At 43.4% G+C, this 59,403-nt stretch overlaps 1 protein-coding gene across 4 annotated transcripts; it reads left to right on the plus strand.

Moving 5' to 3' along the window:
- The first annotated feature begins 13,729 nt into the window (after positions 1–13,729).
- LOC137278641 (repulsive guidance molecule A-like) lies at positions 13,730–48,342 on the plus strand. 4 transcript variants are annotated; one of them, XM_067811131.1, is made up of 4 exons: positions 13,730–13,933; positions 39,663–39,832; positions 40,040–40,524; positions 45,314–48,342. In XM_067811131.1, exons 1-4 carry the CDS (start codon positions 13,920–13,922, stop codon positions 46,019–46,021), a joined length of 1,377 nt encoding a protein of 458 aa, XP_067667232.1. In that variant the 5' UTR covers positions 13,730–13,919; the 3' UTR covers positions 46,022–48,342. The 4 variants fall into 4 exon arrangements, with proteins under 4 accessions (XP_067667232.1, XP_067667231.1, XP_067667229.1 ...); XM_067811130.1 differs by lacking the exon at positions 13,730–13,933 and adding an exon at positions 18,775–19,060; XM_067811128.1 differs by lacking the exon at positions 13,730–13,933 and adding an exon at positions 23,444–23,684.
- The last annotated feature ends 11,061 nt before the right edge of the window (positions 48,343–59,403 follow it).

The following is a 59,403-nucleotide window of genomic DNA, read 5'->3' on the forward strand; positions in this document are numbered from 1 at the left end:
ATTTCTAATGAAACTGTACGAGGCACTTACTACAGCATATTTGAAGCATTTTGGTAAGATAAAGCTTTTGGAGATATTTCCTTAATTACTAAATGTTAGTGTACAGAGCTGGTTTTATCAATAATCTTGTGGATAGTCCGCTACTCCAATACATCGCGTGACGAGACGTGCGGGTAGTGCAAACCCGACAATAAACTGCTGTGAAGGATCCTACTGACTGCTTCCTGGAGCGTGTTTTCAAAGTCAGCCCAGTTGATAGCCAAGACCAAAGTTGTAACGAATAATCGTTATTATGCGACTGTTTATAAGACAGATCCCTCCCCGACATCTACAGTCAATTTAACATAAATAGCCCTTTTAATCAGCATTGCTGTGACCGGCAGTCCGTGACACCTAGTTTCACCCGTCTAGAACAGCTCAATAGAACAGCATCGCTGACACAAACAGAGAGTCGAGTATCTATACCAGCCCTGAATCAAACAGTTGCACAATTTATTGGTTTACACTTTTCAGATTGTTCACAGACGAGTGGTCCTGTTGTCGCTGCTGAGCATCTTTCACTAACGAACGTTCATCCTATATAAAACCACACAGCCTCACACAACAGCCACGTTCATCGTTCACATATCTTAAACAGTCAAGCGGCTGTGTAGAGCGCGACATTAGCTCAGTTGGGACAGAGAGATGTTAAAACGATGGTTTTGGATGTGGGTATACATAAGTACGACAGAGCATGTCACAAAGGAGTTAATCAAGAACGCGGGAACACCTGACAGGTGCACGGCAATGTTTACCTCGTCATCTCTCGTGTACCTGTAATTTAGAACCCAAGACACAGATGGACAAGCAGCTCTTGAACAGCAATTATTAGTCATATTTATACATTTCATGGTTGGCTTATCTTCAGAAAGAAAAGCGTTGCACTTAAACACCTTTGTAATTTATTTTCATGTTGGGTCGTGGAGCCGCATTTGTATGGAGGGTGGGACAGGTATATTCCTGTTAATCGGTATTAACATGAGATCTGTCTTTACATACAGGTTAACGTAAATGTTGGTTATTATCAGCGTGGAGTACATGTAATCGGTATGTACTTGTACGTTTGTGACTTGGAAGTAAACAGACAGCCCACTGTATTTCTGTTTTTGCTACGATTTGAACTTCATTTTTGCAATATTTAGGATTTCACAATAAATATTGATATTCATCGTTTTTCATTGTCCAGAATGAACTAAGAACAATTCCTATTAGTAAGAAAAGTGAGAAATGCTTTGTCTAAATTTAATGTTGCATTATCTAAATACAAATAATTATTTCAGCACTTGGATTTGTGATGAGTTCTTGGTGTAAAAGCCAGCTAATCGAAGAACCTGACTTCCTAGCATGGCAGTCGAAGTAGTTATTGTACACGACTACAGTGGATAGTGACAGTGTTATTACATACACCTGTTTGAGGTCTAAGGTCCCACAAGCGTGTGGAGCAAATATCACTGGAAACCGCATGTCTCTGGTAATATCAGCTGTGAATATCATGTTTATGAGACATGAATTTGTTAAGATATTTTTCCATTGAATTCTAAACATTGCCCTGTTGCCTGTATGTTGAATGGTTTGTACAGTGACAGTTTGAGTTAAATTCTGATTAAATATTCCTGTCATTACATACAAAAGCGGTTTTCGCAAAATTCACATTAAATATGTATGTCCTGAAAGATGGCAAGACTAAATTGTGATTGCAGAAACTGACGAATATTTCCGCAAATGGACGACGTGGATGTCGATCTTCCTAGTTTAGCGAATCAATACAGATAGCTTGTTATCCTCCCATTTGTCACACATGCCAACTGTTACCCACCCCAATACACATACGGTCACAGACCACGGCGCACACCCACTGAATAGCACAACACATTATTTTACTGTATTTGTTTGCAAACTTATTCAACTCAGCACATAGATTTCACATGACAAGAGTCTCAGTCCAGCCTAATCAAATCAAATGTCTCTGGATCCTGCTCTTTAACGTCCTGTACGTACACTCGCTTTCTGGTAGGAGGAGCAACACAGAAGTCGATCTGAAACAGCTTGGTTCGGTCTGTGATCTCAAAGCACAGGACAAGATGTGAAAGTACCGTCCATGTAAATGGCATCCGCCCTTGCCGTTCTTAACAATGCATCGCCAGTGCTGACATGTCTGTCGTACTGTGGACTTGTTGTGGAGGAATCCTTCAAAAAGACGCTGCAATGTGACATACTCTACTCTTTCATACCAGGTTAATGCGCAAGGGCCATCCCCTACCATTTATAGTAAATGATGTATTTCCTCAGTATAATCGAGTTGACTCAACTGTATGAGAAGAAGCCATCTCACGATAAAAGCATCTAAGCGTGAATATGTAATGCTAACTGTAAAAATATCTTTAGTCAAACAGACATTTCTTGAGGAAAAAAAACACCAAAACATTTCGCTCATACCCTTCAGACCATTTGACAGTTACGTTGCTTTACTATAAATCCTTCTACTGGGCAGTTTGGGCTAGTCCGTTATTGTTGTCGGTATAGCATTAATTAACCCCCAACCTGACTGTGTAACAACTGGCAATATCAGAGTGTGTAACAACTGGCAATATCAGAGTGTGTAACAACTGGCAATATCAGAGTGTGTAGCAACTGGCAATATCAGAGTGTGTAACAACTGGCAATATCAGAGTGTGTAGCAACTGGCAATATCAGAGTGTGTAGACACTGGCAATATCAGAGTGTGTAGACACTGGTAATATCAGAGTGTGTAACAACTGGCAATATCAGAGTGTGTAGCAACTGGCAATATCAGAGTGTGTAGCAACTGATAATATCAGAGTGTGTAACAACTGGCAATATCAGAGTGTGTAACAACTGGCAATATCAGAGTGTGTAACAACTGGCAATATCAGAGTGTGTAACAAGAGTGTGTAGCAACTGGAAATATCAGTGTGTAACAACTGGCAATATCAGCGTATGTAACAACTGGGAGACAACCGATAACTTTCACTAAACTTGGCAATGATTCAGCAGGCAGCTGTCTTATAGAAACTTAAACAGTTTTGACAAATGACATTTATTGTAATCTCGCGGTGTTCACAAAACAGGTGTTCGTACTTAAACCATCTTTTAAATTCATCTATAAAGTAAAAGAGGAAAGAGGAAAACCGACACACACACACTCGAAAAAGAGAAAGAAACCCATATTATTGCGAAAATACTTGAAATCTGATGTCAAATTGAAGTCAAATGTTTGTAGATAGATTCATGCGTACACTGATAAATAATAATAAACAATTTACGTTCCCACTGAGTGAGTGAGTGGTGCTGTTATTACACAGATGACGTCACAGTAACACTAGTAATGCCGCAACTGAACACATCCGTGGACGTTCACCTTGATGACCCCATCCTTCACCTAACTACCAAGTATCATCATATTATACCTTATCATGTATATCTTCATGACTTTCACAAACCATTAAACACAAAGCCATGTATGAAAAAATCATCGTGTCAAAACTAAATGAGAAATATTCAACTTTGCCCAGCTGCATTAACCCCTCCCTGTGATTTTACACCTTCAATTAAAGTTTGTACGCTGTTTAAATTAATTTGATTGAACGATTTTGTGTTGTTCGTGCCGCGGTTGGCGATCCACGTGATTATATTGTGACTACAGTGTGATCCCACATTTTAATGTAGCGCAGGTGTTCCTTCTGTGGCAACTTGATATATGTATAGATACACGTATCTCCGAGTATCGGATAAAATGTCACCACACTTCTGAGTGATGCCTGCTTCTCTGTTTGTCATGGTTGACAAGCGCATATATATGTATAACTTTGTAGTTGTACTGTCTCTTATCAAACGTCAAAATCAGCCCACGTCGGTTTGACCCAATGAAGTGCCCGTTCTTGCCCTCTTGACGTCAGGTTACATTACCTCGTCAGAAAAGTTCTAGTACAATCCTTCCGTAAGTATACGGCATTGTACACTGATGCTATAAATCCCTGACAGTATCATAGGTGTAACACAAAGAGTTCAGTTTAGGTGTCTATTTAAGACAAAACGTTTCTGTTATTATAATTTTTAAAAAATCCAAAATACTTCCTAAATCATCAGAAATCTACCCAAATCAGCGCGCTATGCTCGATTCTGACTATGTCGCGGGTATAGTCACCTTCACATAGTGACGTAACAGGTATTCCGGAAAATATTATCGTATCCTGCCAACTAATGGTATCCGACGCAATGCAAAAGCTAGTCAATTGTTTAACTGGAAAAAATTGAGACAGTTACTGCAAGTACAGCAGGGACTTGCACCGGACAAAATGTTGGAAACTGAAGCGTCAAAGTTTTCTCACAGCCTGTCGACCAGCCGCTTAAGGAAGGGTAGCATAGTTGAGATGGTGGAGCTTCTGGGATGTTGATTAACGTGAATGGAAGGTAGCCTGTTGGTAAAAGCTCCACCACAATGTCCTGGCGTGGAAGAAGGTACACCAGGTACAAATAATACTGCAGCAGAATGGTCGCTTGGACGTCCATCGACTTGGCCACAACATTAAAAAATAGACGTCCTGGATGGAAACATCACACCACACACCACGTCATAGATCACGTCACACGACACGCCATACGGCAAACACGTCATACAACAGCTCGTGCAACAAGAACACGCCATAGATCACGTCACACGACACGCCATACGGCAAACACGTCATACAACAGCTCGTGCAACAAGAACCCGTCATAGATCATGTAGATTATTATTGGATTTGTGATTGTGATTGGGTGAGGCTGTATGAGGATTAGCATCAGGTTCAAGAGCTTTGCACAACTATAGGTATGTGTGAGCACCTGCAAGTGGGAGTGGCAGTTGCCTGTATTAGTCACTTGCTGGACAGACTCTCCGTGCACTATACCGACTCCGTGTCGACCATTCCTCATGTTGTCATCTCAAGGCCAAGCTAACAACATCTGTAGTCTGACGGGGTCGGGAATCGAATGCCGACCGGGTAGGTGCCCTGTCCACTAGACTGCCAATGTTAGTTAAGGCTTCATTCAACGTCATGCCTGTGAAAGTAGTGGGCATTATACCTGGGAGAATTATTGGAGCTAACTATAATCTAAACCAAGTTGAGTTCACCACCAGCAGGTCCCTAGAGCTGCGCGACAGAACTATCCAATTTAATATCCGTTAATACGATGTATTTAATAAGCTCATTCCCAATTTGACCCGATTTAGATCCCTACTGATTCCATTTCGCGTATTAGCTAAGATGAAACAATATATCTCTTTGTGCGGGGCTTCAATTATGTGTTTTCTTTATCTGTTGTGTAAAGTTATGTATATAAGCACGATTTTTTGTGCCCAATAAACTGCCATGTGATCATAAAACTCGTCAACACTGCCTTTAATGTGCAACCGTCAACGAAACCAGGTTGTTCCCAAGGACACCTCCTAACTATCTAATGAATAAATTTCTCCACTTTACTTGTAAGCTGTCATCGGTCTGGCCTGTAGTACCCTCAAATCGACATCAATTATCCCCCGGTTGTATGTAATAAAGTTGTCGCTGGAAACTACATCATACCCAACGCGCTCTTTGACAGACTATTTGTAAATGCGTGTATAGGCTGCTTCGGGTCTTATCCCAAGTGAGAAATAAAGTTCCGCGGAAGATAATCGTATTTGAGTAATCACGGCCTCTTGGGAGATGAGATTGATTACTGCGCGGAGGGATACCGACATGAGATTGGAAAGGGACGTTTGATTGGTTGGCTTTGTGTGCTCGGCTTGAACGTGCATGATGTGCTGACCTTACTGAGTGAGATAAGCGTTGTGTAGTGTATTGCCAGCTCGATGACGTCTTCCCTTGGCGTGTAACGTCACTTACGGTGTACTTCAAAATCCATTGTAGAGTACACTGATTGATCCTCTGGATATATCTATGCAAATATCAGTTTATTAGAGATGTAGCCATCATCAAAACAACATTCTTGAGCAAACAGTCTGTCTCGGAGTTGTTTTGCACTTCCCTCGGGGCGCTGATCTCCAATCTCTCCGACGTACCGTCTGGTAGACACACAGGGATGACCTTTAGGATTGCCCGCAAACAGGTGTCTTCAACGTGGACCACTGCTCATGTTGTCAACCACTGGTTTGGTTAGTCTTGACCCAGACAGGGTCATCTTGTTATGCCTTATTTATTGCCCAGAGCGACGTGATGCAGGAGCCAATCTGACCTACATATACGAAGGAGGGAGGAGACGGAACAACACACACCTCGTTCACACAAACAACAGCTGTCTCTGGACACTGATTCAGTTCACACTATCTCACTTTCAGACTGACCTCCTGTCAGCTCGTTCTTTCGGAACATGACGGAAGCTTCGATTTAGCCGGAGTCCGAGAAGGGGAACCATAGGTGTTTCTTGATATCAATGTGGGTATTACGTACTGATATGCGTTCTCGTCTACCTTTGATGTCTTGTGTGTGATGATGAGTGTCTGAGTTTCAGGTTGATCGTGGACGTTTCAGTCGACATGTCCTGATACGCTGCGCTTGGATGCGATGTTGTCACGATCAGACCACCCGTCCAGATACAAAAACATACGTTCTGATACGCTGCGCTTGGATGCGATGTTGTCACGATCAGACCTCCCGTCCAGATACAAAAACATACGTTCTGATACGCTGCGCTTGGATGCGATGTTGTCATGATCAGACCTCCCATCCAGATACAAAAACATACGTCCTGATACGCTGCACTTGGATGCGATGTTGTCACGATCAGACCTCCCATCCAGATACAAAAACATACGTTCTGATACGCTGCGCTTGGATGCGATGTTGTCACGATCAAACCTCCCGTCCAGATACAAAAACATACGTTCTGATACGCTGCACTTGGATGCGATGTTGTCACGATCAGACCTCCCATCCAGATACAAAAACATACGTCCTGATACGCTGCACTTGGATGCGATGTTGTCACGATCAGACCTCCCGTCCAGATACAAAAACATACGTTCTGATATGCTGCGCTTGGATGCGATGTTGTCACGATCAGACCTCCCATCCAGATACAAAAACATACGTCCTGATACGCTGCACTTGGATGCGATGTTGTCACGATCAGACCTCCCATCCAGATACAAAAACATACGACCTGATACGCTGCACTTGGATGCGATGTTGTCACGATCAGACCTCCTGTCCAGATACAAAAACATACGACCTGATACGCTGCACTTGAATAAGATGTTGTCACGATCAGACCTCCCATCCAGATACAAAAACATACGACCTGATACGCTGCGCTTGGATACGATGTTGTCACGATCAGACCTCCTGTCCAGATACAAAAACATACGTTCTGATGGGATCGTCCCTATCGAGTCCACGATTCGGGCGCAATCTGACACGATCACGGTCCCCGATTTGGGTGAATGTGGTACACGCAGGTACGTTCCGATCCGTTCATCACGAACCGTTTCACCAAGGTGTTATAGGATACGGTTGTGGTCGCGTGTCTTTCTCGATCACAAGCGAGGTGTTAACGAACTGAGCTACGACGGGTATATATACATCCCGATTTGCTATAGACTTCACTGGTTTTTGAATTTCGACTGAGTGAATACAACAACCCACAGCCACGATTGATTTCGATCACCATGATTTGGAAGCACGAACAGGTGCCATTTGTTGCACTTTATGACGATTCGATACGATCTGATGCGATGATTATGACTGACAATTTATCGTGCTGACCACTGAATTTTTTTAACTGTCCAAATGTTTCTAGGATCAACATGATTGCCACGACTGACCTCAAGATCTGATAAAATATGGTGGTATGACCACGAATTAGTCTACGATAAAGACCACGATTTCAATCGTGGTGCGAATCGTGATAGTGTGAGCATTACCCGTTCACCAGGTACTTGTGTTATGCCCCTAGTGCCAGACGTGATGGACTACCGTCAACACATTGACTGGGGTCCTATCTCCTGTTGCCTTGACCATGACGAAGACGTGCCCACAACGTACGTCTCAGATGTAGCTGTCTCTTGCGTCACTGATGGACATAACCAGTGTAAGTCGTTGTGAATGCAGAAACCAAATTATGTAAAGGCACCCGACTTTGCTCTACCAGCATGCTGCTGTCTACAGCCGCTGTGTCACAGCTCATCAGACAACATGTCAGTATTTGCCAGATTACAGATTTTCCAAGGCAAAGTTTATGGTGAACTCTGACCACACGTCTGAACCGCTGACCACGCAACTGACGAGTCAGTGTTATTGCAATACAAGACCCATGTAGACATGTCTGCTAATTGCGCTGGAGTACAGAATTACGAATGCACTCGAAAACACTTTGAGAATCTACAGAAAACATACAACCAGACATGTCAAAATCAAGAAGCAATCTGTTTTCGATTTCACTGACACTATTCCGATACCCCTCCGATAAGATGGCAGATAGGGTCCGCCCTGACCCCAATCATCATCCGGGGGTATCTAAGGTCACGATAGCCCGGATGTTCGATGCAACCAGGTTCCACATTATCACACGAGCACACTGCACGCGCTAGTTTGTCTCGCGTCACGAGCAATATATTTCTCAGTAGGTGGTCCGGCCTCATTATCACTGGGATGATCGGTTGGAATGTATCATTACGCCATCTGTGGTACATTGTCACCCAGCGAGAGGCAGTGCGTGTGTCGTTATGTACCTGAGTACGGAACGGCGTTACCCCTACGGAACGGCGTTACCCCTACCCTTGCCAAGCCCGAACGACCCAACATGGGAGAACAGGTGTTATTGGCAAATCACAAATCTCTTGTGTTGGGGCGAGCTGGAGCACTGATATATTAACACGTGATTCGTAATTTGTCTACGTTGTAGCATACTTGAGCATAGTATTTTGAATAGTATTTCCGGTATATTGCAGCGTCTCACCGTGTCAAACCATTTAATTTTCAGGGGACAGTTTCTTTTGAGGTTAGCACTTTACTTTTCAATGTTTGGGAACACTGTTATTGTCAGACATTAACATGTGGTCAGTTAATGGTTGTCAAATGAGTGTAAACAACAATTTGTACGCTACAACATGGCCACGGCGCAGCGGAGTAGGCAAGTGGTTAAAGCATTCGCTCGTCACGCCGAAGACCCGGGTTCGATACCCCATATAGTTAGAAGCCCTCTTCAGGTGTACCCCCGCCGTGATAATGCCGGAATATATCTAAGAGCGGCGTAAAACTACTCTCACTCACGTCAAGAAGGTTACACTCTTTGTTACCTACAATGAGTTACTTGTATTCTAGGTCATTAACAACAGGGCGTTCATTATTTGTGAGGTCTTCACCGATATGTCATGAATCAGACACCACTGTATTGTGACGATGACTTTACGCTTCAACAAGCCTGATGATGCTGGACCAATCAAACATGTGATTGGTGATATGAGCAACGCTTCACGACGACATACATGCAGATCACATGCTGTCTACACCCAGTCCTCAATGTACATCTCTAGACAAGCATGGGACACAAGGTGTTTGTCTTGAAGTGAGGTGTGGTGTTGCAGGGACTGCAGAACCCCTGTCGTGACTTTGTGCACTGATCGCCTCTTCCATATTTCTGAATAGAGAATCGTTACAGACAAGAGTATCATGAAAGTGCCAGAAACCTGAAGAGGAGAATTATGTCATAAAACTCCAATGAGGGCTACAAAAGTCAATCATACGGATAAATAGCGTATTTGATGACGAAAACATCGATCAAAGAAGCATGGGGTAATCAGGGTCTGAAAGGAGACTTATTTCTGCGTATACGGGTAGTTTAAATAGTGTTATCTCATTCTGACATGGCTGTCAAAATAGTCGAACACAGGTGGGCAGCATATGACACATCATGGATATAGGAACCCGTATCATGTCACGCAAGCATTTTATCGACCAGTATGTCTGATAAACAGTCGGTGATTACGTTACGTACAGGATTTATTGACATTCCGACGTATTGTGCATGGAAGGTTTCGGTTACGTGGCTCGTTACGGGTACAGCGAAGATATAGACAGTGACATCCGATCGTCACCGCAGTGTGTCGGATTTTTCCGTCTAGTTGTCTCTTGTTTCAACGAGGGCACTGTTTCCCGAGTGTCCGCCACAGAACACACATTCTGTCGTGTCGCTAATTAGGGCTATTTGTTACATGGCATTCCAAACATGGATAGCTGACACTTGTGTCCGGTATTAAACTCTGCATACTTTATCACATATCAATTGACTCCACATTGTTATCGGGCTGGGATATAATGAACGAGATCATCATTAGGCTGTCCAGGAACACGACACGGCGCTGTATAATGTATACCTTTGATTATAATAATTTCATAATGTATACGTTTCTCATCACAGCAAACATAGAGGGCACTCATTTGTGTTTGATGAAAGCCGTTAAGAGACAAAAAGTCAATGATAAAAGAATAGTTTGTTTTAATACTGTATACGGATTCAGTTTCAGTCTAACTGAAATCATATTTTATCGACGACAGGATGCCCCTCTGTGTGAAGGGATTCATCGTATCAGTAATATGCCACCGAGATGGCGGCTGTCTGTAAATAATCAAGTCTGGACTAAACAGTCCAGTGATGCATCGATCATTTGGGATACCATGACATGTGTCGAGACCCCTACAAGCAAATACTTGTTTTACTATTATATGTTGTTTAATCAGGTGTTGTTTAGACACCAAACTGACATCAGTGGGAAATCCTGGATTGCCACTTGTTGTTGGTCAGTAAAAGGGTAGTACGTAAGGTTTAACACCACCTATACCATTACCAGCACGGCCAGGACTTTCACACCACCAGCACGGCCAGGACTTTCACACCACCAGCACGGCCAGGACTTTCACACCACCAGCACGGTCAGGACTGTCACACCACCAGCACGGGCAGGACTTTCACACCACCAGCACGACCAGGACTTTCACACCACCAGCACGGCCAGGACTTTCACACCACCAGCACGGTCAGGACTTTCACACCACCAGCACGGCCAGGACTTTCACACCACCAGCACGGCCAGGACTTTCAAACCACCAGCACGACCAGGACTTCCACACCACCAGCACGGCCAGGACTTCCACACCAACCAGCATGGCCAGGACTTTCACACCACCAGCACGGCCAGGACTTTCACACCACCAGCACGGTCAGGACTTTCACACCACCAGCACGGTCAGGACTTTCACACCACCAGCACGGCCAGGACTTTCACACCACCAGCACGGGCAGGACTTTCACACCACCAGCACGGTCAGGACTTTCACACCACCAGCACGGTCAGGACTTTCACACCACCAGCACGGCCAGGACTTCCACACCAACCAGCATGGCCAGGACTTTCACACCACCAGCACGGGCAGGACTTTCACACCACCAGCACGGCCAGGACTTTCACACCACCAGCACGGTCAGGACTTTCACACCACCAGCACGGCCAGGACTTTCACACCAACCAGCATGGCCAGGACTTTCACACCACCAGCACGGGCAGGACTTTCACACCACCAGCACGGCCAGAACTTTCACACCACCAGCACGGCCAGGACTTCCACACCAACCAGCATGGCCAGGACTTTCACACCACCAGCACGGCCAGGACTTTCACACCACCAGCACGGCCAGGACTTTCACACCACCAGCACGGCCAGGACTTTCACACCACCAGCACGGTCAGGACTTTCACACCACCAGCACGGCCAGGACTTTCACACCACCAGCACGGTCAGGACTTTCACACCACCAGCACGGTCAGGACTTTCACACGACCAGCACGGCCAGGACTTCCACACTACCAGCACGGCCAGGACTTTCACACCACCAGCACGGCCAGGACTTTCACACCACCAGCACGGTCAGGACCTTCACACCACCAGCACGGCCAGGACTTTCACACCACCAGCACGACCAGGACTTCAACACCAACCAGCATGGCCAGGACTTTCACACCACCAGCACGACCAGGACTTCCACACCAACCAGCATGGCCAGGACTTTCACACCACCAGCACGGTCAGGACTTCCACACCAACCAGCATGGCCAGGACTTTCACACCAGCACGACCAGGACTTCCACACCAACCAGCATGGCCAGGATTTTCACACCGTCACGGCCAGGACTTTCACACCAATCTCCATGGCCAGAATTTTCACACCAGCACGACCAGGACTTTCACACCAGCATGACCAAGAGTTTCACATCAACAGCACGGCCAGGATTTTCACACCACCAGCACGACCATGACATTCACACCAGCACGTATTTCCGATATGTCGCAGCATATAAGCACGGCCAGAACTTTCACATCACCATTACGGTCAGGACTTTCACACCACCAGCACAGCGAGAACTTTCATATCACCAGCATGGCCAGGACTTTCACATCACCGGCACGGCCAGGACTCTCACATCAGTACTGCCAGGAAGTTCACGCCAGCACTGTGCGGAGACTTATCGTACTTGGCTATCGAGCCTCTCTGAACATGTCTGCTACATTTACTATCTTCAAAATCTACCCGCCATTACCAACATCGTACAAACAGCATTATCCCGTCGCGTGTCATATTGCTAGAGTATAATCTGGAGTAAACTAGCGTGAAAATGTATAGGTGTGGAGACATCTTCCTTTTTATGACAGCATTTAGATGGAGTCGCGTTGTGTGTCTGTGCCATTTGATCTACAGCGATCAAAACAACGCCAAGTAATCATTATTGTTGTAGTTCCATTCCAATACATTTGATATCAACAACTGATTTCAGCACTATCGGTATTTGCAGAAACCGGTTCACATGCCCTGGCTTTAAATGGTGAGCTTCTGTTCGGGCCATTAGTTGTGGAAACTCGTTTGTGCCATAACAGCTAGTCTTGCTGTTGGTAGCTCAAATAAATCAATTTGTGCTGAATCACACATTGCAACATTTACAGCGAAAAGGTTTGACATTTTCACTTGCATGGACAAACAGCATTGTTGTCATGCATAAATCAGATCCTGGTATCGTCTGCTTTCTAAAATATGGCGGGAAAATTTGGGTCGGTCACTTGTAGGAGAACTGGATCTTCTGAACTTTCTAAAGTCCTTTCTTTTGGGTCGTTCCAACAGATTTCCTCCTAAACCCTTCAGAATTCAACATTTATACCTTTGTCCGCACCCAGAGCCCTGCCATTGAATGGCAAGAGCTCAAGCATTGATTTCACTCCGAGTATTGACAATTTCTCCCGCTTCTATCAACTGGAGTGGTCAGCCATGAGCGAAACTCCTCTCATGAGCTTGTCAGCGGGGGGTCAGCCTTTATTCGGTGCACTTATATTCTTTTCGAATTGCCCTTACCTTTCTTTCAGAGCTTTTCTCTTTCATTATCAAGCTCGTATTGCTCCTTTTGTTGGGTGTTTGGGGTCGCCATGAATTGAAAGAAGCTGACGGAATGTTGAGAGTGGTTGAAAGAAATGTAGCCGGGTATATCAAGTGGATTTCTACAATTGCCGTCCCTCCTGGATTGAACGAGACCCTTGCATAATTTATTAGCCCGTCGAAGTCTGCAACAATGTAGCGCCTACGATAAACCACTAGGTAAATTCAGTTATCAGAGGCAGGGCAGTACTTTCACACAAAAGGTGCTGAGCGAAGTGTGATATTTCTCGCCAGCTTGCGACGCTTTGCACGACAGATTATCGTACGGCTGTCCGCAACGTGGGCTTCACTCGCCCATCATATTGAGCTATCGGCGTACTGCTAATTGTACCAATTTCGCGCAGCGTGTCAGCACAGATGAAACATACCGACTGTACGTCATATGCTAGGGGAAGATAGTGGTCCCTATGCTCCCAACAAGGTATGTCTTTTTTGATGTGTGTTCAAACAGGTGTAGGTGTATCCTTACCTCCACAAGCCTATCTCTTGAGAACGTGGTTGTCGGCATGGTTACTGTCAACGTCGTGTTTAAGGCGGAATAATTAAACTTTAAAACCACGAACCTCGCTTCAGCCACACATTCACTGATTGATTGTAGGTGCAATCGAAACTGAGTGTAATGTTATACTAAATATACAATACAAGCGCTATATATTGGGGTGATTACAGTGAACTGACTGTAAACATTTAGGCGTCTATGAAACAGGTAAACAATACGTTAATAATCTGTAGTGATTTGTGCATATGTTTTTGAGGCACATATAACTATGGAAAGAAACACGTGTATCCGTCCTATTCAGTAGCTGGGCAGGGAGAAATGTTCAAATCGATACTGGTGTATGGAGGTATTGCCAGATACATCTAGGTAACGCTGGAGAACCCCTATTAATATAGTTCCAACTTGTCATGTCAGCTTTGAGAGAGTCTGGTGAGAGACTGCATGCACTCTCAGTTATAACTTGAACATGCGCGCGTTCATGTAGAATACATAGCCATTATGTGGGTAATATATATTTGCATAATTTACTCATTATTTCATAATAGTCCAAGCTGCGCGCTGAGCTGTGTGAACTCCAAGCAGCTCTCCGGGCTACTAACAACCATTAGCCTATTATTTTGCATAATTCGAGGATTAGCAGTACATGTGTGTGAATATTGTCGATAGAATGGCAGCTTGTGCTTTAGTATCGTCTGTATGTACAATACATGGCTCTCATTCTGTATGTGTTTTTATTTGAAATATTTTGGATGCATATTTTTCCATATAAATGCAGATTTACATGAACTGAAGAAATAACATATTCACGTTGATCAATTGCGGAGTAGTTCAGTCGAGCGACGTTAAGAGTATTAATTAACATAGAACGTTGCGTAACGGTATTGTCTGTCGCGAGATAAATGACTTCCCTGCGTTCCCTTTCAAAGTGAGGTAGTTATACGACTGTTTTATATACATTATAAGCCGGCATCACGCTGCTTCACTGAAATTGGAGAATACAAAAAATAGTTGCTCTTAAACATTATCAAAAAAGGTATTTGACAATTGTTTCCTGACGATTATGTACTTGCAAAAGCAAAGTGTTACATATCTCTTAATAAAATGTTAGGCAAGTACATCGTTTTGTTTTCTCTAATATTACTTTCAACTGTCGGATGTCTCTTTCATCATTTAGTGAAACACGTTAACATATAAAAAGCACACACAGCACAGTGGAAGGGAGCACTATAATAGAATGAGTGTTTTTATCACCGCCTGTACGTTCTGCGCCGAGTCGAACTCATAAACACTGAGAATGCACTTAACATGACGCGTGTAACTTTTTCTTCAGGGAACCGTTTCACGCACTGACGGCTTAGATGTAATTCCTAACACCCATTCTGAAATTCAGCTCTCTTGTCATAAAATATATTAACCTTTCTAGAAAACACAGCACTACCTGTCTGACAAATACTTCCGGACGAACCTCAATTTTCGAGGGTCTAAACCTTTAGGATCGTCAACGGAATGCAGATGGAGACGTCCCTGCGACGTACCCATCATACACTCATTTTCTTATACTTCAATTCAGTGAAATAAAATTGAGTTACGGCACCCTGATTACGGATATAATCTACAGATCAAACAGCGTGTTTCACAGGTGAGGCTGGATGTCATTATCTCTACAAAGGTAACAGAGGGCTTTCTGTATGGCGCTCGTTCGGACTCGAGATTAAATCTATATGAATCTATAACCGCTCACCAAATTTGAAACCAATAGAGCCAGGCCACCACACATTTCTGTTAAAGACTCATCTCACTGTAATTTGCATTTTGAACATACGCTGTGATTTTTTTTTCTTTCTTTTGATGTCTGAATTTAATGGAATAATTTAGTATGTTGTAAAATTATATATCATTTTAGTCACGTATGTTAATTTTGTAAATTGACAGGTTCGAATAATGAAATTAAATCACTCCATTCGTCAGAGGCGCACCTTTAAAATCTCTCTATTGCAAAGATCAGATATTTGCTTAAAGGATCGCCATTAGTCGATTTCGGTTCTCAATATATCAATAAAACCTTTAACAACACCTGTTATTTTCATGTGACTCTATTATGTTTTTACATGGTTATCAACTATAGGTGACAACCATAGGCATTTGACAGACTGCAGTCATATGAAGAGTTTTGACAACCATAGGCATTTGACAGACTGCAGTCATATGAAGAGTTTTGACAACCATAGGCATTTGACAGACTGCAGTCATATGAAGAGTTTAACTTCTTCTGAGTACCAGTATACATGCACTGACAGGAATCAGGCAAAATAAGCGAAGATTTCATGAACGGACTAGAGTAAGACGCCATTTATGTTGAGAACATTTGAAATACCCCTGTCTTCGGAAGAAACATCGAAATTAGAGAATAGCTTGATTTAATGTAATTGCGTTTTACATAAAAAAATGAAAGAAAATTTTATTTAAAATAAGATGTACTATCAAGAATAACTTTTACATACACTGGCAAGGAGTAATTTTCAGTAATGATAATTGAATTCATTCTATAGACCTTTTGAGGGCTAATGTTGGTATTCATTCACAGACAAAGAAATAATTGCTCAGCCCCAAATAACAAACACCCCAATTAGCTTGACCTCCGAACCCTGACGTCACTTCCGTTTACATACTACACGTCAGTTCTGTGATCCATGCTATGCACCACGTTCTTGAAGTTCACACAACTCCGCTTGATTAAAGTTGCTTTGAACTTTATTTGCCTCCTGCATCGTAACAGCAATGTAAATAACGATTTCATAATGTCCAATTTCCATCCGATCTTTAGGAGCAACAATTCTCTGTTACTACTTCCAAACCTGTTCAAAGGTGAAGTTGTTTTTACTGGAAGCGCGTTGCACTTTGTCCCAGAGCGGCTTTCTTTATCTTCCCCATTGTGTGTGAAATTAGTAGCCTAGGAACGGCACTGCATACACTTGATATTTGTTTATAAAGAATTAGATTTTTTGCTATGGGTCTCTGTCGACATCTTTAATTTGGTGTCTTTTGTATTGTATTTATTTTTCAAATATAACCTCGACCTTATACGGGTGTGGTGGACATTTCTGTTTTGTCTTAAGATTTAGGTTTAACGGGTTGTCATACAAGTTTATATTGTTTTGTATTTTATCTACATATTAACGGTTTTTGGAGAAAGGGTGCGGTTACTCTTCTCTAAAGTGATATGTAATGCATTTTGTTCACATAAATAAATTGTCGCATCGCATTCCCTCCCTCTCTTCATGATAGATAGGTGTTACCTGAATATATACGTACCCATTATATATAGACTGACAAGCAGCATAAGTGTAATTTGGTTTCAAATTCTGACAGCTGTATAAGTCTATACTGTTTCGTATACTGTTTAGCAGTAACAATTTAGCTTGTTTCATATACTGACCAGCAGTAAAAGACCATCTTGTTTCATGTACTGACCAGCAGTGAAAGACCATCTTGTTTCATATACTGACCAACAGTAAAGGTTTATCTTGTTTCATATACTGACCAGCAGTAAAGACTATCGTGTTTCATGTACTGACCAGCAGTAAAGGTTTATCTTGTTTCATGTACTGACCAGCAGTAAAGGTTTATCTTGTTTCATATACTGACCAGCAGTAAAAGTTTATCTTGTTCCATATACTGTTTGGCAGTATAAGTTTATCTAGTTTCACAGATTTATAAGTCTAGCCTGGCATAGTTCCAAAAGTTCAATGATGATAATTTAGTAAAATATCGAAAAATTATATCCACACAACATCACTTCTTTCGATTAGCATTTATTCGCTTTTATCACATAACATCTAAAATATTTGTCTTAGCTTAGTGGTGAACATGTATCCTTTACATCCAGACATAAATACCAGACCGTTGATATATGAATAGCATTTCCTGGCATCAAGATAGAGCCCTTTGAACTACTGTTACTCGTCACTTCTAGTACTCAATACCATTGGCTTACTTCCTCCCTAACAATCAGCTCTAGTACAACACAGCCATACAACTTGGCTCAATATCTAATAACAAACTTGCGTGTTGTCAATGTCAGGAAATACGAAAAGCTGTATCTACAAGATAAAACATAATACGGTTATAATCCTTAGTTAAATATATTTAATTTTCTGGCACGTAAAACAGTCCTTGTTCCTATCTGGATGTTAAATTTCTTGTAAGCTGAGCGTAATATTGCTTGGGAGGTTGGTTGGGTATGTGCAGTCTTCAGACATGTCCGCGGTTATCAGACTCGCCCCACTGCTACAGCCGGGACAATAGAGTAGAGCAAGCTCCTCGCTTCACCGTCCCACTAAAGCCCTCGTCGGGGGGACAATTTGTTCTGCGTGGATCATAGCTTGCCTTGCCTGATCTGGGAGATAGCAAAGCGATCCTTTACCTGTCTTATGCCCCTATCCAGAACGTTACGGCTCGGGATAATTAAAACATCTACCGGTGTCATGAGGGTTTCTCACTGGATTTGAAAATTCATCCCCGATCCATGGATGTAGGAAACGAGGGCGTTACGCTGGTGTGAGAGAGAGAAGAGCACTGTAGAGGAGAGTGGGGTATGAGAGAGAGAGAGAGAGAGAAGTGTCCAGGAGGAGTGGCGAAGTGGACTCTCTCGGTAGTCCTTCAAATCAGTGACGTTGTCAGGCTCAGCCAATTGCGAGCCATCGATACAGTTGAGTGTGAAGTGATTCGGCATTAATACCGGATTTGTTTGAATTCGTCGACCGCTTTAATAGAATCACTTGAACTTTGCAAGACATTTTAATTTCTTCGCGGTGAGTGACAGCCTTTGGTGTTTGCTGCAAGCGGAGTGTTTACATACTGTAGTTCTACGTCTAGTTGAATAAACCGCAGCACGATCTATGCCGGGTGTGCCGCGGCCAGTTGAGGGAAGAGGAGGGGGATATAGCGGATTACTAGATTGGATACATTGTCACACTTGTACAAGTGTCGTCTGCTACCTCAAACCGGATGGATTGCATCTCGCCACCGAATGAAACCAAACGCTAAAAGGTGAGACTTTTTCCACACATTGAAGCAGAATCGAAGCCCATCTTACCCGAAGAGTCTCAAACTTTTCATGATTTTCGATCGTGTCAACTTTACTTAATGTGTCGTCAGCCCTTGGGGATTCTAGGTTGGTTCTATCGTTTGGCTGTGCCAAACATTCTGCGAATATGTTCAGTTATGGCTGAAATTATCACAGATGTTCGGTGGGCGTAGGTTATTGGTACCAAGTTGGACTGTGTATAAGGAACGCCTCCCAGTCGCGTATCATCCTCAGATGTAGCAATCAGGCCATATGTCATGGATTATGACAGGTTGGGAAGATCAGGCCATGTGGTGTCGCGTTCTTCGAACATTGGAGAGCAACACGGCAGGTCCACAGCTGTCACAGTGCCACTTTACACTTTAGAATAATGTTAGCGAATGATGAACATTGCTTTTCACTCAAATAAAGACGAAAGTATTCTTGTAAATAGAGAAGACTGTCGTTTTAGTGCAGGCATTGTCACGTCAGCCATATTTCAAAACTGACAGTTGATAAAAATACAGTTTCTACTTAACTATCTTCATGGATTTTTGAAAGAAATGAAAACAAAATATTTAAGGCCTGCGCTACTCACTTTAATTGAAAATAAATTAACTGAATGAAATATAATCATAATAACAGTGGCAATGTCTACAATAACCGAAACTCACCTATATACTGTTTTAAGGTGAAGTTTTACAAGTATAAAGTGATTTTAAAAATGTCAGGAGTCTTCATTTATTGCGTCTGTTGTAAACATGTCGCCTTGTCAGGAGTAGGGAGGGAAGACAGTCGTGTCGTCAACAGGTATGGGGTTCTATGCTACAAATTGTCAGATGAAGGGGGGCGGAAGAGGGTAGGTCCCCCCGGAGCTACAATTAGGGGGTGTTTAGCAACACTGTATCTGTCCGCTGTCACTAGTATTCACAACATGACACAAGCAGGCGATAGCGAGCAGACGACAATGAAAGATGTCGTCTGCTGTCCTGAATTCTTTGAAATCACGTTAGTTACCATTTGAAGGCGGCTGTGTGTATTGATTTGGTTGAGATCGCTTTTCCTGCGATTATAGGTGAAGGAAGTCATTCAGTCCCCCAGAATATTGTGTCCATTAGTCACATTCCTTGTTTAATCTATCGGCATACATTCGCATGTTTTCACCTAATATATTTTATTATTTGAATCATGGGGAAGACAGTCTTGTCAAATATGCCTGAACAAAGCCAGCATGTATTTGAACTGATTAACCCTGTCTGCTTTCATCTGGAATGACCAGCCCAAGGTAAATACATCTATCTGAATTAATCCGTCCAAGATGTATACTGGCATAGGTAATGTCGTTCCGTTTGAATAGGGACATTCAAGTAACTAGCTTGATTTCACTAACGTTCAATCTCCTGTTTCTATCTTGGTACGTCCACTTGTGATAATTCATTTACAAGCCACATTTCTTCGGGTTTGATGGTACATTATTTTATGACGACCAGTGTCTCACTGTTAATCAGGATTTGAAAAAGGCAAGTTTGGCTTCAACAGGGACAACAGTTAGGCGTCTTACAATACCCGAACTGGCGGAGGAAATAAACAAAATAATTCACACTACAGAATCACGCAGATAACGTCTACAAAATTTTACTTTCTTAAAAAGTGTAATTTCGTGAGCAAATCCATGCCCGCTAGAATGATTAAAACGGGTTAAGTGTTCTTGAATACTACATACTTTGTTGAGAAGAAGAAGACACGCACGAGATCCTGTGTTATTCGAGAATTCGATATGAGCTTGTAGGCAAATTCATATTCACTAAATCTTTGATCCAGAAGCCATTCTGCTGGAAACGAGTCTGTTTCGCTAACAAAGCCGTTCCCTTCGGTCACAATCACCTTGTGTAGGGGACTGTTCCCCCATGCGCTTTGCAGACACCCCTTGGGGTGCTATTGTGGCCTCCTAGCTGTGAAGATCTCGTGTCATGCGGGATAGTTGTTGCCAGTAACTCATGCCAGTCTCCATAAATATTCAAACCTGATGGAAGACGGTCACTGTGTTTCATGGCTTCTCGATAAAACATTTGTGTACGTTGTATTTAACAATTCATTTTATTATTAAATTCTATAGTGCCTTGGTTATTCATTCTATAAATATATTTTATTTATTATGATGTTATGATGTAGAATTAACATCTTTTTTTGTATGACTGAATATTTTGGTCAATTCGAGTTTCACAAGTACTAAGGTTAGTCGATTCATTTACCCCGCACAGATTCCGTAGAGACTCATTTTGTCGTTACATGGTATCAACATAAAGCAAGGGCCTTACAGTGTGCTTGTCTCTGTGTGTTGAAGTGGGGTAGTGTATGTCCGGACTTACAAACAATTAGTTTCTGTTGAGGCTTTTCGGGTGGCAATTTGGTGTAATTTTAAGTGACATATATCTCGCAAGCAAACAACCAGGGTAGACAATATTTATTTTGTGGTGCGGATTGAAGCAACAGAGGAATAAGGCGGTATGACCGCCTATACCTTATCTCATGAGGGTGGATTGTCCTGTCACATTTATAACCCTTAGGTCTAGTAGAGACGAAGCCAGCGTTATCAGGTCATCATTGTCGCAGTTTGGTAAATACTGCTTCCTTTGACTAAAATAATCATACTGGCAAAAACTATCTGTGGCGTCTGTTGTATCGGGAATGTAACAGTGTGTTTATGGACATGCTTTCTGTTTCGTTGTTTCTGCCGATTGAACTTAACTTTATTTCCACAAACAGAGCCAAGTGGCTCGGTTTTCTTACAAGATGATGCAGAGAATTGATCGCACGGATTATACGTGCTTTAATCTTGTTACCGCTGTCACTTTCGCTGTCAACGTCCGCGAGGGGAAGTAGTCCCTCGCTGGCGTGTGTTTATGTCCAATTCCCATTTTGTTTCCCTTGCCCCATCAACAAAGGGCGCTGTTGATTGTCAGCATGTTTCGCAGATCATATTTCGCGCCACGCATTCGGCCTGACGTTTGGGAAGAAAGGTTTCAAAAGTTCGTCTGCTCTCTGCCACTGAGCGCCAGACGGTATCTTTCTAGGGAAATACTTCACACTTCAGTGTATCGACTTAGGACATGCTTCGTGGCCATGATAGCAGACGACTCTCGCTCATCGTTACTCCAAGCCCGGTACGACAACCCAACCCCGATCAGAAGGCAAAAAATATTCGCAGTGTTTCAATCTATCAGCTCGGCTATCGTCTGCCCCAGCCTCTGACAAGCAGACAAATTATTTCTTCTAGGTGAGACTTTTCACTGCGAGCGTTACACGCCCCCGGGGGGATACCGTATACCGAAATAGAGGGTCTCAACAGCCCGCCACAACATCAGGAAATGGTCGGCAAGCTTCTCCTAACTTTGCGTACATACACCAGCGAACTTGAGATTGGTCCGACGTTACATATAGTAATATTTAACCCCAGATGTACATGCAGTGGCATTACATACGTGTTTGCCGATAATATCGGCCATAACATCCGCCCTTCTCACCTCACCGCGGCCCCTCCACGAGTCTTGCCGAGTGGCAGATGATCAAAACATTGCTGCTTTGTTTCTTCAGTTAATTTTTTTTTCAGTTGATCTGGGTTCAATACCACGGCAGAGTGACTACGCAGCGAAATGGAACGAGCACTTCCCGTGCACCTCTGCTCTACCCCCTTTAATGACACTAACATGTGCCTCCGACTGCCGTCTAATATTTCCCGTTATGTTCAAGCGTCCCACTTGGACTTGGTTCGAGAACGGCACCGCACATTCAAGGAGGTATGTAAATAGCAGAGCCAGATTGTTTCTCGCTTGCTCGCCTGCCATGTGCGTTCAAGATGGAGTTGCCAACACGGGGCCTAATTAGCACCAGGGCAAATCCAAACCATCAGCATGGCCACACCTCAGTACTGGCTTTGCTGATCCATAAAGCCAGCTCTCGGTTTGATGGCTGGCCGAGCACTGAGCCGGACCATTGGGCAGAGACTGCAGCACCCCTCAGCCCACGTTGCAGGAACTGGCCCTGGAATCAGACTTCACTGTCTGGTACACAACTCGGATTGGGTCTGGAATATCTATCTGAAAGAGAGTAAGGCAGATAAGGAAAGCAACACCTTTCAGTGTGATGTGAAGGAAACAGAGCCCTGTGTGAGAGAGGCGGAACTGCTGGAACACATGTCAGACAGATTCTCCCGCTACCGCGTTTTCTTGTGAAAATAAAGCTCGCATAGTTTACCATGTCTGCCACCAATTAATTAAAGCCTTCCCGGCACCGCTGGTGAAGAGAAATCGCGTCTTGGAGTGCCAGTTGAAGATCCGTCCCTCACTCCGCCTTCAAATTGAAAGATCGATAGAGCAGACTCTACTATGGTGGCTCGTTGAGCACCGAGCTATCATTCCGTCACTCGTCTGAGCCGACCGACGTCCCCAAAGTTGAAGCGGGAGACTCTCCCGGAGTCGTCTGCTACAGCGTGTCGTCTGCTACCGCCTTGTGGACAGAACCACGACAAACTGGAACCGAAAAACTGCGCCATGGGGACCCCTAGCAGTTTAGACGTGGGGAAATGATAAAAGTTCCCTATCTAACGCGGTAAGACTCTATGCTTGTTTCCGTTATTTGTGTGCTCCACTTGGTATCTCCTGTAACTTCGACGCATTGCTAAGCGTCTAGTTTAACCAAGTTCTGTTTGCATCACTAGGGTGCCCTTTCCTTGTGATGTATATAGCCCCACGAATTCTTCTGTTGCTCCCCAGCTTCGGTCTTACTGCATTCTAAACCTAAGCCGACAGTATATCAAAAGCATTGTAAATACCTCAATACGATCGTAAGTGTGACTATCTCTACCTGTTTGAGTCGTCTCTCACCTCCCAGTGGAGGTGTGCCTTTACCACTGACTCGCGCCAGCCCACAGCAGCTTCTGAGTGATATTTGCGGTAGACGAAACTGCACATGAAGAAAAGTGGAGTTGACAAGCCGGTGTGATTAGTATAGTATTCTTCAGTCTCATATGCGCTTCTTATTTTGTGAATGAGTGAAAGGGCTGTCACCTCTCTTCTACAAAATCGCCTATCAGATCTAGGAATGTTAGCACTCCACAGCCATAACCACAGTGAAGCGTGGAGGCGAGAGGACGTGTTTATGATAGGGATAGCATCGAGTTGCATTGGAGAAACTCGCGGAATGAATGAACAGCGCTTCGTAAAATTCGCCGTGATAATATTATTAAAACATTGATGTGGATCCATTTAAAGAGCCTTTGCTAGAGGTTACTCGAAAAGGGAAAAAATAACAATCTGGAATGAAGTATACAAACTTCATTGTAAACGTACATGTCTTTTGGAATGGACTTGAGTTGAATATTCCATCACTCATGGTGAAAGCCTGCATTCATTTTCCATAATGCGTTGAATATAAAACATTATTTCCGAGTTTATCCCTGGCATCATGTGATATAACACAGTAATCCCCTGTCGGTGGTGAAAGAGGGAAAAGGCGACCTGAGCACGCGCGAATCTCTAACGTCGTCTGCTAAGAGCTGTCGTCTGCTCGCCAACATTGTTGTGACGTAGCGAGATTCGATCGAAGAGAGTAGTCTGTCCTTGTTTGTCAGCATCACCTCCAAGGAAAACTAATTTGATCAACATTTAAAATACGTAACCCTTTGGCCCGGCGCCCTAACAAACGAGTTCAGAAAGGACTTCCCAGCCGTGGTCCTCCATGCTTCCTCGTTGGGTTAGCGTGATCTCTCACGTACTTCTCGCTCTTCATTCATAAACACGAGATGTGCAGTTAATAACTACACCCTCTCAATATGTGCACTGTATTCGTTTTGAGAGATATGGGAGTTATTTATCACCATCGTATGTTAGAAGCAATCATTCGGTTGTGGTAGTCTATTATGACAAATAGGGTATCATCGATGACAGGTAACTATTTCTGCAACGACTGAAGAGTTGCATGAACGAATTTATATGTCAATTTATATTACAGATTGTAACGCGATTTGTTATTGACAAAGAATGTGAATCAAGGAACTTGTACTGAAATAGTTTTTGCTGATAAATAGAAATCATCGATCAGAATTCAATAACAAATTCAAAATGGTACTGTTTAGATCTGTATGTACTCCACGTATTTCGATGGACACCCGCCATGTAGAGGTCCTAACTTAGACTGGCGATGCATGAGAGAAAAAGATAATGCAACACACACTGTGAACTGATTTCTAAGTGATCACCCCACCATGTTATGTATGGCCATCGGAATATGATGAGCTTCGTTATTCGTGACAGTGTGGGTTGGCAGGACGGAAGCAACTCGGCGTTCAAACCGCCATGCTCGCCGTGACAGCGTGGAAGCCCTCGCTGTGTAACCGATGCACAGGCTGCGTTTTGAAGCAAAAAACATTGCTGTGTATTGTAGAATATGGAGGAGGCTATTTTATTGATTTTAGCAAATCTTAAGCTTTTGGTGTCAGAGGGCGAGTCGAACCCTTGAATTTGACAATATCAGCCCGGAGAAACACACTATCGTTGTGCGAAGGTCAGGCCAGTTTTTCCGTGCGAGCCATTGTTGTTCGGGGAAATATTCTCCCCTTGCTGGTAAAATTTTAATGAAGCTTTTTACAGTTGAGTTTAAACAGAATGTTTCTTTCAATGACAGTTCAATGGTGAGGTTTCCATTTCATGTTGTGATTAAGTGTTTTTGAATCATACTTGAAACATATTAATAAATAATATTAAACATGTGTTCGATCGTCCGGATTTCCTAGGATGTATATGATATTAATGGTCCTGTACGAGCAGCTAACAGCATATCGGGAAACGTTATTCTTTTCAATATGGATCATAAACAGGTTTGTCTGTTGCATTTTATTTCAATACCTTTTGGTAGTTGTTTCTTGTTCGTTTTTACTATCAACCACAAAGTGAGTAAGTCAGGTTCACGGGCTTTTTGATACATATTTGATACTTGCATGTGTTAAAACCACCCCGTGTTTCCATTACTCAAGCCTACATGTTTCTCCTTACCGTACAACGCCTGCCTTGATCTTTTCCAAACAAAAATACTCCTTATTAATCATGTTCACATCCGAGTACTCAGAAGTACGACTCGAGAAGCGCCGAAAGTATACGATAACCGGACGAGCTCCACTAGCGGAATAGCAAGAATGCGAGTTGATTGAAAAAGTGCTTTCTGCGTTTTTTAGCCGTCAGTGCAAAATTATAGTAGGTGTAACGCCTTGGTCGATAGATCGCCAAGACTCGGTGGCATTACGTGGACAGCGACTCGGTGGGAATGTATAAAACAAACAGATACACGGACAGAAATAGATGGCGCTCTTCACATTCGATCAGTGGGGACGGAATATGGTCGACTTCGTTGTGGGTAATGACGCAAGTCTCTTGGGGTTGAAGTGTATTAGTGCTTAGTGAAAGTAGTGTATTTAATTATGAAACTCCACTGTGTTAAGTTGTGATTCCACAGATGGTAAAGGCGATATTATTAATTGTTCACATCAAAGTAATGGCTGCGTTTTTAGGGTCACAATTAATAAGATAAGATAAGATAAGATCTTTTATTGCACAGCATTCCACTATGAGACATTGGCAATTTTTACAAACTACAAATATAAAGACAAAGGTAAAAAGATATAGAAATACACACAGATGATCTATCTATATTATATCTGGACGTTTCTTAAAAGAATATATTACGTTTAAAAATACACTCACACAGATATAGGATAGACGAATGAATGAATGGATGATAAATAGAGAGACAGATGAATGTACTGCAACTGAAACGCCACAGTTCGTTGCGTAACGTCCAGTCGTGTTGAGGATTACCCTGCCAAGATGCCGTCCCCTATAAGTGGTCGAGTTTGCAATGGGTTAGATAAAGAGTTTGAACAAACAGCTTTGTAGAGCCACAACTTTCTCATTAAGGCGATAATGAGTTGTGTTGTGGTCAGCTGTCAAGTTCAAGCTGTGCTGACCAAATACTGGTTATGTAGATTCAACTTGGTATAAAGTCTCAATCAACACATCTTCGGCTTAACTTCCCAATTACTACGATATTTCCCAGCTGCCATTTTTACCTCTGACCTCGTGACGGTGTTAGGGTGACACAGAAATGTAGACAATCTGCGAGAATGAGCAGGCTTTAGCTTAGGCTTCTTGCAAATATTTTAAAAATAAATTTTCCAATTTGTAGCATCAGGCCCCCGTGATTGTTTCTGGTGAAAAGCTACACCAGGGGAAATAACTCTAGATGGTTTTATGAGACTATATCTGTATTTGTATTTCGTATCATTATATGGAAGGTATGGAATTGTTGGGGTCAGCGAGATTATTCTTCCATTGACAAAAACCTAGGATATACATGTCAGAATATCAAGTCATCTGTTATTTAAATGCCTGCCGAGAATATACTCGGGATGTTCCATGTTCCTATTGATTAATATTCGTCTCCAAATGCATGGCAATGACATTTTTTCACATGTACATGCTATACAAACATTTGGTTTGGTAAAGGCAGGGTTTTGACTTGTTACTGCGCTGTGAAATGTTTGCAAGTGCTCAATGTGCCGTTGTTTCTCATCTGCAGGCCTTGTAGGTCTCGACAAATAAGCCTCTCACTTGTTATCGTTTTATTTCATCACACTGATAAAAACACACACTAACATCCCTGCGGCAGAAGATTACACAAGACATCCACACTGCGCATTCTGGAGCACCGGTGTTGCACAGTTAGCAAATTTAAAAAGCGTCATCTCAGGCTCTGGGGACAAATCTCACTCTACATTGAAACTGGGAGCCCAACACCTAGCAACGCGTGACCTCTAGCGGCGAGAGTGAGAAATAAAACAGCATTCAGTCACTGGGCAAATAAATACGCTACAATCGGCATTGTAGGCAGGCTATACCACCCGATAATCTATCATGAGATGTCACCTGCAATCCTCTCCAACACCTAAGCACAGATTGCAAACACAATCACTTGTCAGGGTGAGATATATAGTCATGCAACTTTACCTCAAGTTCGGGCAATAAGGATTAGTTTTTTTGTTGTTGTTTGGCATTATTATGCAGTAATATGCAAAGTGTATGGAAGTGTGATATTATAAGTCCGTCTTGTGATTTGCATCTTGTGGCAGTGGGGTTTAGCTTAGTGCATAAGAACAACACAAAAATATGAGGTGTGTTTTGTCATTCTCAATAAATGCTGAGAATGATGATGTTTTCAACCATTTAAAACTATGATTTTTATTTGTTTTTTGTTTTGTTTTGTTTTTGTTTTTTGTTTTTCTTGTTTATTTTTTAGGTTCAGCGCCTTGAGCGAGCATTGAAAGCGTGGGTACAGTCGCAGTTAGAAATACCCACTATTATTTGTGTTATAATTATTGTTTTGAAATGTGAATTGTTTTGTAAAAATACTCTTATTCTTGTCTGACGACCAGCTAGTATTAAGCTTGGTATAGGTTCGCGGAGTTCTACTGAGAGTTTTCGAAACTTTTCGGTTTCTTGGAATGTAAGTGTTTAGTATAACGTGTCTGTGAGGCCACCGCGCCTTGCCCCAAGTTAGAAGATGACACTTGGAGGAGACCATTAAGGTTTGTGTGACGGTCGGCCATCTGGTCCCTCGCATTAGCCATGTTGAAAGTTTGCCTAGAAGGGGCACGTAGTCAGACGGATTCAGCAGAACACAGTGAAAAGTCTCACTTCTGCTTCAGCCTACATGAAGTGAGAGATTTGGGACACTCAAGGTCTTCTGTGTTGGGAGAGCAGACGACAACCTAAGCACAAAGCTCGAGATATTTTCGCGTGAATGTGTTGTCGTACCGTGCCGAGGGGGGCAAGTTTTGTCCCTGTCAATATTAGTATGGCTTTGATAACACAAATTGATTGATTCAACATAGGCTGCCCACCTTATCCCGTTGGTCGCTGCACCAGTAATGGCGGTAAATCGTGTACACCCGACTAATAAGAATGAGTTAATGAAGATGAACCATTGTGGCGATGTACTGGTAGATGAATATGTGAAGGAGAATAACGTCGACACTGTTCTGTCCACCACATCGAGACCCCTTACAATGGAACGCATGCAGAAAGCCACAGTAATGTTGGAGCACCCATCTCCAGTAATGTTGGATCACCTACCCCAGTAATGTTGGATCCCCTAACCGCAGTATTGTTGGATCACCCACCCCCAGTAATGTTGGATCACCCACCCCCAGTAATGTTGGTTCACCTAACCCGAGTAATGTTGGATCACCTAACACCAGTAATGTTGGATCACCTACCCCCAGTAATGTTGGATCACCTACCCTCAGTAATGTTGGATCACCCAGCTCCAGTAACGTTGGATCACCCAGCTAAAGTAATGTTGGATTACCTAACCCCAGTATTGTTGGATAACCCAGCCCCAGTAATGTTGGATCACCCATCCCATGTAATGTTGGATAACCCAACCCAAGTAATGTTGGATCACCCACCCCCAGTAATGTTTTTATCACCCAACCCAAGTAATGTTGGATCACCTAACCCCAGTAATTTTGGATCACCTAATCTCGGTAATGTTGCATCAGGCAGCCCCAGTACAGAAGCACCCAACCCAAGTACTGTTGGATCAGGAATCCCAGTACAGAAGCACCCAACCCCAGTACTGTTGGATCAGGCAGCCTCAGTACAGAAGCACCCAACCCCAGTACTGTTGGATCAGGCAGCCCCAGTACTGTTGGATCAGGCAGCCCCAGTACAGAAGCACCCAGCCTCAGTACTGTTGGATCAGGCAGCCTCAGTACTGTTGGATCAGGCAGCCCCAGAACTGTTGGATCAGGCAGCCCCAGTACAGAAGCACCCAGCCTCAGTACTGTTGGATCAGGCAGCCTCAGTACTGTTGGATCAGGCAGCCCCAGAACTGTTGGATCAGGCAGCCCCAGTACAGAAGCACCCAGCCTCAGTACTGTTGGATCAGGCAGCCTCAGTACTGTTGGATCAGGCAGCCCCAGTACTGTTGGATCAGGCAGCCCCAGTACAGAAGCACCCAGCCTCAGTACTGTTGGATCAGGCAGCCCCAGTACTGTTGGATCAGGCAGCTCCAGTACTGTTGGATCAGGCAGCCCCAGTACTGTTGGATCAGGCAGCCCCAGTACAGAAGCACCCAGCCCCAGTAATGTCCGTCTCTCCCTGGTTCTGGCGGCGACATGTATCTGGCTCCATCTTATGGATGTGACTCCTAATCCAAATATTACTACCAGCGGGGGATGAGGCTTGTAACAATAATGATAGCATCAGAAGACGTCGGCAGCATGTCAAATTCGCCTTCTACCGTCAACTCGTCACACAGGAAGGAAGAATCTCAGACTAAATTACCAGAAATTAGGACCAGAAGTGATATGTCAATATGTCGGCCTTCACACATGACAGTCACCACTTTCTCACCGCGTGCCCTTCCATAACCAAACGTAGGGTTTGTCTGCGAGACTTGAAGTCTTTTGTTCACGTCCACCCCACCCGTCGGGTACACGCAGCGTGACCTTACAACGGCATGGTGCCCCCTGTCCATACCACACGCCTTCAGCAAAGGTGTATCATGTCATTTGTGCCTACGTGTGTGAGGAAATCGTGGCAGAACGTCTAGTCTTCATCTGAGTAAAGGTAGCCCCGCGTGTCTGAGCTAAGACATTGCCAGCTACGGCAGTCGTAAGTAAACGGCTGTGGTGTTACGATGGCCCTGTGAAAAGAGCACAACTGTCAATCTCCCTTTCCGCCACCTTGCGCCTATGTATCTGCTACCCCTAAGGTTCCCCTCATACACCGTCCCAACCGTTGCCGTCCCCTAAATACTCTCTACCTACCACCGGGCTCATCCAAATGGCTTTGGTTTAGTTTAATTTTATTCCAACTATTTGGCGGTCCATTTGGCTTTAGTGGATGACCATAGTGTTCATTTTCTCATTAGACCCGCCGTGTTGTAACTGATGTCTCATAAGACTGAATCCAATAGTGAGGTCATCTAGCTGATCTCATGCTTGATGTAGCAGACAAGTGAGGTGCTTCAAGTGACCTCATACAGAACCTTTTCGGAGGCCTGCTGGCGGAGGGCCTTTACGACTTCTTCAACCCGTTCCCCATGAGCCCCAAATCCTCCTTGTGTTCTGGACGCACACATTCACCTGTGTAAAGAGCTGTGGAATCCCGGCGTTGTTGCTACCTACTGCTTGACCACAAGCTGACCGCGAGGTGCGCCGTTTGTTTACCTCGAGCCAGTGTTTCTCATTCTAACTAAAGCAACACGTTTATTTCGCCTTGTTTCCGTCTCACAGTAATTAGCAAACAAATGACACTAGTTGCTGTTAACTGGTATAGCTGTAGTTTCTATCCTTCAACTCTGTAACCTCACACGAATAATAATGAACTTTTTTGGTAGTAACGATCGCTCGGCCCCTTCTGGTGGGTTCATGGTTTCACTTCGGATATGAAATCACGACACTACGCAAATAAAAGCGGGAGACCGGATTCGTGTAATGGTCGAATTATCCATTGATGTCATTTAAACTATCCAAGTCTACATGTAAATTTGGAATCTTCAAAGATGCTATTCCGGATCAAGTGAACCCTTGATGCAGAATACGGATGTCCGTGAGATTGTCACGCTTGTTCACGTTATGCGACCTCCGCCATCATGTGTGTATGGAAGGAGGTTCCATACAGTAAACACGCCAAGTGTAAGACCACAAATTAGTTCGTTGCCCTTTAGTATTTCATTTTTCATATTTCTCTAACCTGTTTCTGTATCCTCCCTACACTGGTCTCTCTATGGTTGGTGTCTACGACCATTAAACAGATTATAGCTCAAGTAGATTTACCATCCTAATATGTCCTTCAAAACGTTATGGAAAGAAACCCGCGTAAATAAACTTTATTGTACCTGTAATATTGGATATTCGACGCGTGTTACGTGTTAATATATTCCAATACCTGTATTGTAAGAGAAACTATTCAAAACGTTTGGAAACAAAACCAGTTGTAAGTTTGGAGATTCCTACATTGCAACATTTTAGGTTCATTGTTTGAGTATGATCCACGCAGCGTTGTTCAGCCAATGTTGCTTTTTAGTATTTCAGTACGTCTTGCTCAGCTGGACGACGCCAACAATACACAAAGTACCATGAGCAGTTTCAGCGTTTATAACAGTTCACAGTTGCTTTTTTCATAAAGAGCAGTGCGTTTGTGTATTGGAACTGTTTATCTATATAACGCCGAACAACCCTCCGTCTCAAAAGAACTTGATCCTTCTTATAAACGTCACCTGGGGCTGGGTCGGTTCCGATTGATAATCGCACAGTGTTAAAGTCGCCAAGCAATTTCGAAATCTTTCATATCTACAAATAATTGAAGTCTTAATACCATGAAAAAGAGTTCCCTCCCTAAGGGAGCGCTCCAGTAGCGAGACCCAATGGACTGGAAGCGAAGTTTTACATTCACAAGCCCTTATGATATGTACAATATTTACCCACGTTTAATGAGATTGTTCAAAAACAGTAATGGCGTGCTCGCTTCTGTCTCCGCTGTATTGTTAATCGTGTAGGCCTCGATCTACAACTCTTTCATCTTGATAGTTGAAGACGGTGGGAACACAGGTTGGTTATATTAAGGTTTTTACGCTCCGGAGAGTATGTATGGATTATACCTATACACCCCCTCCTCTGTCCGCCTCCCCCAAAGCAGGTGCGCTTCCCCCAGGCAATGCTCAATCTCTGCTCTGGGTTATAAGTGTTCGTCTTACAACGAAACGAACCTTGACACAACTTACAAATGATTCACTGATAGCGAATTAAAGTGCTCCAGCTGATTACACACATGTTTTGAATGTTATAAAGCTTAATTACTATCAGCCTTCAGTATACGGTGACTGGATTATTTTACTGTAGTAATACACATACTGCCTATACTTTGGAAACATTCAACCCAGTTTTTCTGCGTCTCGTGCTTAGACACATAAAATGAAAAAATATAATTTTCAGAAACGTTTTATTACCTTTAATCAAATGAAGTGGTGGTAAGTGCGATCAGAGATGGCAGGGCGGGGCCCAGGTAACACTTTGCAGTCGTTACACATTGTCGTATCTTCAATTAATATTTTCAAACATTTATTTCTTAAACAGTGAACCCGAGACTGCGAGATATCAAACTTGTCAGGTGTCTGTAATTACCCCCTAATTGTGTTTAGGTTTTAATGATTCACCTGTCGTTCCGTTGATTGAATCGTGATGTGATTAATTATTGCATTAATCAACAGTGATTGTAAGTCACACATGTCATGCACACATTGCATGGCACGATAATACATTGTGGCCGGGCACAAGTCAAGAACTGTAAAATGAAACATCCATTTGGATAAGCAATTACTCAAGTACCTACCAGACCAGTAACATTTGCGAATTCATTTCATCTTGCATGACATAATCGTTAAAGAGACCGTGTTCATTCACCTGGAACGCTTCCATTATTTTCACTTCAGTCATTCTCTCAACTTTTCAGGAAAGTGCCAATTATCCTTACGTCACTCATGTATCACGTTCCAGGCATTGACAGGTGCCCCGCCCCCTTTTCGGGTCGGTTACCTTCGCCTCAGGTCCGTTGATTAGGCCACATCCCGTTACGTCATCGCTTCGTTGCTTGAAAGGGTCTACAAATTAACAAACTTGTGTTAATGGCATATTATTTCGTTTTAACAAACCTCTTGTCTAAACAAACGGGAGAGCGGCTTAAACGTTTTATTACGAGGCAATTGAGAACGCGAGGAATCATTAATGCTTCCCAATTGTGTTGTTGCATCGGGATGGAAGTGGTGACAAATCCTCTAACCAAAACAATGGTACATGGGTAATCTACGATGTATTTGGAAATCGAGAAAGACCTACATGTCTTTAATGGAGACCAGGGTTAGACCCCAGAAAGACTGTTGTTGAATTTTTTACGTTAAAGTACAGTGGACGGTCGACAGAACAAAAGAATGAACCGATCCCGAAGAGATGAATGTCTAGGGTATTTACTCGGAGTTTCCTCAAACCGCTAGGGCCTCCGCCAGGTGCTTGTTTACTCGAGTTTTCGCGCCGCTAGAAAACTTGACGAGTATTTGAACATGGCTTACGTGCGAAATTGAAAGATTACAAAGCGCCCCAGACTCCCCCTCTGCAAGACTGTGCGAAAGAGTTTGAAGTCCACCAGTACAAAGTTGGCTCAAAATCCCGAGTAAAATGTCACCATCTTCGCGCATGCGTGTGAAGCCACATACCCATGAATAGGGATGGCTCGGGTACACGGCACGACATCTCGCTAACTGTCGTCTCGCCGAGAAGAAAATACTGATTAAGTCCTTGAGAATTTTAGTAAATCTTCTTCTGTCAAAACATAATAGAAATTGTTGTTCTCATACTTAATAACAATGAGCGCGACATGTGCCATGATACGGATTGTTGTAACTTGATACCTTGTGGTTTCACCATGCATATGTCATTACAGATGGAGTTAAATGTCTTACTCCAATCGACTATTTATAAATCATATGCAATAATCGGATACGTTGACGCATCGTTCTTTCGGACGTTAATGCCGAGGAAAAACGACATCAGGAAAAGCGGATCCCCGAGGAAGACGTTAGTTGTGTCGGCAGACGATAACACCAATCCGAACAGACTCGGAACTTCCTCTCGTAACCCTTAACCCCCGACCGTGTCCGCGTCTTCAATTCAGTGTAATTCTTGGCTGTTATCATCTCCTTGTCTCAAATTAAGCGCGAGCGTCTGACATTCCGCCCTCCTTCCCGCTCACCATGTCGTAAAGCTACACGTGAGACTTCACAAGGAAGTCAAGGAAGATCAACACTGCACAGACATAGTACTGGAGAATAAAGCATATTTCATATTCCATATCTTTTCATTGCGCGAGAACTCCACACATCTCCCAAACGAGTTAATGCGAACTGCAAACAGGGTTAAAATAGCGAAAGGTCAATACGGAGGTTCGTAGTCCTCTTTAGTAAATTAAGTCAGAGAGCGGTTCAGTGATGTGGGGCTATTTGGATACATGATAGATAGATATCATATCAGTCTCATGCAAATCCCTGAGCTTTGTTGGCCTCGGTTGTAACTGAGGCACTAGACGTGTGTGGAAGGGCATTATATCCCCGCATCTAACGTTGGCGGTGAGATAAACATTGATGCATCATCTCAATTAAAGGATTGCGATACCTCATGGTGTTTCTATGGCACATAGAGCAGAACTGTTTATATTTAGGGCACCAGTTCGTTATTCCTTGCGGGAAGACACTCATCGTCTTTGGTGAAACCATTCTCAGGGTTTCAGCATCCGAATCAGTAATCGTCGTGTCGAAAGCTACACAAGGTAGTTCAATGTTGTTTTGACAACTTGTCTTCATGTTGACGTTTGACACACACCTTTCCTGCTTTCCATTTATGCGTTCTGGGTGCATCAGATTCATACAATGTTTGTTGTTTAATGCCGCACTCAGCAATGTTCCAGATTTATGACGGCACTCTTTAAACAATCTCCGTCTGGACCAGACAATCCGATGACTGACATCATAAGCATCTAAGCAATTGGGATGCAATGACATGCTTGAAACCAGATACTGGTCTTCTCTGACGACTAACAATAGATGTGAAGGCGAAACCAAACCAGATCTTCAGTTGAGGACTGTTTTAGGAGGGGTGGAGTTACGTTACTACTGTGATAAGGAGGTTAGTAGACCATGGACAATGAAGACGGGAAATATGAAGCGTGTCATATCTGATATATATGTAGCAAACTTTATTCGTTACATTTGCTGACAGTCATCTTATTCAGTGGCTGTTTATATGAAACAAGAAGTTCAACGCGGATACATAAGTTTTTCTGGTCGCGCACTATGTCGAGCTTGTCGATATACAGGGGGATGGTTGTCGTTAGACACATGATGACATGCTGTTCATGCCATTACTAACATCTGAGGGGACTGTGCGAACCAGGACTAAGAAGACTGCGCAGCGTTCAGCAAGGGAAGCCTTGGTCACTATCAAACATATAACGCACAATTGCAAGTATAGTTGTTGTAAGCGACAACATTTACTATGAGAAGTTACTAAGTGTTCCTTCTACTGCTGGACAGCGGTCGGGGATCAGTAGATAGGACCAACTGATGGCAGTCGAAGTGTGGCTACGTCTACTTAACATGAGCTAACTTTACTAGGCAAAGGTTAATTTACCTTGTGAACTGGTCAGGTTCGCCTCAGTCGTCTATATACTCATGGAAAAAAAAGAAGGGAACACGAGAAAGTACAAGTGTTCCTTTGTTCTTTTCCGGGTTTCTTCATAAAGTGTGTACTGCACTTATGGTGAACATCCGGAATAAATATATGGACACTTGTACGTCCATGTGTTCCTATATTAATTTCTATAAGTATTTTGAAAACGCTGACATTGTCGTGGCTGTGTTGAACACACCGGAGGCGCATTGATTCCTTCATGGAGAGAACATCCATGCATGTGCGTGTGTTATAAACGTATTCGTACACTTTATGTCATACGTCAACTGACTGGTTGGGTCTAACCTCTGTTTTGTCACCGAGTGCCAGTGTTAGTATGAGGGGAAACTCGAAGGTGTCCATACGGTGATGAATCCTGGTATCTGGTATGATGCAGATAAACCATGTACGATATACAAGACGAAGTTTGGATTCGAACCTAATGCCAACTAACAGTTGGCAGAGTGGTTGGATACTTTATGAAGCAGGTCGGGGATGGTAGTGAGTGAGTGAGTGAGTGAGTGAGTGAGTGAGTGAGTGAGTGAGTGAGTGAGCACCATTCCAGCAATATCACGGCGGGGAACATCAGAAATGTTTCACGCATTGTACCCATGTGGGGAATCGAACCCGGGTTTTCGGCGTAATGGATGGGGGTTGGATGGGTGTTGGATGGATACGCTCCTTTACAGGCAAGAGCTCTGGGGATATTCTTCTTCTGGAAACGAAGACTTCGTGTCGGAATTCAAACGCCACCAGAGGTTTGGAGAGAGTTTAATAAATCGTATCCTTTTGCCTTACGCTTCATTAGCTATTGCTCCCTCCGCCGGATTGCCAGATGCGCAGTTTCTGTATCTAATTAGGACTAAACGTTTCAGACCTTCTTGCTAATTCTTTAACGAAGGCTTCGCTAATACAACATAAAATTTATGACTAGAAATCTGCAGTCTTTATCAAAGGACTGTAAATTCATTGTGTCGTAAACACCGGCAAACAGCAGACCCTTCGCACCGCAATTATCTTAACTGGTTCGCTCAACACAATAAGCTGCTACACAACACCATCAATAAAAACAGATCAAACTGGCGATATGTCGTCGAGAAATCAGCTTTGGTTTCATATGCAACAACACAGCTCGGCTTCCGTGGCCGTTTTTATGACCACATCGTACTCGGGAAATATTATAACTGGAGTGCCATTTGACCGTGTCATTATAAAAACTATCACAGATGAAGCTATTTTATTGCTATGCGTGACAGGGGTAGTAGATTGGAATTGTTCCCGACTAATTGGACAAAGGAAAAGACATTCGGAGGGCTCAGACCAGCCTTTGATCCTCGGTGGTTTTATATCATCCGGCATATGAGAAGGAATTAATGTTGGCTTCCAGTGATAGGCGCAAGATAACGGTAATTACGCTGACCATATGTTTCCCTGTAAATATGCTGTTGATCTAAGATAGATATCTCTGTCTGATGATTTGCTGCTTCACTGGAAAAGTCAGATGTCACAACCCTTATATCTTTTCTCAGTGATCCATGAACTCTTGTGTACACGGTTGTGTTCAAAACGTGTAATTACATCTGTTCAGGCAATATTGTCTTATAATATGTTATTTCGTGTTAAACATCTGCTCTCATCTGAAAATCTGTCCTTTTCCTGTACCTCACTGTCAGACATAGATTCTTTAAGGCTTACACTGAGAAACTGTTTGCAGAGGACATTCTGACCAGTTTGTTTTTGTATTTAATAATTCCATTGTTGGAAACCGGATTTTGAGCTTAAAATAAGAAAAATTGCCAAGCTGCGTCGTAAGTTTTTTTTTACGACAACTAGTTATTGCGTTATAGTATCATCCCCAGCAAAAGGATACATGGTCACTTGGTTTCAGCGTTCTGTCTGTTAAGCAAACATAGACGTATGTAATAGCAGGCGGAGGAACGCCGGCCTCCTCCCTCTTGGAACATTCTGTGCCGAGGAGTATTTCTTTGTCACTATATGTGCTTCCGAGTAGGGCACTTCTTCATGTGGCGGATTAATATCAGTGTTTACATCTGTGTAAGATGACTCAAAAACTGCCATACCCCGACAGTAATACGCTCTCCGGGACAGACCGGGAGGAGATAAACCGATTATCATATTCTGAAGGTATATGTATCCTGGGCCCAGGACGACCTAAAACAACGTGAAACACACCCATGGATGTTTGGTGTGCTGCACACACGTCCACTGGAGAATATAAGAAAGAATATCACCCTATTACCTATTAGGTCCGGGAATGGGGGGTTGGGGCAAGGGAAGGGGGATTGAATTAGGTGTAATGTGGTTTTGTTACCCCCTGCGCAGTAGCTGACATACTTTCTCTAAATAGGTGACAACATTTCACACCTAAGCAGAGATTTGTATGGCTCGTGTTATAAATTATTGATACAAAAAGGCTTATCTTCAGACGCGACTTGAAAGTTAACAACAGTAGGGAAGGTACCAATGTGAAGTGCATTGTCTGAGAGGAGAAATCGTTACGTCAATATATTACCGGTATGCAATTATGTCTCGTCAGTTAGAGATCAAACGAAAACGGTTGACCCTTGCGGTTTTGCTTAACTACAGTTATCCCCCTTCCGTTGTGGTACGAGGTGCTTGGGGATACATGTGGACAAGCTTCTAGCAGTGGTGGCAGCGGTGTAGAAAGGCTTGTAGGTTGGCTCTGCGAGTGATGCACGCCTTGAGATTAGGATAGTTTGCAACAATTACAGCCGCTGCCATAAGAAGAGCGATAGTAATCATATCATTTCATTACAAACCCCTAGCGTTTATTTTTAGCACAAGTGTCAAGAGGGCTCGTTCGACGTGTTGGAGAGTGTGAAACATTCACGATCCAACCAATCAGCGATCAGCTTGCTGTGTTTGTTTGTAGCCCGTTTTGACAGCTTGGTTGGTGATACAGGATATATCGTCCAGTGGGCGGGCCCTTAGTAGGCGGAGCTAACACCTCGCCCGACGGTTGACATATCTAGGCTCCGCCTCTTGACCCACATTCTCGTTCTAGGCTGTCGGCTTATTCTTTCATGCACAAGTAGGCCCGGTCATTACAGGGTGTACCGTTGTGGCTAGAGGATAGTACCAACAACTTTGTTAGATTGAAGCGAATTTACTTGGCAGAGATGTAAGGATTTGTTAGTGTGAGCCGCTTGTACTCTGCTAGAAGTGTCACAATGATTAATGGCTGATGGAACGGTGTGTTTTCCTGTTAACAGAGCGTCAGAGCGGTTCCCAGCGCGAGGACACACAGCACGGGCAGCGGCCGGGATCCTACTTAGGCGGCCTGTATGGACGGGCATGGCATCGCGGTGCTGTCATAGCCCGCCTCGACACCCGCTAACCACCCTCGTCTTTTTCTTAAGTCTGGCCATGCTGTCGAGAACAGGTGAGTCAAATTTCACCCCACCCCTCTTCGAAATTGTGCCGAAACTGTCTCCATGTTGTTGCCTTACCTCGCGATTCGAGCAGGTAGGCTCCATCAGTGATCGTTAAAGAAGTAGGTTACCCCTTGCACGACATCGCGGCCGTCGGACGCTCCGATATAAACTTATAATATGACATTGTTTAATTGTGGTGTGGTTTTGTGTTGTAGAAGGGTTTCCAAGCAGCTCAGGGTGCAATGTGGACAGATGTTGGATGAGCTACCAAAGAGCCACAGATATCCTCGGTCCACCAGAACCGTTGAAGAACGATGACCGGTGCAGTGCCCTCAGGACATACATGAATTGTATCAAGTCAACGGCACGAGGGTGTCAGGGCGATATTCGATTTTATAGTGTCCGAAATGGAGTGAACAAACAAATGGAATCGTATAATTGTACGGAGTTTGGGCCGACAGTGGACCCCGATAAACATACTCCTGTCCGGCCAACTATACCGGAGGTGTGTACCTACCAAGGAAAGAAGGTGTATAGACAGTGTGGCCTATTCGGGGATCCTCACATCAGGACGTTCTATGACGAGTACCAAACTTGCAAAGTGAAGGGAGCATGGCCCCTTGTCAATAACAAGTACTTAACAGTCCAAGTTACAAACGATCCCGTGACGGGACACAATGGAGCTACCGCCACAAGCAAGGTTGGTATTGAAACTAATGTATTATGTTTACACACACACTCAAACCCTGACACTGAAATATATTCCCCCAATCTTTCCCTCATTTTGCCCCCTTCACCAGTTTAGCTTGACCCAGAAGGCCTGTGTTGGTTGTGGCAAGCAGCACCTCCCAGACCCCTCTGTAAACAATACATTCTCTTTTGTTCACGGTAAAATACCACACATGCTCCTTCTAAAGCCGCTTAGCTGTGACTTGATGAAGATATATAATGACAGAACATTACTTTAGGACATGTTAGGTATCGGCGGTGACAGAGGGATGCGCTAAGAAACACGTGAACATGCAACAAAGTAGCGAGAGCGTCGCGAGGAGTTGTGGTCTCGCAATCAATATGTCCGCCATGTTGGCTGGAGCATTCGGGTCAATAACACTCGCTGCTTCATTCTTAGTAGACGGGAGCGAAAAGAGGGGCCAGGGGCACCAGGGGAACACGTTAGCTTGCTAGAGTAAATAGGTTTTTGGGAGATGGTGGTGTACCTTCTCTCCGGCCCTCTGTACTTGTCTCCAAGCGAGCTCAAAACAAACACGAGAAAGAGAAGGCTATTGGCCCCCTAACCTAAGTTTGCCTGACCCCCTCGCGCCATATTTAAGTCAATTTTATCGCTACGTAAATTCCCATGAATTTTATTCGTTTTAATGTCGTTGATAATTTATAATACTCGCATTTTCAGTTTCATATTTATTATAGTATTGTTCATAATTAAATTAGGAAATGATTTCTTATATTTGTAAAAGTCAATGTACATCTTACTGCCACTCATGTGAGTACAATACATTTTGGAGATAAAATTCAAGTGCATGTTTCCTAAATATTTCAAACGCAATGGAGTTACCTCGGGTTATTATGAGGCATTAGTTATCTCAAACAAATACATGTTTACACGATTAAGGCTCTAATTACATGCGATGACTATCTACTAATTGCCTTATTTCTGTTTCTTTTGTCCGCACGAAAAGCCGTAATCAGCAAGTGTATAAAGTACCACATCGCTGTCTATAATGCATTGTCATTCCAGTTTGCACCTATGTAATTCCGAGTGAAAATAGGAGTTGCTATTAGGCTTAATTAGGCCCTACTCGCCTAGTCCCCGACAAGTCAATTCAGCCTAATAACGTCCTAATAGAAGGGGACGAAACTGGCTAAAGATTGTTTGACTTGGAGATCCATATAATTACAGGACTGCCCAAGGCTTGATTAGATATTGAATAGGAATTTTATGTTTTTGCATACTTTGGGCAATAAATAACCCACGATTATTTTTATTTTACTGAAATGGAATAATGACAGTACACCGGAATTACATTTTACATAAGTAACGTTCAGCATAACGATTATTGTGGTATGATTAAGGAATATGAACTGTTATTGAATACTGTATGATGAGAACTATTGGTGATGGTATAGTAAATGGGGTCGGTAGTTTCAGAATTACTGTTTTTGAAGAGGTGAACTTTTGCCAGGTCGAGTGTTCGGAAAATCACATGACTACAAGGTTGGTGATTCATGTCTGTCCTGCACATGCCAACCCTAATGTTTTAAAACTCTTTCCACACAGTGCTTGACAATGACAGATAGGCTAGCCTCTGTGGTGACGCTACTATTTCCGTGAGATTAACTTTTATTGGAAATGTAACCAATTTTTAAGCGACCATCAGTCTTGTAGATCCATGCACGAGTGATATATATATTGGCTAGTTTTTGAGTCTAGGTAGATGTTTTTATCAGTGATTGTGGTATAACCATTGTTGATAATGAAGTTGCTATACCCACATCATTCAGTTTCGACAATATCACCCCACCCAACCCTCAAACAGCACACACCTCAACGCTCCCTACTCACCCCAACCCTGACAAGAAGAACAAAACAAAAACCCTCCTCGCGCGCACGCACGCACACAGACAGACAGACAAGATATACACCCACAAACTCGCAGGTATTTTACCTGAAACAAGTCACACATGATACTATACAAATCAAAACAAGATAGACACACATACGCGCGGGCGCATACGCACGCCCCTCTCACCCCCCCTCACACACACACACACACACACACACACACGTACGTACCAGCGTTGAAGTACACGTACTTCTAGCGTATGCATGTACGTTGAAGAATAATTGATGGCAGTCACATAATGGCCTGACAGGTGTGTTTGAGTGTGAGTAGCTAAGGACACGATCCCCACTGGAGTTACCCCTGCTGATGTTGTATGGTTATCCGGAGGGCGGAGGACTCCCACTGACTAGATCTACCTGTTCGTTTGCTTGTGTGTAGGTCTTCCCATTAGTACATGAGTATAAGTCGATGTATGATCCGCAACACTATTGTAGCAGCCTATACAAGTGTCATGGATGCTTTAACTGTGTTCCCCACCAACATATAGTAGCCGGGGACTCGTTATACTGTCCTCATTTGTCACAGAATATTGTGAGTCTGGTTAGGAAAGCGTTTCAGCGAGTCTCTCAGTTTAGGAGGTTGCCTTTGTTACTGACCACGTGACCTATATATTGGCGTCTATAGAATACTGCTAAGGAATTGTCATCGGATTCATCCGATGTGTACTGCCGTCGCAACATGTCAGGGAATGGTTTGTGGTGCAATGGTCGAGGAAGGCAGGGCCACCGGGATCTACCTACCCACAGATCAAGCATATTTTGACCGAACCATCTACTGTACACGGACATATGTGCACCTGTCTTGCTGTTTTTCTAACCATCCTACCAGGTTACTAGACATTCGTCTTTTTACCAATCCATCCGTCTTCTAATCATATACTTAACACCTGTGCACCTATCTACCCATCCTTCTAGCCACTTATCTGTTTACTTCACATCTATCCCTTTGTTCTACCCTTCCCCTAATCTGTTTTGAAACACGGTTCCACCATCTGCATTAAAACACCCAACACATACTAAATATAGGAGAAATACGAGCGGCTGTGACGACTTGGACAAAGACGTGTGGAATGCTGGGATATTTGCATTCCGAATTAAAGGTGCGAGAAGCCATGTTGAGGATTTATGTAGGTATCCCAGATGACACCTGTCAGACCGTCACTGCGTAACGCACTGCAAGGAATCGTCCACGCTCTACTCTCAAGTCGCGGACCGCTCTTATTTTTGTGGTGTTATTCATGTTAACAGCTATAGCGAAATTGCTGTTTGATGTCTTACCACGTTTCGAAGGCTTTGGGGTTTATCCTATTAATTGGGTTTCGGAAATGTAGACTGTTTCGACAGTTTTTCAGATTAACGTTCTTTCGGTGTGAGATATTGTACAGAATTGCAAATTGGGGTATGGTACAAAGAGGATTGTGTAATAACGTACACTTTAAGCGAACGAATATTTATGTTGTGTTCAAAAGTGTCTACTTCAATGAAAGAAATACATGGTTCCGCCTAAATAAGACAACCCTTCACTCGGCGAATTCCAAGATGGCGTAAAACCAAACAAGAGATTTGGACGTGTGAGCGGGTACAAGAGTTTAACACCAACCTGGCATGTACACGAAAACCGGTGCTGTGAGATCGGCCCCAGCGCTATGTAGGTAATTACATCGGCTTTAGCCGTGGACCGAGAGCAGGCACACATCTCCAGTGAGCAACTCAGTGAGGGCACTATTCATCACCATCACGCTTTCTGCTACGTTTCAATGAACGTTGGAATTTGTAGTTATGGCTTGACACCGTCGGCCAGTCGCAGTGACGTACACGGTGTTTACAGTTAAAGTAACATCGGCTCCTTTTCCTACGCGCCCCTGTCTTCTGCTCTCCTTACGAAATGTCATGGACTATTTTCAGAGGAACTTACATTTGCAAGACGTTTATGAAGACGTCGAGGGCTTGCTTTGTATGTACACTAACGTGAAGTATGTCAAGTTGGTCGATTGTGCTGCGTCGCGATGTTTCGTGAGAACAACATGCGTAAATGTAAACAAATTGAGATTAAATAGAGACAGACTCAGCAAGACGTAATTTCTTTGAGTGAATCCTGCCAATATAAAGTTCCCAGTATAGGAAATCGATGCAATGTTTACATTGAATGGAATATGGGACCAATACTCGAGTGACCCCATTTGTTCATAGTATGGCCATAATCCCGTGCTATGTGTTCACCACGCCGAGTCTACTCTTCAAAGTCCGTCAGTGTGAGGCCTGACTAACTGGTCTGCCAATATTGACTTCCATGAAACCATGTCATGTTAACTGTGATTACTTGTGCAACGTAAAACAAAACTACATGTTCACTGTGGGTATTAACGCCACGTTTTTTGTCAACTGGATAGAACGTTTACTTGTAAAATCATGCAGCCAATGGTTCGAACCTAGCCGCAAGTCGTTAAAGTTGCTACTTGTTTTTCTGTCAGCTGCTCGTTACAAGGGGTGAAATGACACTGAGTGGGCTATCCGGATAGTTCCTGTGGGCAAACACTATAGGTCTCTCTCTCGCGCGCACGCACGCACGCACTGGCCTGTGCTTACGATGTTGCCCCTGATATATTGGTGTGTAGGGTTCAGGTAAACAGTTTAAGCATGGATCACGTGGTCGGGCCACTAATTCTCAATGCCTGTATGCTAACTTCGGTATACTTAAATGTCCATTTCATGGACACATCTAACAGATTCATGCTGATGTCACCCGACAAAGGACGTGTCATGTATTGTTTTCGGAGGTCTTGCACATATTTATGACTTGAATAGAGGTGTCGTGCTTAAACTGAACTTGTTTCTCTGTCTTTTTCAGCTAACTGTGATAATCAAAAAGAAGCCCGAATGTACATCAGACAACTTCCTTATGTACCAAGCTCAGACGGACTCCCTCCCAGGGTCGTTCTACGACGGGAAGACCCACTACGGCCAGCACAAGAGCGTGGAGCTGGTGGAGGTTGACCCGTTCAAGCACGTGGAGATACACATTCATTACATCGAAACTACCCTAGTACTGCGACAGATTGGACGCTATTTCACATTCGCCATTCGAATGCCCGAGGAAATTGCAAATAATAGTGTTTCGTTTGATAATCTGCAACTATGTGTTAGCGGGTGTCCCGAAAGGGAGAGAATCAACTACCAGGAATTCCTGGCTCTACGGAAGGATAGAATTGACTCTCTGTCTGAAAGTGAAAAATCCTTCATGTCGAGAGAACAGGCTGAAGGTATATGTCGAGATTCCAATGTTGTGGATTTTTACTTCGACTCTTGTGTGTTTGACCTGATGACTACAGGGGACAAGAACTTCACTATGGCGGCTGTGAGCGCCCTGCAGGACGTGGTCAAACTAGACCCATCAGCGGTCAGGTTCTCGGCCAACAGGACCTCTTTAGACAAATACGACGACCAGTACGGTAATAGTGGTGTTTCAAGGACTAGGACCCCTTGTGACTATTCATTGCTTGTGACAGTGACCGTATTCCTGTGTATGTTATTTTGTCATGAGCATGTTCCAGTATGAGCGAATGAGCGAGTGTAGACGACTTTCAAGACTAAACCATTACATTTCTGGGGTATTGTGTTGCTGCCTGCGGCAGGGTGGCTCCCGGGGCTGACGCCTCTACTCCTACCAACGCCTGGCCCTTGAAGGTCACATTGCACCTTTGTTGATTCCAGTGGTGCGGTGTGTGTGTCATGATCCGGTTTGACCATCACATAGTGGACAAGGATACGTCGTGGAGGGAGTTGATAGCAGTATACACTTCAGTCTCGTGTTCTCATTGTAACCTTCTGAGCTCAGATGTGTCCAGTAACTGGTCGCCACTATGGGAAGTAACCTATGTTTCCCGGCATTACTTGGCAAGGTTTACGGCCAAATCTACCCTGTTATATTTAGTCTTGTTACAGTAGTCTTATCTCAAGGGTATATATCTTGTTCACCTTCATCAAGCCCCGTGTTCTATTGTGATGTAATCCAACTGAAACGTCCACAACCAAAACTAATATCTGTGAACTCTGAACAAGCTTCGCTTGATACCATTTTCAAAAGTATGGCGGGTTTCCAATCGTTCAGCGAGGTTCGTGATAGTTTTGACATACCACGTGGAAAATTGTCTAAACCAAAATGGAATATTGAATTAAATCTCCCTGGTATGCTCCCCCCCCCTCCCCCCGGATTCGACCCCCTCCACTTCTCTCTTGACAGAGCATCCAGGCACTCAGTCAACACGCAATGCACTCCCGATGCGTCTATTTTTGGCAAGACACAAAATCAATCTGAATGTGATTATGTGGTGCCGTGATCGGTATTTTTGCAGTTGGAATTATTCATAAATATTTTGACCATCTCTGTTCAAAGACTTGCCATTTTCGCTGACGGCAGTCTTCAAAGCAAAATCTCTTCCTTGATATGGGGATTGTGCGAGGATGAAGATGACAATAGTTATTTCCGTATCGCTGACGTAATCGTCATATCAGATATGGGGGGAGGGGCATTGTACTTTGAATTCACCGTGGATGAGGCCTTGTCAACACGCGTGTGGAGGAAAATACAAATACGTTTTGATCTTAAATGTGCCTCATTCCTTCTGAGTGTCCCTGAAACAAAGCTTTCAAACCCAGCCATACTATCAGGGAAATAATGTGGACACATGGACACTTCTTAAAGGCACCCCACAGGGGTTTTGTAGTCTCTGATTCGCCAGTTAAACCAGTTCCGAGTAGTATCCTAGTAGTTGGTCCAGAATGGTGTATTTGAATCTGATGGCGCACCTCCCATTTGGAAGCAGGCTTGTCATATCTGAGCTCACTTGGTGGTTGTTCATACATCATTGTATCCGTTACGCCAGTGGTGTATGTATATAATATATTATGTATGAATAGGTAAGATGCGTTGTGACCTCATACTCGAATCCTTAAAGGATCGACATCAAGTACCCCACATCAAGAACCCCACATCATACCTCAGTTAACACAATCATTGGTTGAGGGAGGGGGGTTGGGATATTGTGGCCAGTTTTTACGTGACGTTATAGACCCGTATGCACGTTTTGTTATGGTTCTTAATATGAATAGGCCCCCTTAAGAAGTAATATTCTTTTGACCTACTTACCTATCTTGTAAGAAAATAATTGCTACTGCAAATGTAGCTTTTTTAACCACACCACTATTGATAGACGGATCTCTGTTTCGAGCAGGGCTCAGATTAAGTTTACAGAAATTGACGTACACTGTGTACAATGAAGGGAAAGTGTAGGGATATATTTGTTTGAATGGATATCAGTAAACGTAAACATATGTAAACGTTTGAATTTGAAAATTGATTTTATATATTTGGATTTGTGCATCGTGTATATGATCTCTTTTAAATCTCTTACAATGGTCTGTTGTCACTGTTTGATAAACATGTATATCGTATGGATAAGGTTTTGCGTTGACTGACGGCACCAGACACGTCCGTCTGTGATACAACAAAGCAATAGACGTTATTGACCGATTAACCAGCCCCTACAAGCAATACATAATGTTATGAATGGTTGATGTACAAGGAGCTTATTTATTTGTTATTTTGTTGTCTACAAGTTCACGTAAGAATTGGTCATGGATTATTGGTACACATTGTGATAAGGTAGACAAACTGTGCAAAACTCGTTTGTTGGCAAGTCCCATAATATGTAACAGTCGGGCATTAACAGTGGGGAACCTCTACTGCTCTTCTGGGAGGGGGAGGGAAGATTGCTGGGAGGGGTTTGTAAATTATGTCTGAGTTCTAATGGTCCGAACTCTTGCCTCGGTATACACAAGAGGTGGGACTACAATTTGAAGTAAACACTATGAATGTTGTGAACTTGTTTTTCATCTTTTTCCACCGAAATGCGATACGGTTGCCTGTTCCATGCTTGAGCGCATTTCTCCATTGAGGACAGACGACGGAGCGAGCACAGACCTCTTTACAACATCTACACATTGTGTGAGCCACGTTCCAGGCGGTGTAAAACATGGGCATTAAGGAACATCCCCAACATCAAATGCCGTTCAAAGGTTTCGTATTAAACACATCTGAATGACATTGAATACCAGACTACACATCCACTTCCACTTGTCTATGGGATGGAGTTTGTGGCCAGTCTTCTTTTAGCATCTCAACTCTAAGAGTCTTATGTTCATACACTGGGCGGTCTGTGTTATTGCAACTAATGATTGTACATGTGTTACCAGCTACAGAGCGTATCGATGTTTATATCAACCAACTGTACGCTCAGGTATTTACATCAACCGGTTGTACAGGTGTTAACATCAGCCACTTGTGCAGGTGTTAACATTAACCAATTGTACAGGTGTTTAAACGACCGATTGCACAGGCGTTAACATCAACCGAACGTACAGGTGTCAACATCAACCAATTGTTCAAGTGTTAACATCAACCGATTGTACAGGTGTTAACTGCATTCATAAAATGTGTTTTTCTCGGTATCTGCATCGTACTGAGATGAGACGTTCGCTGATGTATGTTTTGTAGGTACTCGGATCTGTATATATGTGTTTGACTCATTCATCTGTTTGGTCAAACATGTTAACCGGGATCCTGTGCATAGGGTGGCTGCCCAACAAGCGTTAGGTTCAGGGTTCGATCCCATGACCGGATCGTAGAAGACAATCTTTGTTTCCTGGCTTTACAGTATAAAACAAGAACTGGTCGATGTGGAAGCTGTTTACTGTATAAGAGAACAGGGAGACACAGAAGACAGGGAGACACAGACAAGTTAATCATCTTGAACGGGCCGTTCAGCTACGTTTCACATCCCCCACCCGTTCCCCGTATGAGAGGTCTGATTTGTTTGTCTTGGACAACAATATGTAGGATTCAACTGTTTCAGATATCCCAACATACTTCAGCAGCAGGAAACTTGATTTTCTGTCACCCGTTCAAACGTGTACATACTACATATTCTTTACACGCCTCCACATCCACACGGTTGAACGCTTTTATAAAAAACACAGTATTGGATCTGATTAAACGAACGCAGAGCAAATAGAAAAGAAACACCGTGTTTTGAAAGGAAAAAGGGAAGTGTTTTCATCTAAAGAACCGTATACACTGATGGATCTTACGGATGAAAATTATGTGTGTAATATACACCTTGTTATTCTGTTCCGAAAGCAAGCCCTAATGGTAACTCTATCGTGTGGCAGAGGGGGAGCAATTACCATATAAACTGCGGTAAATCTGATCACTGGTTTATATGGAGTGGTGCCAAGCACATTTAATGGCCAGGAGAGATCGATATGCTTGTGTTGAAGCCGTGGTATAAGACGGCATGTGTGCCGTGTTTCTGACAAGGGGATGTTTCCCTCATAAACTACCTCCTGTTAATCCACTTCCAGGAATCGCGACTTTTACGCCAACCAAATGGATAATAGATTGAGTTATTTAAGCACTTGCAGTCACTTGAACATGTTTTTAAATGTTGTTTGGCGGTCCAACGCTGTGTGAGTGAGGTGAGTTGAATCTGCAGCAACATTCAGTCACACTACTACAACAGATACTAATACGCTGGCCCGCTGGTGGGAATTTCACCCATCTGGGTAGTGTGGCAGGCGGACATCTTGCACCACCCGACTGACCCAGAGTGAACGATGCACTTAGTGCCACAGAGTAACATTATTTCATACTCCAACCACGCCTCCTATGTTGTAATATCTGGAAAGGTAGAAATATGGCCTCGATTGTTTTCGAATTCAGGCGAACTTGACTATGTTCGTAAGTACTGCTCTACTAGTAGCACACGCTAGTCACAAATATGCATGAAAACAAGTACTTGCTGCCATTTTAATAAGTACAGTTCACCGTGAATGTTATTTTGGAAGTGAAACATCAAGTGCCCGTGTCGACAAGTGGCGACGTGTCATTGAAGCATCATAGGTGTCACATGTCACGAGGAGACGTACTTCAGGTGATGACTGAATTATTTGTCCTAAGATATAAATACAAGAGTGGAGGGCTGGAGCAGCCATGTCCATAGCGGCCTCCAGCATGTCCGGACATCTGGCAGTCTGGGAGCACATCTCGGGACGTCTTCAATGTGGTCAATAGAGTCACTCCATTTCAGTCTTCCAGAAGTGACTTCCGTACCTTTCCCCTGGGAAACTCTACGTTAACACCAACAACAATTAGGTATGTATTGTATCCGGTAAAATAGGAATTCTGAATTTGAAGTCATATTATACCACCCCACAAATGTAAAAGCACACCCCATCCCTTCACGTCACTACGGCTAATGTGTTATGTGCATTCACGGCATATTGGTTACAGACGTGCGATAGAATCGGGTGTGGTTTGCTACTGTGGAAAAGCATGTACAGTGTGAAGCCGAACTGAATACAGCGGACATGGTTGAATTCTCAAATCAGAGATCGGGACATAAAACCTCACATTACTAACACGCAGGTATTTCACCAACACTACTCTACTCCACTTTCACCATAACGCCTGTGTAATATCATGTTGTTACCCCTCACAGATTCGCCCTTCCCCAATTTGCCAGTACATCTGCTGGCAGTATATCCTGTTAGTGTGATAAAGGGAGGGAGAGAGAGAGAGAGAGAGTGGCCCCGAGTTTTATATTACTCAGCGTATTTCTGTTAACGATCTTGCAAAAATTTCCTGATTTCGCCTCCAACCCGGCTGTGCAATGTAAATCACGCCAGCAGGTGCGAGATGCAATGATTCCTGAAAATGAAAGTCTCCGTTGAACCGCCTTTCGCTCCGACGAGAATACGCTGCCATTAAGACATTGAATTCTGCATCAAATGTGGCTGTTTGGAAAATGGCGAGAAGACAATCTTTAGTGGTGGCAGGCACTCGACACTCAACTAACATTACACAGCGCTAGGAACCTTTCTTTTACTGTTTCATAAGATGTGTTTATTGACTGCCATCAACGCATCAGCGATGGCTTGACTCTCAATCACTTAAGAATTCTTAGATTGCTCGATGGTGTAAAGTACTGGCACAGCCACAAACTTGACAAACTCGAGCATTCATCAGCATCAACATGGCGTAAAACTGCCTCGAATAGGTTTTTATGAATACACGTTTCGTTATCGGTCTAACATTAAACTCCAATCCGAACGCCGGTTCTTAGAGTTGTACACCAAGGTTTTTGAGAAGGTTAATCCTTGACACCTGAGATTTTTTAATTCGGAAAGTGACGCAGTCTATTGGTTGATTACCAGCAACTCGATACCCTTTGTACAAGGTGCTTATCTAGACTAACAGCTAGACTCTGAAATGAACACATTTTACACAAAATAAAAGTTTATAAACTAAAATTGTAAATACAATAAACAGGAGTCCAGAGACTTTCTTCAGTTTCGGTAATCTAGACTTTCCACACATTCTAGACATGCATGGGCTGCAGTGGTATATATATCGAATGAGACAGAACAGTATCTCGGCATAAGCGCATAAGCAGATTCATAATTCCACAACAAACGAAATGTTTTTCGACAAGTACAGATTCACAATTATTCGACCATACAGTCAGAATTTTTCACCACTAACAACGCTAACATATTGCCCCAATTTGGACATAAGTATAACATGACCATGGCCGACAACAAAGACGGCATCAGCAAGGCTCTCTTTCAATAACTGTCCCCAGTAGGACCCATAAAACGATGACCTTGATTGCTTCAATAGTTCCTGTAAGGCATGCTCCTTCAAGGAACCACAGTCATATTCTCTCACTTTCCTGTATGTATTCTTGGAAATGTTTAAACCTACAGCTTTAAAACGAGCTTCCTTTTTACTTTATAACAATTGAAAACTGCATACGGAGAGCATTTTGTTTCAAGATAATATTTGTGCCACTAACGAACTCACAAAAACAAACCCACAATTAACCTCTCGCGCAAGAAGGTCCCCATTTCAAGGCGGATCTGCAATTTCTCGCACCAGTGAAAGGACAAACGAACCTCAAGTCCCGAATTAGCGCGACACAACAGTGGGCGGATGCATACTGCCTGCATAGTGAATCTAGGCCTCATATATATCATACACTTACCCACGTCTTATAGAGATTAGGGGAATTATTAGCCCATAGCTTTGTAGTTGTTATGAAGACACTGTGACGGGCTGCATAACACGCGGCCGTGTGAGAAGGCCCTACAGCGAAGCGGATCGCAGGACACGGGGGTGTGAACGCATGGGATTCTGGACTCACAGATGACAATACGTACTGTCATAACAATAATATGTAGAAATGCCATGCATAATGATGTTCAAAATACCCAGGTCCACATCATTGTCCACTCTTCATTCTCAACACCCAGCTGATGATCCAGCAGAATGCTCCTCCCTGTATAGTGTTGTCTGTTTGGATATTTACGATATGTGCTCTGTACAAGTCACGGACTAGAGAGGAGGCGAGATATTGCACAAACGACACAAATGTCGATTTGTAGACAATCCGTCAACTCTGGAGTGCTGTTACTAGCCGTGAACCACGGTGATGGTAAGCCCTCACTGCTGGTGGAGGTTAGACGTTATCTAACTCCGCATGAGACATCACACCGGTCGGGCAATACTTTGTGTTATTCCACATCTACAATTAATCCCGCCCTGAACATCGATAGTTTGTGTTCATTACACAATTACAAGGTCATCGTATCTGATACGAAGACCGAAATTCCCGGGAGTGCTTCTGTAATGCTACATCATCTAACGTTGACCACGTTGACCAGTGGTGAATAACTATATACTCCAGCACATTGTCTTCTATGTACAATATCGTAACAAATACCTCAAATACGTCACAGTTCTCTCTCATACGTGTATTCCACAAACTGGGGTTTCGTAAAAGAAACCGTTTACAGTGATTTACGCTTACACGTATCTACATTACTACGACGTAGCCAACATCGCATCATTGCCTGAAATATCGAACGTCACAGGACTGTCGTTTAGAGATATTTAAACGATAATGCTTGATCTTCTGTATTTTTTTTTTCACTTCCGCCCACCCCAACCGTATTACCATAGCTATATAAATGAATAAATGAAGCAAGTTGGCATTTTCCATGGGATCAGGCTCTCTCTGGCTCTCTGGCTCACTGGCTCACCGACTCACTGACTCACTGGGTTACCGGCTCACCGGCTCACCGGCTCACCGGCTTACTGGCTCACCGGCTCACCGGCTCACCGGCTCACTTACTCACCGGCTCACCGGCTCACCGGCTCACCGGCTGTAGACCATGAACGCTGTATTTTAAGATCCACCTTTGCCGGACTTGAACGACGGAGACTGAGGGGCCGTCACTAATGTCCTATTGTCTTAATATGCCTGTTTACGTCACTGGACATTTCTCCTTCATCAAAATGTCAAAGGTCAAGGTTGTATAAAGGTCGCATGTAATTACACATAACGTCTTCGACTTGACTGTCATAAAGTTGAGGGGAGGTGTAGGCGGTACCCAACAGATCACGTCTGACCTTTGTCAAACACGCTGGTGGACACAATATGTACTTAATATATAGTGCTAAAATCAATACTGATTGCGTGCCCGTAACAAGAGGGATGCGTTAGGAGTATCGAGCATGCAAACGCTTGTTAAGAATCAACTCAGGAGAGTGTAGACTGAACAGTATTGCAAATAGTTGGGGTCGGGATGGGAGTGTTGCAAGTAGTTGGAGTCGGGATGGGGGTGTGGCATGTAGTTGGGGTCGGGATGGGGATGTGGCAAGTAGTTGGGGTCGGGATGGGGATGTGGCAAGTAGTTGGGGTCGTGGTGGGGATGCGGCAAGTAGTTGGGGTCAGGATGGGGGTGTGGCAAGTAATTGGGGTCGGGATGGGGATGCGGCAAGTAGTAGGAGTCGGGATGGGGATGTGGCAAGTAGTTGGGGTCAGGATGGGGGTGGGGACGCTGGTACTTAGATAAGATGCATTGGGAGCAGGGGTAGTCAGGGGAGGGATTTGAAGTTGGGGTGGGTGGACGAAGCACATTGTAGTTGCGGAGGAAGCACATACAAGGAACGGTGTCAAATGGATGGATTTTGTGCAGTCGTAGATTTAGAAGGTAAGGTATCCTTACTGAACAAAGGAGATGCTCGCTTGGTAATGGTCACATGTACGGTCTGCCCCTGTCTTGGTGTTGGGGGACATACGTGGTAACAGTTGTCAGTGATTTGCCTCGACTGAACCACAAATGAGCTTCACACCGTGTGCCTAACTAGGGATTAGAACTCTCCGGTGCAGCGCGTTTACGCTTTAACTTCGCTCCAATCGGAGCCACACTGTTGGGTGAGAACGGTATCATGTTACGCAGTCATTAGTATCGGCACCAGACCGTAAGCTCATCCGAACCCTACTGTTTGGAGGTGAAGGGGTTTGTTGTGTCACTGGTACAAGTCACTTGAAGAAGTGCCACAAGTCAAGCTGCTAAATGTACCCCGTGAAGGTTATAACATTCTTCCTATAATGGGTTTGAGCGGTACAAGATGGTAAATCTCACGTGTATTCTCGACATTTTAAAACAGACATTTAACACAGAGTCTCGAAAATAATGGACGGACCCAAATCTCCCCTTCTTCAGCTCGAATCCAACTGTACGAAACACCAACCGCCTCAAACGCTGTTTCTGTCACGCTGTTTGTCGATCGTCCAGCAATCTAAACATAGATGTGTCATTGTGATTACGAGGTCAGTGCTTACTATCGGCAGACTGATTTCTTCTTCTTCCCGATCGCGATGAACGCCCCCAGGTACCTCAGAGGCTAACCCCCATAAATGTCCCGTTAGTCCAGGAAACTCGGCATGAAATGTGTGTGAAGCCAAGAGAGTCATGACGTGATGCAGTGTTTTATCTTTATTGTACGTTGTGGTATCTCTGACCAAACAGGTAATACATTTTATGATCAGTACACGCGACTTATCACTGCTTTGATGTGGAACCATATCGACTGAAGTCCCGTACACATCAGCAGAAACGTGACTGAAACCTGATTGATGACAGTGACATTCATTGGTGGATCGACATTAAACCCCATCGATGACGGAGGTGTACCAAGGAGGTTACATCTGCAAAAACAAGAAGAAGAACAACAACAACATCATCATCATCAACAACAACGACGACAGCAACAACAGCATTACATACCTTCAATGGTTATGCACAAACCCATGAATTGTGCCCCACAAATCTGCTCATTCGCCATTGCTTGTATTGTGATGCGGTGTACGTCTCTCTCTGCATTCCGTGTTATTTGAGACGTCTATCATCTCTGTATCAAACACAACCCGACTGGATAACCAGGTCTTGTTTGTTTCATATTTCACAATCTTCCGGCAAGAGGTATACACTATTTCACCAAACAGACAAGACAGTACCTGTCACCTTTGGAACCGATCACGGCACTAGGACAAATTAATGGACTTCAGTTGAGTTGGGCTGCACGTCACATCGGCATTCTCCCAGCCATATTGTGACAAGATCAAGTTTGCATTCTTAAACATTTGAAGTTCAAGGTCCAAATGAGTTTTAACATACATATATATAACATATATATTTAATACATTATTATTTAAAAACCAGAAAATGTCATAGCACCAAATTCAAAAGCACGCAGTTCGTCATTACAACAGTTTAAACCTTTCCAATCATCAGGGGTAGGTTTTGTTTAACTTGGACCTTACTGACCTCTGTTTTCCTTGGCACGGTGTAGCCGTATTAGAATGTATATTTTGCAGCCGCCATGTTCATGTCATTACCTCGCGGGAATCCGTCCACGCGTAATACACCACTCAACATACTAACTTAGTTAACACTGCGGGGACGTAGGTGGCACTTCCATTTCTTGTATTGTGAACAACTGTCAAAATTTCTACTGCTGGGATTGTTTTTTGCCCTGCTTATCGATAGAGGAGCGTTAAAAACAAGTCTGCAGAATTCCCTCTCATTCATCACTAAACATGACTTCTCAGTCGGGTCCAGGAAGTGTTTATAGGAACAATCCCGATCAAACAAAGTTTCATTTCATAACAAGGTTCATTGCTCTAAGGAAAATATGAAGGTGTTCAAGAATCCTTTGGCGTCAAATACCAGAACTCTCTAAATTGGGCGGCGATGTTTACCGGAGATCCCCGAACAACGTTCGCAGAGATACAACTTGCCGTCGTGCGCTGGGCAGGTTTCAGCTTCACTGGAAACACGTGTATAGAAGGTTGAAACCAAAATACCAAGAGAAATAATTAATATTTCCCTCAGAACAAAATTAAACCCCAGTAGTTTGCCATCTGACTGAGTTTAATGAATTAACTTTCCCGGACTCCGCCTGGAGAGTGAGCATTGCCGGCAGCACGAGACACAAACAAAAAAGGGTAGTCAATAATTTAGTGCATCCTTTTCATTAGAAACAGACAAAACATTTGTCCATTTAACTGAATTTGTAGAAAAACCTACTTTATTAAAGCGGGCATCTAATACTTAGATAGCCAAACTTCTTCAGGCGGTACGGTCAGCCGCCGTTAAAGTCACCTTAATGGTCGGATTGAAACCCGAAGTATTTAAACACTATTCTCCAGGAATCAGGTTTCAATGTCTACAGTGGGATCTAGAACTGGTCCTCAACAACCCATGATTGTCGTAAAAGACGCCTTACGGGATCGTGTGGTCAGCCACTTGTGTGTTGACACATAGTATTACAATCGTGTAAATCATTGCTCATGATTTTGATCACTGGATTGTCTGACCAAAACTCTTTTATTTACAGACCGCCGCCCTATAGCTGGAAGGTTGCTGAGTGTGACGTTAAACAACCAACCAACCAACCAACCAACCAACCAACCAACCAACCAACCAAACGTATACTAAGTAAATGTAATAGAAGTTATATCTGATACCAACTATACTTAATACCAGCTGTTCATGATGCCCCAAATACATGTTGAGAAGTCTAGGTCTTATGTGTTCCCCAGATGACCATTAGTACAGACCATTTTACAGCAACGTGATAAAATAATCGGTTTCAGATTCTGTATATCAAATTGAATATGTATCTCTTCAAACTATTAACACAATGTGATTTTAAAAATGTATTCTTTTCATGGAAATATATTAGTAAGTGGTGCTAATCTAATTCCAGGTGCATGTATTAAATATGACGTGTGAATAATGCATAGTTTTCCGACGTTTGCTTTAATGGAAAGATTTATATTTACATAAAATGTAAAGAAGGTTGTCTCGGTAAAATATGCACAAAGTGAGTACGTACAGCAGAATTACAGTAACCTGTTTATGAGAATTTATATATCATATGTGGGAACCCAGGTGAACAGAACACCGAATGGCAAACATAAATTTATTACCATATTGACTGAGGGCTTAAGGGGTCACACAACCAACACACTTAATACTGCGTTGAACATCCAAACACAGAGTGACCCCTCTGTATTTATAGTCGCATAGATAAATAAACTTCAAAGACTCTGCTGACCTACATACCCTGAACAGATCAATGAGACAAATCACAAATGATCTTAACAATATAAGGTATTTGATCACAGGTGATATTTACGAGACGGCCGCCATTGTGTAAGGTGCGGAGTGTTCCCCGCACTTCGTACTTGAACACAACTCGTCAGATTTATTGTCCCAATAACACACCTGTTCGGAATGCGAGTTGGGGCAGGAGTCATGTGAAGCTACAGCTTTGATCTCTCCCGTCTGTCCCTCTTTCCAGAAGTAAGATCTGTCTGTTTGTCTGTATGTAAGTCCGACTGCCATAAAGTCTATCCACGACTCGGCCACCGTTCATTTAACAGTCCAGCTACCCGTTCATCCATTAGTCCACCCATGTGTGTTTGAATAAAACAAAACACCTCCCATTTGTGTTAAAACCAGCAGCATATTACTGTTGCTGTCATATACAGCCTGAGTTAATCATCACAAGGTGATCACTACCTCTCTTTACCGAGAATCACATAACACAATGGCTATCTCCTCGTGGTTTTGTTTGCCAAGAAGTTGTTTTTGGTAATAATTTCCTTTTTGACAGTTCAGTCGAACTTCAACGCTAAGACAGGATATGCTTAATGCAAATATCAGTATGACAAACCCTGACAAGGCCATGCCTGATGCAAATATCAGTATGACAAACCCTGAGAAGGCCATGATTGATGCAAATATCAGTACGACAAACCCTGACAAGGCCATGATTGATGCAAATATCAGTATGACAAACCCTGAGAAGGCCATGATTTATGCACATATCAGCATGACAAACCCTGACAAGGCCATACCTGATGGAAATATCAGCATGACAAACCATGACAAGGCCATGCCTGATGCAAATGTCAGTATGACAAACTGTACAAACGTGAGACAAGGTGACACAAGCCAACATTGCACATAAACTTGCAGGAAGACATCAGAAGCTAAGTCAATCTATATGGTCGCCGGACAACCTCGTGTGTCTGATGGACCCGGCTGCCGGACCCAGCTACCAGAAACAACATGCACCTGTGCACTAACTGTTACCAGTGTCGCCCAAAGGGACAATTGGGACCGAATCGTACGGATTGACAAGGTTTATTCCTGTCTGAAACTTCATTGTAAAGTCATAAATACTCATCATGTCTCTAACGGCTAGTCACAAGTGATGCTCCTTTATGTCTACATGTCCACACGACAGTATTCAGATGGATGCCCGCATTACACAGGTCCGGACATATAGGGGTTCACTGTGTATAATATTTATTTGCATGTGATCTAGAATAATGACGTTGAAACATGTTTAATTGTCACGCGAATTTGACACTGTATTGCTACTGCCAAGTGCCTTACAATAGCTTAATAGACAATTTACTGCGGTCGTCACTAAGTGGTCCCCGAGGGTCAAGCGAGGTT

The sequence above is a fragment of the Haliotis asinina genome, chromosome 3 (assembly GCF_037392515.1).
Source record: "Haliotis asinina isolate JCU_RB_2024 chromosome 3, JCU_Hal_asi_v2, whole genome shotgun sequence".
Classification (NCBI taxonomy): domain Eukaryota; kingdom Metazoa; phylum Mollusca; class Gastropoda; order Lepetellida; family Haliotidae; genus Haliotis; species Haliotis asinina.

Excerpts from the sequence above, each read along its gene's own strand:
- LOC137278641 (XM_067811127.1), top strand. The coding sequence starts at position 39,628 with ATGGCTGATGGAACGGTGTGTTTTCCTGTTAACAGAGCGTCAGAGCGG. Across the intron at positions 39,833-40,039 it reads GGCCATGCTGTCGAGAACAG|AAGGGTTTCCAAGCAGCTCA; the intron begins GTGAGTCAAATT and ends TTTGTGTTGTAG. Across the intron at positions 40,525-45,313 it reads GAGCTACCGCCACAAGCAAG|CTAACTGTGATAATCAAAAA; the intron begins GTTGGTATTGAA and ends TGTCTTTTTCAG.